Source organism: Arachis hypogaea, chromosome 1, assembly GCF_003086295.3.
Source record: "Arachis hypogaea cultivar Tifrunner chromosome 1, arahy.Tifrunner.gnm2.J5K5, whole genome shotgun sequence".
NCBI classification, from domain to species: domain Eukaryota; kingdom Viridiplantae; phylum Streptophyta; class Magnoliopsida; order Fabales; family Fabaceae; genus Arachis; species Arachis hypogaea.
The window spans coordinates 58997563-59069651 of NC_092036.1; the positions used below are offsets into that span (position 1 = coordinate 58997563).

At 35.8% G+C, this 72089-nt stretch overlaps 2 protein-coding genes and 1 long non-coding RNA gene across 3 annotated transcripts; 2 read left to right on the top strand and 1 right to left on the bottom strand.

Annotated features, from left to right (window-relative positions):
• Positions 1-14234: 14234 nt before the first annotated feature.
• On the bottom strand, positions 14235-18100 carry LOC112695683 (F-box/FBD/LRR-repeat protein At5g53840-like). Its single transcript, XM_025748152.2, has 4 exons — positions 17968-18100; positions 15908-16821; positions 15342-15482; positions 14235-14537 (listed from the first exon to the last, which is right to left on the bottom strand). Exons 1-4 carry the CDS (start codon positions 18098-18100, stop codon positions 14235-14237), a joined length of 1491 nt encoding a protein of 496 aa, XP_025603937.2.
• A 3370-nt stretch (positions 18101-21470) lies between these two features.
• On the top strand, positions 21471-23269 carry LOC112695764 (uncharacterized). The gene is made up of 3 exons (XR_003150517.3): positions 21471-21792; positions 22735-22913; positions 23055-23269. It is a non-coding gene; the product is annotated as an uncharacterized lncRNA (long non-coding RNA).
• Positions 23270-23997: 728 nt separating this feature from the next.
• On the top strand, positions 23998-24589 carry LOC112729292 (beta-glucuronosyltransferase GlcAT14A-like). Its single transcript, XM_072231762.1, has one exon. It carries the CDS (start codon positions 24083-24085, stop codon positions 24587-24589), a length of 507 nt encoding a protein of 168 aa, XP_072087863.1. The 5' UTR covers positions 23998-24082.
• The last annotated feature ends 47500 nt before the right edge of the window (positions 24590-72089 follow it).

Genomic DNA, 72089 nt, shown 5'->3' on the forward strand with positions numbered 1-72089 from the left:
AATATACCCTAAGGAGAGCTGGCGCTGAACACCAGAAACAAGCATGGAACGGGCGTTCAACGCCAGAAACATGCTACAGTTGGGCATTGAACGCCCAGAACATGCATCCCCTCGGCATTTAAACGCCAAAATTGCATGCAAAGGCATTGTACATGCCTAATTGGTGCAGGGATGTAAATCCTTGACACCTCAGGATCTGTGGACCCCACAGGATCATCTCAGGATCTGTGGACCCCACTGGATCCCCACCTACCATATTCTCCCCTCTTCTCAACATTCATCCTCTCTTTCCAATAAACACTCTTCCCCAAACCCTTCACCAATCACCTCAATCTCTCTTCCCAATTTCCCCCTTTACCACTCACATCCATCCACTCTTCCCCATAAACCCCAGCTACCTTCAAAATTCAAAATTTCTTTCTCACCCAAACCCACCCTAAATGGCCGAACCTACTCCCTTTCCCCTTACTATATAAACCCTTCTATTCTCCTTAAATTTCACACAACACAACTTTCTCTCCTATACCTTGGCCGAATACAACTTTCTCCACTCTCCTCCATATTTTCTCTTCTTCTTCTTCTTTTCTTTCTTCTCTTGCTCGAGGGAGAGCAATATTCTAAGTTTGGTGTGGTAAAAGCATAAGCTTTTTGTTTTTCCATTACCATTGATGGCACCTAAGGCCGGAGAAACCTCTAGAAAAGGGAAAGGGAAGACAAAAGCTTCCACCTCTAAGTCATGGGAGATGGAGAGATTCATCTCTAAAGCCCATCAAGACCACTTCTATGATGTTGTGGCTAAGAAGAAGGTGATCCCTGAGGTCCCTTTCAAGCTCAAGAAAAATGAGTTTCCGGAGATCCGACATGAGATTCAAAGAAGAAGTTGGGAAGTTCTGACCAACCCCATTCAACAAGTCGGAATCTTGATGGTTCAAGAGTTCTATACCAATGCATGGATCACTAGGAACCATGATCAAAGTATGAATCCGAATCCAAAGAACTATCTTACAATGGTTCGGGGGAAATACTTAGATTTTAGTCCAGAAAATGTGAGGTTGGCATTCAACTTGCCCATGATGCAAGGAGATGCACACCCCTACACAAGAAGGGTCAACTTTGATCAAATGTTAGACCAAGTCCTTAGGGACATATGTGTTGAAGGAGCTCAATGGAAAAGAGACTTCAAAGGCAAGCCGGTTCAATTAAGAAGACTGGACCTCAAGCCTGTGGCTAGAGGATGGTTGGAGTTCATCCAACGCTCCATCATCCCCACTAGTAACCGATCTAAAGTTACTGTGGATCGGGCCATCATGATTCATAGCATCATGAATGGAGAGGAAGTAGAAGTTCATGAATTCATCTCCCTTGAATTCTACAAAATAGCCGAAAAGCCCTCTACCTTGGGAAGGCTAGCTTTTCCTTATCTTATTTGCCATCTATGTTACTCAGCTGGAGTCATCATAGAAGGAGACATCCCCATTGAGGAGGACAAGCCCATCACTAAGAAAAGGATAGAGCAAACAAGAGAGCCCACTCATGGAACCCAAGAGACGCATGAGGAAGCTCATCACCAAGAAATCCTGGAGATGCCTCAAGGGATGCACTTTCCTCCCAACAACTATTGGAAACAACTCAACACTTCTCTAGAAGATTTGAGTTACAATATGGATCAATTAAGGGTGGAACATCAAGAGAACTCCATCATTCTCTATGAAATTAAAGAAGATCAAAAAGCAATGAGGGAGGAGCAACAAAGGCAAGGAAGAGACATAGAAGAACTCAAGGACATCATTGGTTCTTCAAGAAGAAAGCGCCACTATCACTAAGGTGGATTCATTCCTTGTTCTTATTTTTTCTGTTTTTCGTTTTCTATGCTATATGTGTGTTTATGTTTTGTGTCTCTACTTCATGATCATTAGTATTTAGTAACTATGTCTTAAGGCTATGAATAATTCCATAAATCCTTCACCTCTCTTAAATGAAAAATATTTCTAATACAAAAGAACAAGAAGTACATAAATTTTGAAATTATCCTTGAATTTAGTTTAATTATATTGATGTGGTGACAATACTTTTTGTTTTCTGAATGAATGCTTGAACAGTGCATATTTTTTATCTTGTTGTTTATGAATGTTAAAATTGTTGGCTCTTGAAAGAATGATGAACAAAGAGAATGTTATTGACAATCTGAAAAATCATGAAAATTGATTCTTGAAGCAAGAAAAAGCAGTTAAAAAGCAAAATCTTGCGGAAAAAAATTGCAAAAAAAAGCAAGCAGAAAAAGCCAATGGCCCTTAAAACCAAAAGGCAAGGGTAAAAAGGATCCAAGGCTTTGAGCATCAATGGATAGGAGGGCCCAAGGAAATAAAATCCATGCCTAAGCGGCTAAATCAAAGCTGTCCCTAACCATGTGCTTGTGGCATGCAGGTCCAAGTGAAAAGCTTGAGACTGAGTGGTTAAAGTCGTGATCCAAAGTAAAAAGAGTGTGCTTAAGAGCTCTAGACACCTCTAACTGGGGACTTTAGCAAAGCTGAGTTACAATCTGAAAAGGTTCATCCAGTCATGTGTCTGTGGCATTTATGTATCCGGTGGTAATACTGGAAAACAAAATGCTTAGGGCCACAGCCAAGACTCATAAAAGTAGCTGTGTTCAAGAATCAACAAACTTAACTAGGAGAATCAATAACACTATCTGAAATTCAAAGTCCCTAGAGATGCCAATCATTCTAAACTTCAAGGGAAAAAGGGAGATGCCAAAACTGTTCAGAGGCAAAAAGCTACAAGTCCCACTCATCTAATTAGAATTAATATTCATTGATATTTTGGAATTTATAGTATATTCTCTTCTTTTTATCCTAATTTATTTTCAGTTGCTTGGGGACAAGCAACAATTTAAGTTTGGTGTTGTGATGAGCGGATAATTTATATGCTTTTTGGCATTGTTTTTAGATAGCTTTTAGTAGGATCTAGCTACTTTTAGGGATGTTTTCATTAGTTTTTATGCTAAATTCACATTTTTGGAATTTACTATGAGTTTGTGTGTTTTTCTGTGATTTCAGGTAATTTCTGGCTGAAATTGAGGAACCTGAGCAAAACTATGATAAAAGGCTGACAAAGGACTGCTGATGCTATTGGATTCTGACTTCCCTGCACTCGAAATGGATTTTCTGGAGCTACAGAACTTCAAATGGCGCGCTCTTAAAGGTGTTGGAAAGAAAACATCTAGAGCTTTCCAGCAATATATAATAGTCCATACTTTATTCGTGATTAGACAACGTAAACTGGCGCTCAACGCCAGTTTCATCCTGCATTCTGGAGTCAAACGCCAGAAACACGTCACGAACCAGAGTTGAACGCCAAAAACACGTTAAAATTTGGTGTTCAACTCTAAAAGAAGCCTCTGCACGTGTAACGCTCAAGCTCAGCCTAAGCACACACCAAGTGGGCCCTGGAAGTGGATTTCTGCATCAATTACTTGCTTTTGTAAACCCTAGTAGCTAGTCTAGTATAAATAGGACTTTTTACTATTGTATTCTATGTCTTTGATTGTCAGGTCTTTTGACTATTCGGTCTTTTGATCATGTTTGGGGGCTGGCCATCGGCCATGCCTGGACCTTCATCACTTATGTATTTTTAACGGTGGAGTTTCTATACACCATAGATTAAGGGTGTGGAGCTCTGCTGTACCTCAAGTTTTAATGCAATTACTACTATTTTCTATTCAATTCAGTTTGTTCTTATTCTAAGATATTCGTTGCACTTCAACATGATGAATGTGATGATCCGTGACACTCATCATCATTCTCACCTATTAACGCATGATTGACAACCACTTCCGTTCTACCTTAGACCGGGCGCATATCTCTTGGATTCCTTAATCAGAATCTTCGTGGTATAAGCTAGATTGATGGCAGCATTCATGAGAATCCGGAAAGTCTAAACTTTTTCTGTGGTATTCCGAGTAGGATTCAGGGATTTAATGACTGTGATGAGCTTCAAACTCATGATTGTTGGGCGTGATGACAAAAGCAAAAGAATTAAGGGATTCTATTCCAACATGATCGAGAACCGTCAGATGATTAACCGTGCCATGACGGAGCATTTGGACCCTTTTCACTGAGAGGATGGGATGTAGCCATTGACAACGGTGATGTCCTACATACAGCTTGCCATGGAAATGAATAAGAAGGATTGAAGGAAGGCAGTAGGAAAGTAGAGATCTAACAGGGACAAGCATCTCCAGACACTTATCTGAAATTTCCACCATTGAATTACATGAGCAACTCTATCTTTATTTTCTGCTTTATTTATTATTCGAAAACTCCATAACATTTATTATCTGTCTAACTGAGATTTACAAGATGACCATAGCTTGCTTCATACCAACAATCTCCGTGGGTTCGACCCTTACTCACGTAAGGTATTACTTGGACGATCCAGTGCACTTGTTGGTTAGTTGTGCAGAGTTGTGACTAAGTGTGATTCACGTTTGAGAGCGCTACCAAGTTTTTGGCGCCATTGTTGATGATCACAATTTCGTGCACCAATCTTGTTGCTCAGATTAGATAATTTTCTTTTTTTATTTTATTTTCTTGGAGCTATCATCTAGTTGCTCAGTGGTGCACGGAATTATAATCATCAACAATGGCTCCAATAATTTGGTAGCTCTCACACGTGAATTACACTTAGTCACAACTCCACACAACTAACTAGCAAGTGTACTGGGTCGTCCAAGTAATACCTTACGTGAGTAAGGGTCGATCCCACGGAGATTGTTGGTATGAAGCAATCTATCGTCATCTTGTAAATCTCAGTCAGGCTGATTCAAATATGATTGGATTAGATATTCAAAAGATAAATAAAATAAACAGGGAATAAAGATAAAGTTACTCATGTAAGCCAATGGTGGAAATTTCAGATAGGTGCATGGAGGTGTTGTGTTCCTTCCGAATCTCTACTTTCTTATTACATTCATCCAATCCTTCTTACTCCTTTCCATGGCAAGCTGTATGTAAGGCATCACCGTTGTCAATGGCTACATCCCATCCTCTCAGTGAAAAAGGTCCAAATGCTCTGTCACAGCACGGCTAATCATCTGTCGGTTCTCAATCAGGTTGGAGTAGAATCCAGTGATTCTTTTGCGTATGTCACTAACGCCCAGCCTTCAGGGGTTTGAAGCTCGTCGCAGTCATTCAATCCCGGAATCCTACTCGAAATACCACAGACAAGGTTAGACTTTCCGGATTCCCATGAATGCCGCTATCAATTCTAGCTTATACCACGAAGATTCTGATCAAAGAATCCAAGAGATATGCGCCCGGTCTAAGGTAGAACGGAAGTGGTTGTCAGTCAGGCGCGTTCATAGGTGAGAATGATGATGAGTGTCACGGATCATCACATTCATCAAGTTGAATTGCAACGAATATCTTAGAACAGGAATAAATCGAATTGGATAGAAAATAATAGTAATTGCATTGAAACTTGAGGTACAGCAGAGCTCCACACCCTTAATCTATGGTGTGTAGAAACTCCACCGTTGAAAATACATAAGTAAAATATTTTTTTATTTTTGAATTTTTAATGCTGAGAGAGAAAAACACAAATATAACCCAAAATATGAAAATTTTGGATCAAAACCAATGATGCATGCAAGAACACTATGAATGTCAAGATGAACACCAAGAACACTTTGAAGATCATGATGAACATCAAGAACATATTTTTGAAAAATTTTTGATGCAAAGAAAACATGCAAGACACCAAACTTAGAAATCTTTAATGCTTAGACAATATGATTGCAAAGATGCACATGAAAAATAATAAAAGACACAAAACAAGAAAACATCAAGATCAAACAAGAAGACTTACCAAGAACAACTTGAAGATCATGAAGAACACTATGAATGCATGAATTTTTGAAAATTGCAAGAACAAAATGAATATGCAATTGACACCAAACTTAAAACATGACATAAGACTCAAACAAGAAACACAAAAATATTTTTGATTTTTATAATTTTATTATTTTTATTTTATTTTATTTTATTTTATTCGAAAACATATAGGAAAAAGGAAGTAATGAATTCAAAGTCCTCAATCAAAATTCCAGGAATCATACCAGGTTAGTCTAAAGCTTGATGGCCAGCCAAGCTTCAGCATACCATTTTGAAACTCTAGAATTCATTCTTAAAAACTCTGAAGGATTTTTCGAAAATAGAGGGAGAATTTTGAAAAATATTTTTGAAAACTTTTTAAAAAGAAAATAAAATAAAAAAAGAAAATTACCTAATTTGAGCAACAAGATGATAGCGCCAAGAAAATAAAATAAAAAAAAAGAAAATTACCTAATCTAAGCAACAAGATTGGTGCACGAAATTGTGATCATCAACAATGGTGCCAAGAACTTGGTAGCACTCTCAAACGTGAATCACACTTAGTCACAACTCCGCACAACTAACCAGCAAGTGCACTAGGTCGTCCAAGTAAAACCTTACGTGAGTAAGGGTCGATCCCACGGAGATTGTTGGTATGAAGCAAGCTATGGTCATCTTGTAAATCTCAGTTAGGCGGATAGTAAATGTTATGAAGGTTTTTGAATAATAAGTAAAGCAGAAAATAAAGATAGAGTTACTCAAGTAATTCAATGTTGAGAATTTCAGATAAGTGTATGGAGATGCTTGTCCCTGTTGGATCTCTGCTTTCCTACTGCCTTCCTTCAGTCCTTCTTATTCCTTTCCATGGCAAGCAATATGTAGGGCATCACCGTTGTCAATGACTACATCCCATCCTCTCAGTGAAAAAGGTCCAAATGCTCTGTCACGGCACAGCTAATCATCTGTCGGTTCTCGATCATGTTGGAATAGAATCCCTTGATTCTTTTGCGTTTGTCATCACGCCCAACAATCGCGAGTTTGAAGCTCGTCACAGTCATTCAATCCCTGAATCCTACTCGGAATACCATGGACAAGGTTTAGACTTTTTGGATTCTCATGAATGCCGCCATCAGTCTAGCTTATACCACGAATATTCTGATTAAGGAATCCAAGAGATATGCATTCGGTCTTAGGTAGAACGGAAGTGGTTGTCAGTCACGCGTTCATAGGTGAGAATGATGATGAGTGTCACGGATCATCACCTTCGTCATGTTGAAGTGCAATGAATATCTTAGAACAGGAATAGTTGAATTGAATAGAAAATAGTAGTAATTGTATTAAAACTTGAGGTACAGCAGAGCTCCACACCCTTAATCTATGGTGTGTAGAAACTCCACCGTTGAAAATACATAAGTGATAAAGGTTCAGGCATGGCCGAATGGCCAGCCCCCAAACTTAATCAAAAGACCGAATGGTCAAAAGACCACACTTAATACAATAGTAAAAAGTCCTATTTATACTAGATTAGCTACTAGGGTTTACAGAAGTAAGTAATTGATGCAGAAATCCACTTCCGGGGCCCACTTGGTGTGTGCTTGGGCTGAACTTGAAGTTTACGCGAGCCGAGGCTTCTTTTGGAGTTGAACACCAAGTTGTAATGTGTTTTCGACGTTCACCTCTGGTTCGTGACGTGTTTATGGCGTTTGACTCTAGAATGCAGCATGGAACTGGCGTTGAGCGCCAGTTTACGTCGTCTAATCACGAATAAAATATAAAGTATTATATATTTATGGAAAGCCCTGGATGTCTACTTTCCAACACCGTTGAGAGCGCGCCATTTGGAGTTATGTAGCTCTAGAAAATCCATTTCAAGTTCAGGGAGGTCAGATTCCAACAACATCAGCAGTCCTTTGTCAGCCTCCTTATCAGAGTTTTGCTCAGGTCCCTCAATTTCAGCCAGAAATTACCTGAAATCATAGAAAACTACACAAACTCATAGTAAATTCCAAAAATGTGAATTTATCATAAAAACTAATGAAAACATCTCTAAAAGTAGCTAGATTATACTAAAAACTATCTAAAAACAATGCCAAAAAGCGTATAAATTATCCGCTCATCAGTGCTCTTCCATGGAGGGTGGTGATGGGATGGAGAGATCATTATGTGGTTGAAAAGAAAGTGCACTAGAGCTTGAGGATTGATTGTTGAGGGTAGTTAATGATTCAATCCGGGAGACAAGAGCTTATAAAGCAGAGTTCAGACCATTTATAGTAGAGTGAAGTGTGTTCTCCATGGCTTGTTGTCCTTGCGCAATAGAGTGAAGCATCTCGTCATTGGAAGAGAAAGGGGGTAAGTAATTTGAGGGGCTTGTTGTTGGTTGTTTTGAGGTGGTAGTTCTATGTATGATTCATATGGCTCACAAGGTGGTTGGTACGGTGGATATGGGTTAGGGTCATATGAAGGTAAATGGTGAAAAGGGGCTTGTGAGTAGGGTTGAGGGCTATGTTGAGGAGGGAGTTCATAGGCATATGGCAGTGATTGTTAATAATCAAAAGGGTGCTCACCATAGCCATTATCTTGGTATGCCTCTTGGAATGGCTCTTGGTCATAGTATGCAGGTGGAGGTTGTTGCTAAGAGGGTTGATCAAATCCTTGTGGCTCCTCCCATCTTTGATTGTTTCATCCTTGATGCATGTTCTCATTGTAATCTCCTCTTCCTACAACATAATTATAACTAAACTCATTGCCAAAGGGGTAAGAGTTCATAGTAGCTAAAGAAAATAAAAACAAAAACTAGTAAAAATAAGCAACTAATTCCTAAACTAACAAAAACTAGCAAACAGCAAAAAAGCAAATATTTACAATAACCAATAATAAGGCACAAGTTTGCAATTCCCCGGCAACGGCGCCATTTTGATGAATGAATTTTTGCTAGTAAAGAATTCACAATAAATCCTCATTGCTAGTATAGTTTCTAAACCAACAATAATCCTTTCATACAAAAAATTGGTTGTCACAAGTAACAAACTCCTTAAAAGTAATAAACAAAGTATTCAAACCTCGAGTCGTCTCTCAATAAATTGCAGGGAAGTGTGTTACTATTGGTTATGGGTTTTTCTGAGAAATTTTAGAGTTAGAGAATGGGAAAATAAATGATTATAAATTAAAGCAATGAAAATAAATGAGAGGTTTTATGTAATTAAATTAAAAAGCCTTGGCTAGGAGAAGATTAATCGAAAGTTCTATCCTTATTGGATTTACTGAGATTAATAGTAATAGGTTGTTGTTTTTACTTAGTTAACCCTCAACGAATGAAGAAAAGTCAAGTAGTTGAGCTAACTCCAATTCACAAGTCATAATCTTCTCCCTTGGGAAGGATTAGCGTTAGTGACTAGAGAGCCAGCCAACAACTTCCAATTACAATTTAACTCTTGAGTCTTCCAACTCAAGGGTCTCCTATTAAATATTAATAAACTCCAAAGCCAAGTTGGAAGCCTAATCCATTGACATGGATGCCATTTTCGCATATATGTAAAGGGAGTAGAAAGAAGACATGATAATTGGAATTGAATTGAGATAATCAAGCAAATAAAGAAATTAAATAGAAAAATACTCTTTGCATTAATAAATTAACAAGAGAAGAAAATAAACTAAAGTAATAGAATAAATAAAAGTGTAAGAAAACTAAATTAAAGGAACATTGAACCTGGATTCAAGAAGAAATAAATCTAAAACTAAGATGAATCCTAAAACCTAGAGAGAGGAGAGAGCCTCTCTCTCTCTCTAGAAACTACATCTAAAACCTAGAATTATGTAAATGAGAAGTGTCTCCATGATTTCCCCACTCTGTAACCTCTAATTAGCATTTTCGGGCATGAAGCTAGGCCAAAAATAGCCCAAAAATTGCCCCCAACGATTTCTGATATGTACAGCACGTGGCTCCGTCACGCATACGCGTCGCCCACACGTACGCGTGCTTCAGGCGTGTGCATCGCCTAACAGCATGGAAACTATAGAAAATTTTATATCATTTTGAAGCCCCAGATGTTAGCTTTCCAACGCAACTGAAACTGACTCATTTGGACCTTTATAGCTCAAGTTATGATCGATTGAATACGAAGAGGTCAGGGTTGACAACTTAGCAATTTCTTCAATGTCTTGTATTCTTTCCACTTTTGCATGCTTTCTTTCTATTCTCTAAGCCATTCCTGTCCTAGAAAACCTGAAATCACTTAACACATATATCATGGCATCGAATGGTAATAAGAGAGGATTAAAATTAGCAAATTTAAGGCCAAAGAAGCATGTTTTCAATCATAATACAAAATTAGGAAGGAAAATATAAAACATGCGAATTATATGAATAAGTGTGAGATTAATGGATAAAATCCACTTGATTTAGTACAAAATAAACCGTAAAATAGCGGTTTATCACATGCATCTAGCATAACCTCCTCCTTTCATGAATTCTTGCGTTATACTTGGGAATACCCACATTATACATGAGAATTCTTGCATATAACGCCTGATCCAAATAGAGACCAAGAATCCCAAATTGAAGGCCTTGCATATAACTCAAGAAGCATGCGTATAACATATGGTATTGGCCCAACTCTCAGGGCTTTAGATCCTTCACTAATCCTTCCTAATCCTACACTAATCTCTCCAATTTCAAGTATTTTGTTGGCCTAAGATTGAAGTTTCAAGCCCATGATTTCAACTAAGCAAGACACCAAGTTTTGAATTTTAATTACAAGGAATATCATTAGCTAATTAAGAGTCATAAACACTTAATTAATTAGATTGAATTTGATTTAGTTTCTTTTTGAATTAGTTTGAATTCAGAATCAGTTTTTTTAGGGTTAGTATAAAAAGGAAAGAGACACACATGTGCTTCTCTGCCTTCAGCCGTTTTCAATTCATTGTCTTTGATTTTCAAGGACATTATGAGTCACTAATCTCCTCGGTTAAGGTTAGGAGCTCTGTTAATTCTCATGGATTAATGTTATAGCTTTTCTACTTTTGATTAATGCATTGATGTTTTCTTAAAAAAGAGTTTTCGTTCTTCATCACAAGGATTTGAATGTGTTGGAAAACAATTCTAATATGACTTGAATTCTCTTAACATCTTAGAAAAGTTGATTATTACGATTAAGTTTGAAAACTTCTTCTCATGATTCTTTAAGTTCTAAAACTAGGCTTGATAAGTGACATCGAATCAACTTGGTTTAGCTCTTAAGAATTATGTGATCTTAAATCAGTGAACGTACCTCACCTCTTATTATAATCAATTGATTAAGGAATTGACGGTTTATTAAGAAAAGAGAAATTGGATTACTAAGGGATTGGAATTTGGTTATTTATGATTTGCCATAGATACACCTTGCATGATCAAAGTAAAGAGTGAAAAGCATTCTTCCTGAAGTTTTAACATCTCTGAAACCTTAACTCTTTTAATCATATCACCTCTTTAATCGTTTACAACTTGCTTCTATTTAAATTCACTGTTTTATGATAATTGTCTCTGAAACTCTAGTTTTTTATTGTCTAATTAGAATAATCAATTAATCATTGTTTCTTAGTCCTTTAATCTTCGGGGAAACAATAACTCACTTACCGTAATATTACTTGATACGATTCAATGCACTTGCCGAGTTATGATTTTGCAAATTTTGCATCACCGGACAGACTTAAGTCTGTACAGTTAATTATAACGCCGGTACGTATTTTTCCACAAATAATTATATTTTGGCACTCCGATTAATTTTTCAAGTTAGATTTTCAAGGTAATTTTTCAAACTATAAATTTTAAATTTCTAACCCTCTTAGTTCACCTTTAATTAATTAATTATCTATTATTTATTTTTTTCTGGGTCTTACAATAGAGATGTATGTTAATTTGCTAAAAATAAGTTACAAAAGGAGCAAGAAAATAACAGTAGCAGTGAAAAAACTACTACAATATACATGCATGATAAATCTGGAGAGAAAAAGTCTTCTAAAGTAGAACAAGAGCAAGTTGAACAAGGACCAGCTAAAGCTCATATAACAATATGTGAAATAAAAAGACCATCATGGAATACCGACTATATCATGACTTTCTATGATGCATATTATTTTGTGACTGAAGATAAAGAATCATCAACTTTTCAAGAGGCTATAAACAGTTTAGATTTTTTTTATGGATGACACCATGCAAGGAGAAATGAAAGTACTATGCAAAAACAAGATGTGAGAGCTAGTCCCACTCCCAAATAGAAGAAAAGTCATTGGTAACAAATGGGTCTATAAAATAAAGAGTGACAGTCACGATCAAATAGAATGTTACCGTGCAAGGCAGGTAGTAAAGAGATTTGCTCAGAAAGAAGGTATTAATTTCAATGAAATATTTTTTTGTAGTCAGAATTTTTAAAATTAGACTAGTTCTTGATATATGTGTTGTGTATAATTTACATCTAGAGAAACTAGATGTGGAGATTGTCTTTTTTCATGATGAACTTGAAGAAATATATATGCTTTTACTAGAAGGCTTTAAAGAACCAAAAAAAGAAAACTTAGTTTGCAAGTTAATCAAATCTTTGTACAGTTTAAAGCAGGTACTGAGATGTTGTCACAAGAGATTTGATTCTTTCATTATTAGCATTGATTACCACAGACTTCATTCAAACTATTGTACCTATTACAAATGGTCTAATAATGATGATTTTATCTTTCTGCTATTATACGTGGATGACATGGTGGTAATAAGTCCAACAAAGATTATGTTGAGGAACTAAACGCGCGGTTAGCTAGGGAGTTTGATGTGAAAGATTTGAGATTAGCAAACAAGATTTTAGTGATGCAGATTTGTTGAGACAAAAAAATAGGAAGATTTGGATATCCCAAAAAAATTATTTGAGAAAGGTTTTGCAATGCTTCAACATGCAACTATGCAAGAATGTAAGTCAATATCTACCCCATTTCCTATCAATTTTAAATGATATTCTGAGATGTATCTTAGCAATAAAGTAAAGAAGATAAAAATGTCTCAAGTACCGTATACATCTGCAGTGGAAATCTTTGTGTATGTCATGATTTGCACTAGACTGGATCTTACTAAATTAGTTGGGATGGTTAGCAAAGAAAGCTCTAATGTTACTTTATGCTTTGGAAGATCTGAATATATCGTCAAATGATATGTTGACTCAGATTTTGTAGGTAATCTTGACAAAAAAAATCTACTATAAGCTATGTGTCACACTTATAGGAGGTACAAGCTGGTTATCAAAAGTGCAAGTTATTGTAGCATTATCAACTATAGAAGTTGAATATGTGGCAGCTACACAATCTTATAAGAAAGCAATTTGGTTACAAAGGTTAATAGAGGAACTTGGACACAATTAGTGTATAATTCCAATATTATGTGATAGTTAGAGTGTCTTGCACATTACAAAGAATTCAGCCTTTCACTCGAGAATGAAACACATAGGCATTCAATATCATTTTGTTTGTGAAATAGTATAGGAAAGAAAATTGCATATATGCAAAAAATTCACACCAATAACAATCTTACAGATATCATGACATAGCTAATCAATATAGATAAATTTGATTGGTGCAAATCTTTTTTTGGCTTATTGAAAATATGAGCAACATAAATACACCAAAAGAATAATTTGAGTATGAGATTGTGAAAAAAAGAAGCAAAATTTTTTTTTAGCTTGAAGTCAATAAAAATGACTAGAGGTTACAAGCGGAGCAAGCTGGAGTTTGAAGAAAACTAAAGAATATTATAAAACTTTAACTAGAGTCTAAGTATAATGCTACAACTTGATCAACTTGAAGATGATACACATACATAGCATATGGAAGTCTAGAATATCCAATGATAGTTTTTTTACCAAAGTCAAAATTGGATAAGATATCTTAATTGCAATCTTTGACTTAGTCAAAAAATGAGTTGTTACATAATCATGTGTTGAAAACAAGCTTTAAATGATGTTAAGATTAAGTTGATTAACTTGATATCATGATAATTTAAAAAAGTAGTGATTTATTTGTTTTTTGTATCACTACTAGAAAACTACATATAGGTTCTTAAGACATTTGGTAATGCGTGTTGTGTTGCATGCATAGAATTAGTGAGTAAAAATAAAAAAATTAGTAAAATTTGTTTATATGTAACTTTTTGGCATAAGTTTTCATAATATCTAAAAGAATATCATAGATTTTTTTATATATTTTGAGAGAATATAATTTTACCATTTTATCATATTATTTCTACTATTGTTTAAATTCTTATTAATTTTATTCATTTCTCGTGTTACAAATTTTAATTGTATTATTTTGTCTCTATTAACTCTGACATCTAACACTAACATTATCTTAAAGACAAACAACTTCCACTGAGGATGGTATTTTTTTGTGTAGTTCCAAAGCACGTTTTTGGATTGATTCACGATCCCAACTTGTGGAATGCTCTCCTATTGGTTTCAATTTTGGTTTTGTTGGAAACCTTGTATCAATAATGATCTTCTGGAGCCGAACTGCATTCTCAAGCATGTACATGATTAGTTCAACTTCACATGTTGCCCCACAAAATCCAACCAATTCCAACTCCTTAAGACTGTATTCACATTCCTTTGAGAATGTGCTTGCCCTTCTAAAAATAGGATTGATATTTAACATCTGCAACATGTAAAAAAAAAAGCCACATTTAGACTCAATTATTCTTGGTGATGCTTTTGTTTGCTTAATGATTTTTTAGTATTTAGTATGCACTTTTCATTAGATAATGCATAGAGTTTTTCAATTAGTACGTACTTAGACCAAAATGTTCATCCTTTAAAAATTAAAAGAGTAATATTCCAAATCAGTTCTTAAAAAATTTAGTCAGATATTTTAGTTTTTAACAAATCTTAATTATCAAATTAATTCTTAAACTTTTATTTAATTAGACAAATCAGTACTCATATTATTTCATTCTTTTTTTTATAGAAAAATTTTAAAAATTTTAGGAATTGTTATATCTTTTATTAAATAGTGATGGATATTGATTTGTCTTAAATCAAAATTTGATTATTAGAATTTGTTAAAAATTAAATTGTTCGATGACAAATCTTTTAAAATGCGATTAGGATATTACTCAAAATGAAAAGTCCTATAGTCTTGAGAATTGAAAAAGTAAAAGAAAAACTATGTATCAAAATGAGTTCATCAAATGTACATTTTTATCTTAAAAATATATAGTTTGATTCACATTTATCTTCTTAAATATTGTGCATTTTCTAAAATGAATTCGTCTGCTGATGTCAATTTGTGGGCATAAATCATAAGGAAATGCTTATAGTACTTGTTTTTCTAATTTGCATATAAAATTATGATCAATCATCATCTAACATAACCAAAGTTCCTATTCTTGAATCAACGTAAAAATAAATAGGAAGGGCCTATTCTTGAGCATTTTTGAGCGAGAGATGCGAACATATTCACCTTAAGTGTGAACCTCCACAATGAAGGAGATGCCTTTAATAGCAAAGCACAAGTACTAAGTGTGATGCCATCTTCCATACATGTAACCAACTCCAAGTGCTTGAGGTTTTTTAACTCAGGAAGTTGACATAACCAATAAACCTGGAAATTATTTAGACACTACAAAATATTTCATTGTAGTCGGGGTTGTTTGTAAATTTTGATTTTGGAAAAAAAAGGGGATAAATTATGTTTCTTATTTCTAACATTAGTGATTTTTTTAAAATATTTTTTAATGTTTAATTTTATTTAATTTTATCTTTAATATTTTGGATTTTTTTTAATTTTGTCCTAGCATCTTTGATTTTTCTCAATACTATTTTTAGATATTTTTAATTTTGTCTCTAACATTTTAGATGAAATTAATGTTTATGAGTAATTTTGAAACAAATTGAAAGCATTAGAAACGAAATTGAATGAAATTAAATATTAAAAATATTTTAAAAAAAATCACAGGTTAAAGACAAAAAATATATTTTATCAAAAATAAAGAAAAAAAACGAAGGAATAAAAGAAATAGAACTTACCACTTGAGGTACATTTTGTGTAATATCCAATTTAAGCACTTTTATTTGAGAGATAAAGCTCTCTCTAGTGAACTCCACATAAGATCCTCCGAATTCTGCTTCCACGAGTCTTGGAACACTTCTGAATTCTGTGTCCAAATGGGGTCCACAGTATTTGAGTGACACCAAATTCTCAGCACAAATTTCCAGGTTCCTCAGCTCCCAACACCTCACCAACTCTAAACATTTCAGCTTCAATGATGAACCTGAAGAAGAAGAAATCTTCATAGAATTTGGAACTCCTGAACTATTTAAACTCAAAGTTTCAAGTGAAGGGCAGCAACAAAGTAAATATTCTAGCATCTCACTGGTCAAGGTAACGAATTTCAACCTCAAAACACGTAAGGAGTCAAAATTTTCCACTTTGAACAAATGCAATGGAAGAACATATTCAAATGAGTGCCCAAAATATAGCTCTAGCTTATGAACCTTCTTCTGAATTGCATATTGAAGCCACTTTTCAACATCATAGTCAGTGGCAACATGGAACCAAAATCTCAATCCTTCAAGTGTTGGACTTTTAAGTGAACTGAACAACTCATTGATCCAATTTGTGTATGTTTTCCTTTCTGCATCAAACATGATCTCCATTGCCATTTGTAATTGTCTCCCTAAAGCCTTATTAATATCCTTTTTAATGTTTTTCATCACTGGTGAACCATCAAACTCTAAGGCTCCGGAGAAGAATTTCCATAGGTGCCTCCATTTTCTTGAGAGGATGGTGGTCCTAGCTGCTTCATTTATTGGCAATTTTGATAAAATTGTTACAGGGATTCCATCTGGCAATTGGTTTATGATGGGATCCTCTTCTTCATTGTGAAATTTTGCTCTCTTCTGTTTATAATCTTCTGATGATTGCTGCATCTTGCATGATCCTATGAAATAATAATAATAGTGGAAAAAGGAAATTAAAAGCGAAGGAAAATTGAGGGGCAAATGGAACAAAATAATTTATTAAGTTATGAAATCAAATATGTGCAGATCCTATGTTAAAACAATGATGTTTGCAAATGTAGTAGTAATAATAATAAGGCTTTTCAAACTTTTGTTGTTGAAATTTGGAAATTAGATTAATATATCTGATCACTGAAAGGACTTTTCGAATTACTAATATATACGATATCTACTTTCTGAGATTTGTGAATGAGACAGAAATTAATATCGATATTATGATGGTTAAGATATATTTGATGATGTTACTTTGATGCCACTTTTGCAAAATGATCTTAGAAACAAGAACCTGGTTTGGAGAACTTGTTTGTGAATTGTGATGCACATAGATTCAACCTGTACTAAAAGATCCGAAGTATGTTCCGTTGGTGATGGACGTCAACTCAAATTACTGAAATAATTTTTTGTTGGTACTTATGAATAAGAAAATAAGAAAATAATTTTCTAACATCCGGAATCGAAGTCAGTATGAAAGTTTTGGTTACCATATTTAGATTTTAATGTGATCTTGTTATAAAATCCAAACTTGATAAGCCAACAAGATATCTACCTATAAGTACAAAGATGGGCACGGATTTGGTGAGCAGTTCCTGTTTGTCACCAAAAGGCCCAAAAGTTATTTTGCTCACTGGTAAGTTTTAGTCTATTTTTTTTATCAGGTAGATTGGACAATTCTTAATTTTAGATACTTCAAATAGATTAGACAACCTCCAATATTAGGTACAACACACACTCACACATTCTTTACATACTTACCAATTTTTTCTCTTCGATTACAATTGGTAGGAGTTGAGCGCCAGACCTCTGAGATGGGGAGACGAAATGCCTTGTAAACTAAGGCTTATTGGTATTTTAGTCTATTAAAATAAAATATTATTTTAATAAGGCCTTTTCTTTTATAGTTTTTAATAGGAGTTTTCATAAATTTTTTTATCGATTTTTATTTTATTCACTTTTTCATTGATAATTAGTTAATTATAGACTTCAATTCCATTATCAATTCTCAAAGCTTCTTTTCCGTTGCCATGTCCTCCCTCTAACTCCTCCTACGACCGCTTTCTATGTTAGACTTTTAGAAACTAACACCGAATCTTCCTCACTACTACCACCAGCGCCGTCACTTCCCTCCTCTTCTTCCGTCGTCACAAGCGCACCGTTCCTTCCATTATTTCCATCGTCAGCGACAACTCCAAACCTCTCCATTGCCTCTTCTACTCACTCCTTTATTGCGCCACCAACTCTTCCTCTCTACTCGGCCATGGAGACTTTTGGCACTGTCTTTTTTCGCATTCTCCCTCCTCCAGCAAAAGCCTTGTCGCCTGCGGTGGCGCGTGTGTACTTAAAGGTGAAGATTGTGGAATTGATCTCCACCATGAGAACTCCGGTGTGGCGGCAATGATCGTGACGCCATCAAAGACACTCTAGTGAACCTGATTGGATTCTCCGAAACCCGAACCTAAGACAAATTTTTTCTTTTCTTTCTAATTTGTTTGCGAAATTGAAATCAATGAATCGCATAATTGGGATTCTTATTGCAAAGTGATGAATGGGTTGTGTTCTATTGTCCGGATAATTACAACACACTTTATTTGAATATATACAACACAAATCACATATTCAAATATACAAAACAAATAAGAGAACTTTAAAAATTTTGAAGTGTATAAAGTAGATTAAAATATTCTGATCGAGAAATGATGAGATTAAATATTCTTTTATGATAGTAATAAAATAAAAATTTTAAAGTATATAAATTAAATTAAAATTAAATTTTTTTTAATTTTAAAATACATTACCATTTTCACAAAGCACAATTAATATTTTTTCATAAATGAATTGTTCTTAGTTTTGCAATCAAATTCACTATAAACTTTACTTTTGATGAGAAAACATTAATTTATTTCACTTTTCTTTTTTTTCTTAGTTTCTGTTTTAATAAACTAAATAAAATATAAATATTTTTTAAATTCAAAATAGATAAAGTAATTTTATAAATTTTATTTATAGTTAAACATAATGTTTAACTAAGTATACTTTTTGGGCGTTTTGGTATATATATATATATATATATAATTAATTAAATTACTCTAAAAATTACTAATTTAAGATTGAGAGTTTATGAAGTCTTAATTTGTGTAATATGAGTCTTCTTTTATCTATTATCTTTTTGAATTTCTCTTTGTATATTCTCTATACTCTCTATCTGTGAATCAACACTTGATTGTGCAGGTGACGGAAGACCCTTGGTCTTAAACGTTTTGTTTTCATTCTTCTTATACTTGACGTTCATCCTTTCATTTAAATCTTAGAACCGATTATTACTTTTACTATATATTTTTTTCATTTTCGATTTTTTCTCCAAATAAGCGACACCTATCAAATTAATAAAATTAATTTAAAAAAATATTAATTTTTTATAACATCTTATTATAATTAATATTTTAAATAATTAATAATTTTTCATAACATATTACTATAATTAATTATTAAAAAATAACTAAAATTTTAAATCATATTACTATAACTTATAAAATTATACTAAAAAAATTATTAATTTCACATAATATCTTATTATAGTAATATATATATATATATATATATATATATATATATATATATATAATTAATCAAGTTACTCTAAAAATTACTAATTTAGGATTTATGATATAGAGATTAAGATTTAGGGTTTAGTATTTAGACTTTAGACTATATGAAATCCTTGTTTCCTATACTTGATATACATCCATTCTTTTATTTAAACTTTAGAATCGGTTATTGTTTCAACAGTAACACCTATCAAATTAATAAAATTAATCCAAAAAATACTAATTTTAATAGCATCTTACTATAATTAATAAAATAATTTAACATAATTATTAATTTCTCATACCATATTAATATAATTAATAAAATTACTTTAAAAATTTACTAATTTCTCATATCATATTACTATAACCTATAAAATTAATCTAAAAAATTATTAATTTCACATAACATCTTACTATAATTAATAAAATTAATGTAATAAAAGCATTAATTTTCAATATATATATATATATATATATATATATATATATATATATATACATATATATATATATATTAGTATAATTAATTAAGTTACTCTAAAAAATATTAATTTAGAGTTTAAAATTTAGAGTTTAGGCTTTATGAGACCTTTGTTTTTTTCTATCTTTTCATTTGAACCGTAGAAACTATTATTGCTTTTACTGCATATATATTTTTTTTATTTTTTATTTTTTTCCCAAATCAATGGTAACATCTATTAAATTAATAAAATTAATCTAAAAAATATTAGTTTTTATAGCATCTTACGCTAATTATACTCTATATAATTAATAACTTTTCATGACATATTATTATAATTAATAAAATTAATTTAACATAATTATTAATTTCTCATTTTATATTAATATAATTAATAAAATTATTTTAAAAATTTACTAATTTCTCAAATCATATTACTATAATTAATAATATTACTAAAAAAATAACTAATTTCCTAAATCATATTATTATAACCTATAAAATTACTTTAAAAAATTATTAATTTCACATGACATGTTACTAAAATTAATAAAATTATTCTCTATATAAATTAACTATAATTAATAAATTAATGTAATAAAATTACTGATTTCCAATATATATTACTATAATAATCAATTAAGTTACTCTCAATATTACTAATTTTTCAAAACATCTTATTATAATTAATGAAAAATGATTAAATCAAATTATTTAGCACATCATAATTGGTTTACAATATAGAATTAGTTTATAATGTAAAATTTATTTATTGTTCATTTTTATTTTCATAAAATGTTCCATTTTTTCTCAAAACTCTAAAGAACAGTGACTAGTAGATAAATCTAATCAACCACGTTTTTTCACTTTTTGTTTAACAAAAAATCCAAAAATGTCAATATCCAAAAAATGGAACACAACCCATTCTTCAGAGTTCCATTTGATTCATTGATTTCAATTTTCGCAAACGAATTAGAAAGAAGATATTGTTGTAAAACTCACGCTCTCGTTGCTGTGAGGTTGTTGTAGGGTCCAGAGCTTTACTAAGATATAATTCTCGCCGGAGGAGGGAGGATGCTAGAGAAGACGGTACCAAAGTTGCCATGACCGAGTGGAGAGGAGGAGTTGGTGGCACGACAAAAGAGTGAGTAGGAGAGGCGGTGGGGAGGTTCGTAGTTGTCACTGGCGATGGAGATAGTGGAAGGAGCGGTGCACTTGCGACGGCAGAGGAAGAAGAGGAAAAGAATGACGAAGAGGAGGGAGGCATCTGCTCAATCATACATGTGACAACATCTCCCTCCTAATCTCATCCCTACCACATAGGGGTGGCAGAAGAACCCGAACCCGCGGGTACCCGACCCGCCCCTACCCGGTCGGGGCGGGTTTAAACCCGACCCGAAGCGGGGCGGGTTCATATCGGGGCGGGTAGTTGAACGGGGCGGGGCGGGGTCGGGTTCATGATAAACCCGCCCCTACCCGCCCCGGAGTGCACATATATAAATACATAATTTTTGGGATTAGGGTTCAGTTCTCACCCACCGCCACTTTCCTTTAGTTCCCAAATCCCAACCCTCAACTCACACAGTCATACCTCTTCAGACTTCATCTCTTCTCCAAGGACGCCGCCCTCTTCAGCTCTTCTCCAAGGCCGACCACCTCTGCTCAGCTGCACCATACCTCCAGTCAGTCTCCGTCAAAGCTCGTCCGTCGCTGTAGCCGGTCGGCGTCGCTCCCACTTTTCTCCTCAGCGTCACTGTTCTCACCGTCACTGTCCTCGCCGGCTCGCCTCTCCAGTCTGCGATCTCTGGTCTCTGCTCGCCTCTCCGTCATCGTCTTTCTGCTAACTGGTAAGCACTCCTCTCCGACTCTCTTCTTCAGTTTTTTTTAAGTTAATTTTTATGATTTATTTTTTATGTTAAAATAGTTAAACTAGACCCAATATTATTTATGATTGTTGTTGATAGTTGATAATCTGATTTTGTGGTGTTAATGGTTGATTTTGTGATGTTAATTGTTGATGCTTTGAATTTTGATTTTGTGTTGTTGATGTTTTAAATTTGTAAATCTGATTTTTTATTTTGTGTTGTTGATGTTTTAAATCTATAAATCTGTAAATCTGATGTTTTAAATCTATAAAACTGTAAATGATTTTTTATTCATTTCATCTGCAACAATTTTCTTTTTGAATGCAACATGCAGTTATGGATTATGCTGCTTTTCAGTTATAAATGAATAGGGAAAAACATATGGTGCTAAAGCTTTTTTTCATTTTCATAAAAAATATTACTTTGAAACTACACTCCTAACAGATTCCTTCAATGCTTTCCTGATCAAACTCCCATTTTTTTAATTTAATTCTGTGTATTATTTTTATGATTATGTCTTGTTCATTATTTGTCTCATTCAATTGTTTTGATTTTCATTCCTTGCTTCGGCTTTATTTTTTTCTGTCACTAGTTTGATTTGTCCGTATTATTCCTATTATATCTCGTGATCTGATTAGCTTGTATTCAGCATATTGTGTGAAAAATTGGATTATCATTATTAAAAAAATATTGGAAGTTCTCTGTTCTTATTATGAATTTGATGTAAATGGATTTTCATTGTTAAAACACATTGGAAGGACCTATTTTTTTATTGTTTAAGAGAGCATGTAGTTTTCTTATTTGAAACACTGAACATTTAGTTTTTGAGTTGGAGCTGAAATGTGTCAGTATAATAATTGAAACTAATAAATTCTTTGTTGGATGTTAATTATAACTGAGATTTTTATTTTGAATGAATGGCAGAGATAGGTGAGGAGGTGAAAGCAATTGTTCCTAAGTCTGTGCTTAAGAAGCAGAAGAGGGAGGAGGAATGGGCCTTGAAGAAAAAGGAGGAGTTTAATGCTGCAAAGAAGAAGAGAGTTGAGAGCCGCAAGCTCATTTACAGCAGGGCAAAGCAATATGCAAAGGAATACCAGGAGCAGGTTGCATTTCACCTTAATCTATTTTCCTTTTTCTCTGATTTAATGTTTGTTTCTGTTTCCTTTATTACTTAATATTTATTTATGTTAATTTTTTACATAATACTAATTAATTTATTAATTTCTACCTCTTTTGATTTTTAGGTTTGAATCTTGACCTTCAAACCTTTAATGATGATGAAGATATGAAAAGTGATCAAGAATAATGATTGAAGACTCTTTTGATGCAATTTCTTTATTATACTATTAAATTTATAGTGATGAAACTTTTTTTTTTTAATTTCAAGTTATTTGACACTGTTGCTTCTGTTTGTATCTTAATTTATATATAAATGTGTAAAAATTAAAATATTATTTAATTTTTACAGGGGCGTGTAGGGACGGGGCGGGTACCCGTGGGGGCGGGTTAGGGTAGGGCAGGCTACTACCCGCGGGTAGGGGTGGGGCGGGTAGTAGTGGAGTGCAAGGAGGGCGGGGCGGGGTCGGGTAGGGCAAAAACCCGCCCCTACCCGCCCCACTGCCACCCCTACTACCACACCTAATCCTCCTTGTCGAGGCATAAGTTCCATGGTTGCTGTCGAGGCGTTGCTGCATACCTGAAGTACCGTTGTCTGCCAACATGATCGCGGGCGTTGGGGATGCCGTCATTGGAGGTGAAGGACTGTGCTAGTAAGGAGAGGTCATGCATGTTGGCGGCAAGGATATTGGCCAAGAAGCCATCCTGCCCCAGCAGCATTACATGCCGTGCTAGTTTCACTGTTGTTCCTCTGCCACTCTAGCCTGACACCCCCACTCCAGTGTTCATCGATCTCCGCCCACATATCTGTTGTCTGCGCAAAATAAAACAAAAAATATCTTACCCAAAAATTTCATCAATTTTAAATTAATTTAAAGGAAAAATAACCATTTGTACCCATGAACTTTACGAACGCTGACAAAAGTACCCATTAAAGAAGAAAACTAACGTTGTATCCATCAAAGATGGATTCCGCACGACAAAAGTACCCAAATCCTAAATTTATGTTGACTTTTTAATAAAATTCCAAAATTACCCCCATCTTTTATCTTCAACCCTCCTCTCTTCAACCGATCGGATTCCAAAAATCCCTCCTTTCACCGGAACCACCCACACGCCATATGCCCCAACGGCACCGCAAGCCACACCCACTATCATGGGAGCTGAGAGAAAATGGCTTTTCACGCTGTTCAGTGCGGTGTTCCTCACTTTCATGGTTCTGATAATGTCTTCCTTCTCTTCCTTTAGCTCCCCAAAGGCTTTTCCTTCCCTTGTTCAGCAAGGTTCTCCTTACCCTCCATCTTTTGCGTACTTTATCTTTGGCGGGCACCAAGATAAGGATCGGATCTTGCGGTTGATGCTGGCGGTTTATCACCCAAGGAATCGGTACCTCCTTCATCTTGGAAGGGACGCCGGAGATGACGAGAGGTTGGCCCTTGTCTCCGCTGTGATGGCGGTGCCGGCTATTCAGGCTTTTGGAAACGTTGATGTGGTTGGAAATGCTGATTGGATCACGTACTTGGGTTCATCCAATGTTGCCCTCACGCTGCGTGCTGCTGCCATCATGTTGAAATTGGATTCTGGTTGGAATTGGTTCATCACTTTGAGTGCACGTGATTATCCTCTCATCACTCAGGATGGTACGCCAAATTTTCTGTTATGAGATTTGGGAAAGAAGAGAGGAGGGGTTGAAGATAAAGGATGGGGTAATTTTAGAATTTTATTAAAAAGTCAACATAAATTTAGGATTTGGGTACTTTTGTCGTACGGAATCCATCTTTGATGGATACAATGTTGGTTTCCTTTTTTAATGGGTACTTTTGTCAACGTTCGTAAAGTTCATGGGTACAAATGGTTGTTTTTTCCTCAATTTAAACATCTGAGTTTCTAATTTTTGATATAATACCACAAAATATTTTAAATCTAACAACAAGAACCATCATAAAACTAATATTTGTAGCCAATCACATGAAACTAAATTCAAAAAGATCTTTATCATTGGATTAAAAGCATACATAATCCAATGGCTCCTCATTAAAAATACTCACCAGTCAGCCAAATAACTTTTTAGCGTTTTAGTACTACAAACATCAACCGCTCACCGAATCCATACCTTACAAGGATTCATTGGCTTATTGGCATCCCAAAAATAAGTTATACTTAAAAGCTATTAAAACCTAATTTGGCAAAAATAGAAGAACGTTAGTTTTACAACTTTTTTTTCTCTTTTACATTCACTATAATCCTAAGTAGGTTTCCTGTCCAAAGCAACACCAAACCTTAGCCTTGTTGAAATTCACTTTTTGAATTCATAACATTTGCCCTTAAAGAACAAATTTGGGATATAAACGATTCAAGTAACTTGCATAATTAAACTAGCAACTTGCATCGTAAAAACATGAATTAGATGACATTTTAGACCTAACCCATTCGTTGTTTTTTTTTTTTATTAACAACGGGCCTTAAATCCTAAAGAAAAATAAACTAAAAGACAATAGTTCTTGAAAATAAAATGTTGATAGAATCCGCATGAAGATAAAGAGAGATACAAAAAGGTAAATTAAAGAACACTATGACCATAATTAACCATTTTATCTACAGAAAAATTTGCTTCTCAGAACTGATGTTATATTCTCTCGTTGATTAGTCTGCTGCACATTTCCCTAATTATTAAAATAAGAGCTCGAAAAGAATGCAAATCTATATCATATTGAAGAACAAGCCTTACTGCAGCAACTGAGTGCACCTCTACTACCACATAATTATACCCTAGGTTTACATTAAAGTTCATACCCAGCTGAAAACTTTCCATTTATGCCTCTAATAATTCTTTCGCAACCTATTTTTTCATTATGTAGAACTGAACCGTCTGTATTTAGTTTAACAGAAAGAGGTTTTGGGGGTGCCATTTACTCTGCCTCTTAACATAATTGCCAACTATTTTCCTAACTCGACTCACTTCAACCTTAGCATGCAGAAAATCCTTTACTGGATAGACAGCAAGGGAAGCAACCTTCTCCTCCTCAATGATATCATCAACATTAAAAACAAATTTATTCTGTCGATACCATAAGGAATTCATCGTAGTAACAAAAAGAATTCATCGTAGTAACAAAAAGAAGGAACCAAGATTGCCTTTGGTAGGGAGATTTGGTAGATAAATTTTCTAACAACCAAGTCAAGAGAGGAGAGTTAAAGAAGTTACCCGAAACCAAACTATTATTAATGCTCATCCACGTGCCTCTCGCCAACCTGCAATCATAGAGCATATGGAACAAAAATTCAGGGAATACACCACAAGTGGCATAATTGTCTTCTTCCGCCATGTCTTCTGGTGCATTCTGCATTGGTCAAAAGGGTCTGGTGTGTTACGCGTCAGCAGAAAGACCATAGTTGTTGCGGAGTTTCCGGCTTCCATATTTTCGAGAATAAGAAAATATTTGAGTCATTCGCGTGTCCCAAAAAGATTACACAAGCCGACGTTATTGAGAAGACACTATTCAATACCGGAAGCAAAGCCAAGCTATCGGCTCCTAACTCAGGCTCAAGAGGTTTAATAAAAGCAAAAAGAGAATACCAATCCTCTCCCTGCATAGGAGGAAATAATGCAAATGCAATGTTATATTATTATTAATGGATTTGTATAGTCCACCTATCCAGGTGATGAGTCAGTTATATCTTTATCGAAACAAATAAAAATAAAAGGCAAAGCTAATTGGCCCAAAAAAATGGACTAGGTCTCTAGTACCTAACCCATAATTATTTAAAAAAAAAACTTATTGGAAATGGGTTTGATGCCGCATCCATTGACAAAGTTACAAAACAAAATAAATATCTTTCACTCGATCTTCAAATCTAACATTTTATTATTTTATTTTTTAATTGATGATGTTTTTTATTTTTTAAAAAACTACTACCATTTTTATTTAATTTAAATTTTATAATTATTATACTTGATACTGCAAAAATGATAATCACCTCCAATGTACTGATTTTTTTCACAAAATTACAGTAATTTTCGTAACAAACTTTAATTTTATTTGTTTCTTAGTTTACAACAAACTTCAATTTTGTTTCTTAATTTTACAACAATGAAATTAAATATAATGACAATTACGATTGTTATACTATCCGTTGTGATATACCTATTACATAACATGAAATTGACTATATATAAGGATATGATGAATTAAGAATTTAAGATTATTGTTGGGAAACAGTGAGGGAAGTCTGTATAGAAGAGCAGATGAGATAAGAATAATTGTCGCTCTCAAGAAGAAGCTCTTCGACAAGTTTCTGCTATTTCAATTTTTTTCCCTTAGTTTCCAAAAGAATGTGTCCAAAGCACTATTTCGGTGAGTCTCTTTTAATAATTTTATTATTTATTTGTTATGAAAAGTTATAGGTTTAATTATTCGATCGGTTCTTATAGTTTTACTAAATTTTCAGTTAGATTTTTATACTTTTTTTTTTTTTGGATTGAGTCCCTATACTATATCAGATTTGTAATTAAATTCCTGTTGTGACAAAAACGTTGAAATTAATGAAATATTTTGTTAAAAAAACGAATATACCTAACACTTGAATAAATATTCTATATAGTTTAACAAAATATTCTATTAATTCTAACTTTTTTATTACGGTAGAGACTTAGATACAAAGTCTGATATGGTATAAGAACCCAATTAAAAAAGAAAAAAAGTATAGAAACTTAATTAAAAAATTGATAAAACTACTATAAGGACTGACAGAGTAATTAAACCAAAATTATATTATGTTTGAATATTATTTTTTCTTTTTCTCTTGTGGTTATTTTGTCAGTATTTTTTAATTATTTTACATATGTTTATAACACATTTAAAATAATGAGATAAAAATATTTTTGATATACATTTAAAATTTATTTAAATTTGTGCTTATATTTTTCTTAATATAAATAATTTTTAACACATTTAAAATTGTTTAAATCCGTGCTTATATTTTTTTAACATAAATAATTTTTTAAAACATTCAAAAAAATAAGATAACATATAAAATATTTTTGGTACATATTCAAAATTCGTTCAAATTGTGCTTATATTTTTCTTAACATAAATGATTTTGAACACATCTAAAATTATAAGATTGTTTACTAAATAATTTTTTAACACATCTAAAACTCATCTAAAAATAATTATATTTATTACTCTAGTTAAATAATTATTGATTGGTGATTGATGAATAAAAAGTATACTTTGAAAGTCATAATAATTAATTTTGACGTGACATGCATATGCGGTATGTATTCTTAAAGCTCTATAACACATTGTTTGGTATAGAAGAATTTAGAAGGAAAGAGAATGAAAGAGAAAAAAATAGATGAAAAAAATTAATTTTTTATTTTTGGATCAACAAAGAAATTGAATAGAAAATATAAAAATATATGTGAAGCCCATGCTAAAGTTTTCTCTTCAAACTTGCAAAGAAAATTGAGATTAAAGTGTAACCATGGTAAAAGTACAGATTTGTTCTTTTACTTATAGAAATCAAAATCCCTAATTCAATCTCTCTGGAAAAAGAAAACAAGTCTCTTCTCTTCTTCTGTTTTGCCATCATCTTCAACAGTGCCATTGTAGCTTTCCGTTGTCGTCCACATCGCTACAGCAGCTTCGTCATTGTCGTGGCAGGTCCATCACATCTTTATCCGTGCATCTTCAAGACGAAAGTGAGTCCTTTTTCCATCGTATTTGTAGTTTCTCCCAAAACAAAATAGAAAAATCATTACAACACATAGTTTGTATGCGTCTTTTGTTTTTCAAGTGAGATATTGCTTTGATTTTACATTCCATGGATGATGCTTATCTTTGTAGTGGAAAAATAACCCATTCTTCCTTCTCTGGTCCTTCTTCCTAATTCAATAATTCAACCATATTCGACTTTATATTTCACTGCCATTTCTGTAGGATTACAAGTGTTCATAACACGCAGCGGAAGTAATAAAGTAATCCTATTGACCTATTTTGTGCTTAAAACTTTATTGAAATAAGATGTGTTAGATGCCAATACTTGAGTACCCTAGTGAATAAAGTTTTCTCCTTCGATAGTACGAAGGTACTATGTATATCCACACTGAGACTGATCCTTGTTGTCAACTTTTTGACCAATGAATTTAATTGAGAAGTTTCTTGCAACTCCTTGCACCAGCAATTCTTCACTAAGAATTTGGAATATTTGTGTATGTGGAGGTAAAAGGAAAAAACTTGTGTTTTATTTCTTTTATCATATACACATATATAGTATGAGATTGGTGACTGATTTGTGAATCAAATTACAACTTAATTTGAAATAAAATTAGTTAGGATCTTATCCATATTTAAAACTTATCATAGAATAAATAATTAATTATTTAATATTCTCAATTATCATATTATTATATTCATGGTGCTAGCAAAGAATATAATAATATTTCATTTGATTTAATATAATTATTTATTTGATCTAATCAAAATAATAATTAAATGATTATTTACCAAGGATTAGAACACTCGTTAGTGTGTGACCCCATAGGTTCAATACTAAGCGGGTAGTAAATTAGTCATACTAAATTTACTAATCAAGGTTGGCGTCTAGCAACGCTCCTTGACGACCCTATAGTATGAAGTAGTAATATTTTTACTAAGATCCCAAGATGAACAAAAATACAACTCCTTCCATCTTTTCAGCTCTTGGCTAACTTTTAGAGTACGGTTTGATTGTCAAACTCTAACTTGTTACCATTATTATAATGAATTGTGAATGACTTAAGAAACTCATTTCTTAATTCATTCAAACTCCTGGGCCAAGGCATTGTTTATTTCATTCATTATAATCGTAGAGCTCAAACTCATTACCATAGTTGATGGATTCTATTTTGACTAATCATTAATTCTACAAGTATTTAAATCATACCCAATATCCATTCAACTAACACCGTAGGGTGTTAGGTGTCCGGAATCAAAGTATAACAAATATATTGTTAATTACTATGATAATCGCAGGTCAAAGGAAAATTCTAATATTATGTTCATCATAAGAATATCCTATTGACAAATATACGGTAACTATAACCATTAGGAATTCTTAGAGTGAGTCAGTTCAAGATTATATCTCTATATATACCATTTATATATATAATTTAACAAATGAGATCTATTAATCTTCATCCAATGAAGATTAATAGATCTCATATATATATATATATATATATATATATATATATATATATATATATATATATATATATATATATATATATATATCCGAATCACTAATGTCCCATTTTTAGTGATTCTACGATTAAGAACAATTTAAATTAAAAGTACTCAAAAAACGTATATCTCATTATTATGATCCCTATCATAATTATTTGTTTCTAATTTTTAATTAAGGACACTATCATAAATTATAAAAATTTATTCTTATAAAAAGGAATAATAATAATAATAATTCATGATAGTATTTTGTTGGACATACACACTTATCTCCAACAATTTCATCATGTTTGTTCCAAAAAGGAGGAATTTTTAACTCATTTGGTCTTGAAATGATTTACCCTTATTTTTGAATTATAATATTTTTTTCGAAGCTGAATAAATATATATGACATTATGCCCCCTTTTTCTTCATGGGGTGGTCCAAATATGAACGAAAAAAATTCAGAAGTGACCATGAAATCTACGTACATTATGATTAATGAGACTATGAAAAGTGTGTGTGTGAGAAACAAGTAGAAAATGCCAAAAGCTTTACTTCTTAAGTCTTGACCTATGTTAACTAACCACCAGAAAATCAGGCACTTGTATTAATGAAAGTCTACTCAACGATTAAGAAAGAAGATATAGATTGTGATTTGTGAAAGCAACATATTAGAATTAAGATTATAAAAAAAGATTAAGCTCATAATGTATATAATGCAATCCTAAACCAATCTACTAATTAAACTTGGAGTCTTGAGCAGATCAAATCATTCGACCAATTTGAACGAGCATTTTAAACATAATTTTTTTGTAAGCTAGCAGGAAGCAAGTTTTTGAAGACACAAGCCAACTTTTTCTGTCGCATTTTACCTTATTTTCATGTGAATGGCATCAACGATAGCTATCCAATATGTCATTCATAAAAGGAGAGATTCTACAACCTATGCATCATTTGCTTAGTCTACTAGGTACTTTCTCTATAGATGATTCTTTTCATAGAATTAAAAAAAATTGGATAAATCCCCCGTAGCACATATTTTAGAAAATTAACATGAATCATAATTAAATTAGTTTCAAAGATTGGTGGTGGATAAACGATGACAATTACAATTATTTTAGATAGTAGATATTAAATTGGAGATATCATAAAAATTAACTCTTTATAATTTGTCTGTCTGTTATATATGTCATAAAATATGTACATATGCTTATTAGTTATCACAATATTTTTACATGTTTGATTTTTTAATTTTCTTTTTTAATTTTTTTTCTCTTTTGTATTGATATGATTTTTTAATTATATGCTTCAATTGCAACCAACTGTAGTGGTCAACTGAATCAATATCATGGGTATAGTTTATTCATAAGTCCAACGCTTCCTAAATGGCTCTATCTGGTTATATTTTATCTATAGGTGATGTGTCATGCATGTGCCTAATTGTTACAATCATCAATGGGACAACTTATTCCTTTTTTTCTTTTTTCTTTTATTTTTAGTATGAAAGTGAATGAATGGACATAAGGCATGGGACATAGATGCAGTTATCACTATAGAATAATTTCCTTTTGAGGTCTCTTCCAATTTTTACTCACAACCTATGTTTTTATGTATGCGATGATTTGAATTTTAGTTGATCCCTCTTTTTATAATGAAATTAAAATTATAGAAAAGTTCTTCAAAACTATCATAATCATTATAACACTGAATTAAATGGCTTATCTTACTTGTCTTTGGCTAAATCTGTTATTGATTTTTCACAGTTTAGTTGTTACTAATGTTTAAATAGCTAAGCAAAACATCGTGTTTGTTTTGTTTTATTGGTGCACTTAGAAAGCATTTGTTTAATGCATCTTCAACTCATTTATTTTGCAAACTATACTAAATGCTTTGATTAAATTACTTTATGACCGTCTAAATTATAAAGTGCTTTTAGTAGCTAAGCCCATTAAATTTTGGTGATAAACTAATGCATTTATTAATATATCATGTATTTTACAGTTTATTTTATTATTTATGGCAGTCAGCTTTGGAATCGAGTTTGGCATTTAGGAGTTCGAGATAAGTGTCTCATAACACAATATTATTCATATGTTTATAAGGTGCACCATAGTTTTATATAAAATTTTAGTTTCAATTTTTTTTATATTTTGACAAATGAATTGTTATAATGTAACAACATATGTAAGTTTCTAGTTACTTTCTTTATTGATATGTACACTTTAAACATTATATTTTCATAGATGGATAACGAAAATATCGAAGATATGAATCTTGAAGATAGAACAAACGTCATACACGATTCAGAATTTCAAGTAAATCAAATCACTTCTACTGGCCTATATCATCCTGAACCAATACAAATACTAACTCATGTCATGGAAGAGTTAAGAAATAGACAAAATATCTATGTCACATCTCTTTCATGTGTTACAATGCATCAGTTGTATCTTTTGGAATTATTATCACAATATAGGCCTAGAAAAATTAATGACACCAACTTGGAAAGAGAACTTAGGCGTACTCAATTAATGACACAGTTACTGAAGTCTGAAAAATACTGAGATGTCATACGTATGGGCCCTGAAGCATTTAGGCAATTGTGTCAGAAGTTAAGAGAAACTGGTAGAGTAAAGGATTCTACTCGTTCTACAATTGAAGAACAAGTCACTAAATTCCTACATATTATAGGGTATGATGTGAAAACTAGAACCATGTATTTCTTCTTCCACCGTTCAGGAGAGACAATCAGTCGTCACTTTCACAATGTCCTACATGTTATTCTATTGTGAGAGGGAGACTTCTTCAAGCAACCATCTGGTGAGGATGTTTCTTATGAAATACTTAATAATAGTCGATTCTATCCATTTTTAAAGGAACTAAATCTTTTAATTTATTTAATGACATTTATGTAATTGTCAATGAAATAACTATAAAATTGTTATGTTAATAAGTCAATATGCTTTCCAAAAAAGGATTGTATTGGAGCCATAGACGAAACTCGTAGTCGTGTGAAGGTACCAAGGGTGAAAGCCCTTCGTTTTTGCGGAAGAAAAGATCACCTGACACAAAATATTTTAGCGGCATGTGGGTTTGATATGAAATTTACTTATGTGTTGTTCGGTTGGAAAGGAACTGCCTCTACTCAAGAACTTTGAAAGATGATTTAAGTAAGGAATATCCACTTCAAATTTCCGAAGGTCTGTGATAGTGTAATTTATGAAATCGTCAACATAAACTTAAATTTATAGTCACAATATGTTATACTTTAATTTGTGTATACAACTATTGTAGGAAAATTTTATTTAAGCGACGTTGGATTCATGTTGAAGCCTGGGATACTTACATCATATAGAGGTGTTCGGTATCACTTAAAAGAGTATTCAATATGTGAGCCACAAAATCCTAAAGAACTATTCTACAACTGGCATTCTTCATTAAAAAATGTGATTGAAAGATGGTTTGGAGTTCAAAAGAAAAGGTTTCCAATTATAACTGGCGCCACTGAACCTTGTTATTCATTTAAAACTATGAGAGGCATTTTTTTGGCATGTTGTATATTGCATAATTTTTTTATGGGTGTCGATATTGATCAATCTATCATTGATGCGATTGACCGAAAAATGTTACAAGAATGCAATATAGATATATCACAATCAAATCAACGTGATGAGGAATATAGACATGTAGCATTGTTACGAGATGACATTGCAGCTGAAATATGGAATGTGCATCAAACATTATGAGTGATTATACATTTGATATATATGAATATGTATATATATGTGTAGTTTACTGTCAGAATTGTTTAATTGGATTTTTTAAGGGAATGTTACAGGTTAAATAATGCCAAAAAAAGAAAATAAAATAATAGAAGCAACTCAACCTTCTAAGGACAACTTAAGATGGTCTGATGATATAAATGAAGTTCTGCTGAATGTGTTAGCAGAAGAAGCATTGAAAGGTAATAGACACAATGGCTCGTGGACAACTGAAGCATATGCCAATTTTGTGAAGACTTTGAGCATAGCAATAGGCCCGCACATAACGAAGAACTACATCAAGAATAGAATAAAGACATTGAAAGATCATTTCGCTGAGGCATATGACTTATTTCATCATTTAAGTGGATTTGTGTAGAATCTTGTTACTAGAAAGTTTGAAGCTGAAGAAGAAGTGTGGCAAGACTTTATTAAGGTATCTTATACTTTTTTATTACTTATACTAATGATGAAGTTAGTCACAAAATAATTTCAATATTTCTTTATGCAGGAGAAACCACATGTAGAAAAATGAAAAAAAATGCAAATTAAGCATTATGATACTTTGAAGGAGTTGTTCGGAGCTGATAGAGCTACTAGTAAAGGGGTTGGTACTTAACAAAAAAGGATTCAACAACTCGATAGAGATCCCATTGACTTGAATGACTCAATTGAAAACATTGGATTTTTTTACATAGATGTTAATATGGGACATGATACCCTTACATTTTCTACTAAATTAGATTCACAAAGTTCTCTTCATAGTCAACCAAATCAATTAGGAGGGACTTCAACTTCAAGAGGTACAAAGCATAAGTCTTCTATGAATGATTTTTTGGAGGCACAATATGAGAGAGTTGTGTTGGAATTACTGCCATGGCCAATGTTGTAAAAGAGGTAGTTATTTGTCTAGCAAGCTACATGATGTGGCTTAGAGGTAGGTTGAATAAGTTGAGAGACAAGCTTCTGTGGCTGAGAGGTAAGTTTCGGTTGCCAAAAAATAAGTCTCATTAATTGAAAGACAAGTTATAATTGCTAAAAAAGGGTTAGCTATTATGAAACAAAATAGGCCTCACCTTTACAGCGAATCAGATGTCTGGGATATGTTGACTGAATTGGGTTTGGTAGGTTTATGTTGGATGAAATGTTATTAAGTTTTATGTAAAAATGAGCAAAAAAAGTGCCAATTTTTTGGTATCCCGCCTGAAATACGGCTGGATGCTCTTTTTCATTTCATGACTGTTGCTAGTATTCGCTTAGGATATATGGTACTTCCAAAAAATATTCACCATTACAGGTATAATTTTTATACACACTTAATTTCTGGTTAATTTGAGGTTATTCTTTTTAACAATTGATTATGGGTTTGTTATTGTCGTAAAGTATGAGTATATCTTCATGTATTTGAATAAGATATCATTTTCAGTTTTATTTATATTAACACATGGTGGAAATCACTTTTTGTTGATACTTTAAGATTAATTGGTTGTTTGAATAGAAAGATATGACAAAATAGTTTATTATGATCAACTCTGATCTTTGTGTTAATTTATATTTGTTGTATATACTTGTGCAGGAATTATAATACTTGGAAATGTTTGGGAAAAATGAGTACACTGTTTAGTACAAATAGAAATCGATCATATGTTAATATCTTTAACTAAGGAAAACTTTCTTTTGAAGTAGATATGTACAGATGGCTCAAATTATGTAGAATTGATTTTTTTGGAAGTAGGCATACGCTGATAACTCTGACCATGAAGAATTACCCTTTTTGAAACTATTGTGTGGTGATAAAATAATACTCTCCTGAAGTCTTGGTCATTATTACTCTTTTGGTGTTTTGTTATATATTTATAAAAATTGTATACGTTTTTTGTCACATGTATTAAGAAAGAAATACTAGCCACTTCTGATGTTAATATTTTATTTTGTAAAGATGATTTAGTAAAACTTTTCCTTAAATACCATTAAGAAGATTAATGATGTAACTTATGAGTAATTTTTATTATTCTTTTATGAAATTATTTATTTGTATATTTTTAAAAAATAATGATATATCTTTTTATTTATGATTTTTAAAGGACAATAAAAAAGGATAAATTCAAAAAATATTATCATTAACAAAGATAATATGTTAAAATTCTGAAATACAATTGGGGTCACTTTTTTTATTAGAAAAATAATTTGAATACATTAGTATATTCTAATTTATATATAATATAGGTAAGGGTATTAATGTAATTTTACTTGGGTATTATTTTCTCTCTTCTTACTTTTTCTTTCATCCAAACAAAAGAAAAATTTTCTCCTATTTTTTCCTCTCATTTTTCATCTTGCATCCAAAAAAAGTGTAAAGTTTCTAGTAAATGATGAGCGGATATTTTATACGCTTTTTGGGGGTAATTTCATGTAGATTTTAGCATGTTTTAATTAGTTTTTAGTAGAATATTATTAGTTTTCAGGCAAAAATTATATTTCTGGACTTTACTATGAGTTTGTGTGTTTTTCTGTGATTTCAGGTATTTTCTGGCTGAAATTGAGGGAGCTGAGCAAAAATCTGAATTAGGCTAAAAAAGGACTGCTGATGCTGTTGGATCCTGACCTCCCTGCACTCGGAATGGAATTTTTGGAGCTACAGGAGTTCAATTGACGCGCTCTCAATTGGGTTGGAAACTAGACATCCAGGGCTTTCCAGCAATATATAATAGTCCATACTTTGCGCGAAGATAGACGACGTAAACTGGCATTCAACACCAGTTCCATGTTGTAGTCTGGCGTCCAGCGCCAGAAACAAGTTACAAGTTGGAGTTCAACGCCAGAAACAGGTTACAACCTGGCGTTGAACGCCCAAAACAGCCCAGGCACGTGAGAAGCTTAAGTCTCAGCCCCAGCACACACCAAGTGTGCCCCAGAAATAGATTTCTGCACTATCTATCATAGTTTACTCATTTTCTGTAAACCTAGGTTATTAGTTTACTATTTAAACAAGTTTTAGAGACTTAATTTGTATCTCATGACATTTTCAGATCTGAATTTTATACACTTTGACAGCATGAGTCTCTAAACTCCATTGTTGGGGGTGAGGAGCTCTGCAGCGTCTCAATGAATTAATGTAATTGTTTCTATTTCTCCATTCAAACGTGTGTGTGTTCCTATCTAAGATGTTCATTCGCGCTTAATTGTGAAGGAGGTGATGATCAGTGACACTCATCACCTTCCTCAATCCATGAACGTGTGCCTGACAAACACCTCCATTCTACATCAGATTGAATGAGCATCTCTTAGCTTCCTTAATCAGAATCTTCGTGGTATAAGCTAGAACTGATGGCGGCCACTCTTGAGGATCCGGAAAGTCTAAACCTTGTCTGTGGTATTCCGAGTAGGATTGAAGGATTGAATGGCTGTGACGCGCTTCAAACTCGCAATTGCTGGGCGTGATGACAAACGCAAAAGGATCAATGGATCCTATTCCAACATGATCAAGAACCAACAGCTGATTAGCCGTGCTGTGACAGAGCATCTGGACCGTTTTCACTGAGAGGATGGGAAGTAGCCACTGACAATGGTGACACCCTACATACAGCTTGCCATGAATGGAACTTTACAAACAATTGAGTTGAATATTACATTGCAGAAATTCAGAGGACAAAGCATCTCCAAAACTCCAACATATCCTCCATTAATAAAGTAACAATTACTTATTCCAAACACTTTCACTTCTTACAATTAAATCCAAATAATCTTATTGGCATCCTGACTAAGATTAATAAAATAAACATAGCTTGCTTCAAACCAATAATCTCCGTGGGATCGACCCTTACTCACGTAAGGTATTACTTGGACGACCCAGTGCACTTGCTGGTTAGTTGTACGGATTGGAAATCCGTGCACCAAGTTTTTGGCGCCGTTGCCGGGGATTATTCGAGTTTGAACAACTAAAGGTTTATTTTTTTGCTTAGATTAGGAATAATTTATTTTTGTTGTTATAGAGTCATTAAATTCTGAGTCCTTTATTCCCTTTTCAAAAATTTTTCAAAAATATATTATTTTTCTTTATCAATTTCTAATTTTCATGAGTTTAGTGTCTTGTTCTAAGTTTGGTGTCAATTGCATGTTTTTCCTTGTCTTTTAATTTTTCGAATTGCATGTTCTTGTTCTTCCTTGATCTTCAAATTGTTCTTGTCAATTTTTCTTGTTTGATCTTTGGTTTGTCTTGTTCTGTGTCTTTTCTTATTTTTCTTGTACTTTTTCAAAACATTAGTTTTCAAAAAAAATTTATTCTTATCTATAAAAATAATACATCTTTAAAATACGTTACATTTTTAGCTCAGTTGGTTAGAGCGTTGGCTTATGTTCTTGGCAATTGGGTATCTTCTTTTTAAAATCTTTTCTTCAAAAATAATTTTTCTTGATTTAATCTTGTGCCAAACTTTAAGTTTGGTGTTCTCTTGTTGATCTTTCTTTAATTTTTGAAAATTTATCTTGGTTTTCTAAAAATTTTAAGTTTGGTGTTCTTTCTTTTGTTCTTGGTGTTCTTGTGAATCTTCAAGGTGTTCTTGAGTCTTTCTTGTGTTTTGATCTTAAAATTTTTAAGTTTGGTGTTCCTTGGTGTTTTCCCTCCAAAATTTTCGAAAATAAGGAGCATTAGATCTAAAAATTTTAAGTCTTGTGTCTTTTGTGTGTTTTTCTCTTTCATCATAAAATTCAAAATTCAAAAATATATATATATAATATATATATATATATATAAATATCTTTTTCAAAAATATCCTAACCACTTTCTCTCTCCTCAAATTTTCGAAAATCTTCATAAAAGTTTTCAAATTTTTAATTTTTAATTTTCTTTCTTTATTTATTTTATTTTTATTTCAATTTTTTATTTTATTTTATTTTATTATTTCGAAAATCAATTTCCTTTATATAATAAATTAAATAAAATAGACAATATCAACATCTATACCATCTCCCTTGCTCCATCATGGAACTAAGTGGAAGTGAACGGTCCAGGAGGACTCTAGGGTCATATGCTAACCCCACTACTGCTTCATATGGGAGCTGTATCTGTATACCCTCCATTGGAGTTAGTAGTTTTGAGTTGAATCCTCAGCTCATTATCATGGTGCAGCAAAGCTGCCAGTATTCCGGTCTTCCACATGAAGAACCTACAGAGTTTCTGGCACAATTTTTACAAATTGTTGACACAGTGCATGATAAGAAAGTAGATCAGGATGTCTACAGATTACTACTGTTTCCATTTGCTGTAAAAGATCAAGCTAAGAGGTGGTTAAATAACCAACCTAAGAACAACATAAAGACATGGAAACAGCTGTCAGAAAAATTCCTGAATCACTATTTTCCTCCAAAACGGATGACACAGCTAAGGCTAAGCATCCAAGGCTTCAAACAAGGAGATAATGAATCCCTTTATGATGCCTGGGAGAGATACAGAGAGATGCTAAGAAAATGCCCCTCTGAGATGTTTTCAGAGTGGGTGCAATTAGACATCTTCTACTATGGGCTTACAGAAAAAGCTCAGATTTCTCTAGATCATTCAGCTGGTGGATCTATACATATGAGAAAAACAATTGAAGAAGCTCAAGAGCTTATTGATACAGTTGCCAGAAATCAGCATCTGTACCTAAGCAGTGAATTCTCCATGAAAGAAGAAGCTAAAACAGTAACTGCTGAACTCAGTCCTGTAGATCAGGCTAATGAATTCAATCAGCAATTAGACTTTCTAACTCAGCAGTTAGCCGAATTCAAGGAAATACTACAGGAAACAAGAATGGCTAACAGGAATATGGAAGTACAGTTAAAGCAAACAGAAAACCAACTGTAAAATAAATAACAGAAGAATGCCAAGCAGTTCAATTAAGAAGTGGAAAAACATTAAATACCTCACTTCAAAGCAGCAGGAAGCCAAGAAATGAACAAATGGCTACTCAAAATCCCTCTGAGGAGAATCAGAGCCCAGAGAGGAATAAGGCTGGCGCTGAACGCTCAGACCATGCTCATTCCTGGCATTCAACGCCAGAAACAGGCATGAATCCGGTGTTGAACGCCCAAGGGGAGCATAGTTCTGGCGTTCAGATGCCAGTAACAGATAAAGAGTTGGCGTCTAACGCCACTCCAGCTTCCACCCCTGGCATTCAAACGCCAGTGGGGGATCAGTCACATACAAGTGCTGATAACAACCCTTCTAAAAAGGCTTCCCAACCCACTTCTACAGGTAATAAACCTGCAGCAACTAAGGTTGAGGAATACAAGGCCAAAATGCCTTATCCTCAAAAACTCCGCCAAGCAGAACAGGATAAGCAATTTGCCCGCTTTGCAGACTATCTCAGGACTCTTGAAATAAAGATTCCGTTTGCAGAAGCACTTGAGCAAATACCATCTTATGCCAAGTTCATGAAAGAGATCTTAAGTCATAAGAAGGATTGGAGGGAAACTGAAAAAGTTTACCTCACTGAGGAATGCAGTGCAGTTATCCTAAAAAGCTTACCTGAGAAGCTTAAGGATCTCGGAAGCTTTATGATACCATGCACATTAGAGGGTACTTGTACCAAGCAGGCTCTATGTGATCTTGGGGCAAGTATCAACTTAATAACTGCATCTATTATCACAAAGCTTGGTTTGACTGAAGAAGTCAAACCAACCCGGATATGTCTTCAACTTGCTGATGGCTCCATTAAATACCCATCAGGCGTGATTGAAGACATGATTGTCAAGGTTGGGCCATTTTCCTTTCCTACTGACTTTGTGGTGCTGGAAATAGAGGAACACAAGAGTGCAACTCTCATTCTAGGAAGACCTTTCCTATCAACTGGCCGAACCCTCATTGACGTCCAAAAAGGGGAAGTAACCCTGAGAGTCAATGGGGAGGAGTTCAAGTTGAATGTTGTCAAAGCCATGCAACATCCAGACACCCCAAATGACTGCATGAGTGTTGATATCATTGACTCTCTGGTAAGAGAGGTCAATATGGCTGAGAGTCTCGAATCAGAGCTAGAGGACATCTTTAAAGATGTTCAGCCTGATTTGGAGGAATCAGAGAGAATAATAGAACCTCTGAAAATCCCTCAGGAAGAGGAGAAACCTCCCAAACCCGAGCTCAAACCATTACCACCATCCCTAAAATATGCATTTCTGGGAGAAGATGATACCTTTCCTGTAATCATAAGCTCTACCTTAGAGCCACAGGAAGAGGAAGCACTAATTCAAGTGCTAAGGACACACAAGATAGCTCTTGGGTGGTCCATCAGTGATCTTAAGGGCATTAGCCCAGCCAGATGCATGCACAAGATCCTATTGGAGGGTGATGCCAAGCCAGTGGTCCAACCACAAAGGCGGCTGAATCCAGCCATGAAGGAAGTGGTGCAGAAGGAGGTCACTAAATTACTAGAGGCTGGGATTATTTATCCTATTTCTGACAGCCCCTGGGTAAGCCCTGTCCAAGTCGTCCCTAAGAAGGGAGGCATCACAGTGGTTCATAATGAAAAAAATGAACTGGTTCCTACAAGAACAGTTACAGGGTGGCGTATGTGTATTGATTATAGAAGGCTCAATACAGCCACCAGAAAGGATCATTTTCCTTTACCATTCATAGACCAGATGCTAGAAAGACTAGCAAGTCATGAATACTACTGCTTCCTGGATGGATATTCAGGTTATAATCAAATTGCAGTAGATCCCCATGATCAAGAGAAAACAGCATTCACATGTCCATCTGGAGTATTTGCATACAGAAGGATGCCATTTGGCCTGTGCAATGTACCTGCGACCTTTCAGAGGTGCATGCTCTCAATTTTCTCTGATATGGTGGAAAAATTTCTGGAAGTCTTCATGGATGACTTTTCAGTATTTGGAGACTCATTCAGCTCCTGTCTTGACCATCTAGCACTTGTTCTAAAGAGATGCCAAGAGACTAACCTGGTTTTAAACTGGGAGAAATGTCACTTTATGGTAACTGAAGGAATTGTCCTTGGGCACAAAATTTCGAACAAGGGAATAGAGGTGGATCAAGCTAAGGTAGAGGTAATTGAAAAATTACCACCACCTGCCAATGTTAAGGCAATCAGAAGCTTTCTGAGGCATGCAGGATTCTATAGGAGGTTTATAAAGGATTTTTCAAAAATCGCCAAACCTCTGAGCAACCTGCTAGCTGATGACACGCCATTTATCTTTGATAAAGAGTGTCTGCAGGCATTTGAGACTCTGAAAGCTAAATTGGTCATAACACCAATCATCTCTGCACCAAACTGGACATTGCCATTTGAACTAATGTGTGATGCCAGTGACCATGCCATTGGTGCAGTGTTGGGACAGAGGCATGACAAGCCTCTGCACGTCATTTACTATGCCAGTCATGTTTTAAATGACGCACAGAAGAATTACACAACTACAGAAAAAGAGCTGCTTGCAGTGGTTTACGCCATTGAAAAATTCAAATCCTATTTAGTAGGATCAAAAGTGATTGTATACACTGATCATGCTGCTCTTAAATATCTACTCACAAAGCAGGATTCAAAACCCAAACTTATAAGATGGGTGTTGCTTCTGCAAGAGTTTGATATAGAAATAAGAGACAGAAAAGGGACAGAGAATCAGGTAGCAGACCACCTGTCCCGAATAGAACCAAGAGAAGGGGCGTCCATCCCTCTTACTGAGATCTCTAAAAACTTTCCGGATGAGCAACTCTTTGCCATCCAAGAAGTGCCATGGTTTGCAGACATTACAAACTACAAGGCAGTGAGATTTATACCCAAAGAATACAGTAGGCAGCAATCAAAGAAGCTGATCACGGATGCAAAGTATTATCTTTGGGATGCGCCGTATCTCTTTAAGAGATGTGCAGACAGAGTAATCCGTAGATGTGTGCCTAAAGAAGAAGCGCAGATGATTCTATGGCATTGCCATGGATCCCAGTATGGAGGACATTTTGGAAGTGAGCGAACAGCCACAAGAGTCCTCCAATGTGGCTTCTATTGGCCTACTCTCTATAAAGATTCCCGAGTGTTTGTACTTAATTGTGACAGTTGCCAAAGATCTGGTAATCTGCCTCACAGTTATGCCATGCCTCAACAAGGGATCTTGGAGATTGAGTTGTTTGATGTATGGGGTATTGACTTCATGGGACCTTTCCCACCATCATACTCAAACACTTATATTCTGGTGGCAGTGGATTATGTATCCAAATGGGTGGAAGCTATTGCAACACCTACTAATGACACTAAAACGGTGTTAAAATTCCTCTAGAAACACATCTTCAGCAGATTTGGTACCCCTAGAGTATTAATCAGTGATGGGGGCACTCATTTCTGCAATAAACAGCTTTACTCTGCTTTGGTTCGTTATGGAGTTAGCCACAGGGTAGCCACTCCATATCATCCACAGACAAATGGGCAAGCTGAAGTCTCTAACAGAGAACTTAAAAGAATGCTGGAACGAACTGTAATTAACCGTAGAAAGGATTGGACAAGAAGCTTAGATGATGCTCTGTGGGCATACAGAACAACATTCAAGACCCCTATAGGGACCTCTCTATACCAGCTTGTGTATGGAAAGGCATGTCACTTGCCAGTGGAACTGGAACATAAGACCTACTGGGCAACCAGATTCCTGAACCTTGATGCCAAGTTAGCTGGAGAAAAACGATTGCTTCAGTTAAATGAGCTAGAGGAATTTAGACTCAATGCTTTCGAGAATGCAAAAATTTACAAAGAGAAAGCAAAAAGATGGCATGATAAGAAATTGTCATCCAGAGTCTTTGAGCCGGGGCAGAAAGTTCTGCTATTTAATTCTAGGCTTAAATTATTCCCTGGGAAATTAAAATCCTGGTGGAGAGGTCCATATGTAATTACAAGTGTATCACCATATGGATACGTAGAGCTTCAGGATAATGACTCTAACAAAAAGTTCATTGTTAATGGACAGAGAGTTAAACATTATCTTGAAAGCAATTTTGAGCAAGAATGCTCAAAACTGAGACTTAATTAAAGCTCAGTAATAGTCCAGCTAACGACATTAAAGAAGCTCTTGCTGGGAGGCAACCCAGCCATTCACAAAATTTAATTTTATTTGTTTTTGTTAATTAATTGATTTTTACAGGTATATGTCAAAGTATCTTCAAGGTAAAAAAGCAATTGATTGAATTCACAGAGTTACAGGGGAATTTGGAAGCTCACTGGCGTGAAAAAGCCAGTAAGAAATGTTTTGGGCTTTGAACGCCTAAAAGAAACATCCACTGGGCGTTCAACACCAGTAAGGATAGCCATCTGGGCGTTGAACGCCAGAAAGGAGCATCTTCTGAGCGTTGAACGCCAGAAAGAAGCTCCTTCTGGGCGTTTAACGCCAGAATTACAGCATCCTGGGCGTTTAGAAAAACGCCCAGTGACAAAGGACTGCCTGGCGTTCAACGCTAGAAAGAAGCAACAGCTGGGCGTTGAACGCCCAGGAAAAGCAGCAATTGGGCGTTAAACGCCCAAAACATGCAGCATTTGGGCGTTTAACGCCAGGATGGTAGGGAGGAGGTAAAATTCGTTTTTCTTTACAAATTTTCCAAATTTTTATGTTTCAAATCATGACTTCTTGCATAAACATGTTTCAAAATGTCCTCCTTCAAATCAAAATAGTTTTCTAAGAACCCTAATTTCTAAAATCCCTTTTTCAAAAATAATATAGCTTCATACATAAACATAAACCTTTTTCCAATCCAATCCAACTCTTTTTCCAATTTTTTTAAAAAAAAACTTAATTATCTTTTAAAATCTTTTTCAAATTAAAAATTCAGATTTATTTTTAAATATCATCTTTTTAAATTATATCCTTTTCTTATCATATTTATCTTTTATAAATCATATCTTTTATCTTATATCTTTTTCTTATTTTCGAAAACCCACCCACTCCCTTTATATCCACTTTCAGCGCCATTCTCATCATCCACCATTCCACACCTGCTCTCCTTCTATCCCTCTTCTCTCTTTTCTTTTTCTTGAGGACAAGCAAACCTCTAAGTTTGGTGTGCTTATCCGTGATCACAAAAACATACTCACTTTGATCATGGCCCCTAAAGGAAAACAACCCAACCCAAGAGGTAAGAAAGAGAATATTTCAAAGCCACTTTGGAGTCAAGGGAAGTTCTTAACTAAAGAACATTCAGACCATCACTACAAAATAATGAGTCTAAGATCAGTGATCCCGGAAGTCAAGTTCGATCTGAAAGAAGATGAATATTCGGAGATCCAAGAACAAATTCGAAACAGGAACTAGGAAATCCTAGCTAATCCTGAAACGAAAGTGGGAAGGAATATGGTTCAGGAGTTCTATGCAAATCTATGGCAGACAGACAGGCAAAGAATAATTGGAGTTGCCCTCTATGATCATCGGACCTTAGTCAGAGGAAAGATTGTTCACACCCATCCTGACAAAATCAGGGAGATTTTTAAGCTTCCTTAACTGAAGGATGACCCAGACTCCTTTAATAGGAAAATGATGAGGGTAAACAAAGCCTGGACAAGATTCTAGAGGATATATGCATCCCTGAAGCCAGGTGGACCACCAGCACCACTGGCATCCCAAATCAACTCAAAAGAGAAGATCTCAAACCAGCTGCCAGAGGCTGGCTGGATTTCATTGGGCGTTCTATATTGCTCACCAGCAACTATTCTGAAGTTACTGTTAAAAGAGCAGTGATGATTCACTGCATCATGTTGGGAAAAGAAGTAGAAGTCCATTAACTGATCTCGTGTGAACTATACAAAATAGCAAACAAGAATTCCAAGGATGCCAGATTGGCCTATCCAAGCTTAATTTCTATGCTCTGCAGAGATGCCGGAGTGAAGATGGGAATAACAGAGTATATCTCAGTTGAGAGGCCAATCACTAAAATATCAATGGAAAGACAACAGCTGCAGGATGATCCAATCAAGAGGAGAGCACAAGAAGTCCTCCCAGAACTTCCTCAATTCGAATATTGGGAACATCTTGAGGCATCTATTTCCAAATTGCAAGAAGCTATGAACCAAATAAAGGAAGAACAGAACAATCAAAGTAGCATCCTTTGCAAACTGCTTAAGAAACAAGAAGAGCAAGGGTGTGATTTAAGGGAGCTGAAGCGCCAGAAATTAATCCTTGAAGGACCAAGCACCCCACAGATCAGAGGAACATCCACTTCCCAAAACACAGGTTGTTGAGTTCTAATTTTAGCTTTAACTCTGTGATAGTGTTATTATAGAAATTTACCTTAGAAGTTATACAGTAGTAGTAGTAGTAATTAGCATATCTATTCTGGTTTTATTTCCAATTAAGTTATAAATTATTTTTCTCATCATCATCAGACATGAATAAAATAGTAGATTTTTAGAATAAAGAAGTAATTTATATTTTTCAAGTTCTTAATAATAAAAATTATAATTAATTATATGTGGTGGCAATACTTTTTGTTCTCTGAATGAATGCTTGAACAGTGCATATTTTATCCTGAATTTTACGAATGTTGGCTCCTGAAAGAATGAGGAACACAAAAAATATTATTGATGATCTGAAAAGTCATGAATTTGATTCTTGAAGCAAGAAAAAGCAGTGAAAAAAAACTTGTACAAGAAATCATTGGATCAAGAAAAAGAAAAAGGCAATAGCCCTTAAAACCAAAAGGCAAGGGTGGAAAGGATCCAAGGCTTTGAGCATTAGTGGATAGGAGGGCCCAAGGAAGTAATTCCAGGCCTAAGCGGCTAAACCAAGCTGTCCCTAACCATGTGCTAGTGGCATGCAGGTCCAAGTGAAAAACTTGAGACTGAGTGGTTAAAGTCGTGATCCAAAGCAAAAAGAGTGTGCTTAAGAGCTCTGGACACCTCTAACTGGGGACTCTAGCAAAGCTGAGTCACAATCTGAAAAGGTTCACCCAGTTATGTGTCTGTGGCATTTGTGTATCCGGTGGTAATACTGGAAAACAAAGTGCTTAGGGCCACGGCCAAGACTCATAAAAGTAGCTGTGTTCAAGAATCAACATACTTAACTAGGAAAATCAATAATACTATCTGACTTCTGAGTTCCTATGGATGCCAATCATTCTGAATTTCAAAGGATAAAGTGAGATGCCAAAACTGTTTGGAAGCAAAAAGCTACTAGCCCCGCTCATCTAAATTAGAATCTGAGCTTCACCTAAAACTCGGAGATTTTATTACTCCTTAAATTCTTTTTATCCTATTTTGATCATCTAGTTGCTTGGGGACAAGCAACAATTTAAGTTTGGTGTTGTGATGAGCGGATATTTTATACGCTTTTTGGGGGTAATTTCATGTAGATTTTAGCATGTTTTAATTAGTTTTTAGTAGAATATTATTAGTTTTTAGGCAAAAATCATATTTCTGGACTTTACTATGAGTTTGTGTGTTTTTCTGTGATTTCAGGTATTTTCTGGCTGAAATTGAGGGAGCTGAGCAAAAATCTGAGTTAGGCTGAAAAAGGACTGCTGATGCTGTTGGATCCTGACCTCCATTTACTCGGAATGAAATTTTTGGAGCTACAAGAGTCCAATTGACGCGCTCTCAATTGGGTTGGAAAGTAGACATCCAGGGCTTTCCAACAATATATAATAGTTCATACTTTGCGCGAAGATAGACGACGTAAACTGGCGTTCAACGCCAGTTCCATGTTGTAGTTTGGCGTCCAGCGCCAGAAACAAGTTACAAGTTGGAGTTCAACGCCAGAAATAGGTTACAACCTGGCGTTGAACGCCCAAAACAGCCCAGGCACGTGAGAAGCTTAAGTCTCAACCCCAGCACACACCAAGTGGGCCCCAGAAATGGATTTCTGTACTATCTATCATAGTTTACTCATTTTCTGTAAACCTAGGTTATTAGTTTACTATTTAAACAACTTTTAGAGACTTAATTTGTATCTCATGACATTTTCAAATCTGAATTTTATACACTTTGACGGCATGAGTCTCTAAACTCCATTGTTGGGGGTGAGGAGCTTTGCAGCGTCTCAATGAATTAATGCAATTGTTTCTATTTCTCCATTCAAACGTGTGTGTGTTCCTATCTAAGATGTTCATTCGCGTTTAATTGCGAAGGAGGTGATGATCCATGACACTCATCACCTTCCTCAATCCATGAACGTGTGCCTGACAAACACCTCCGTTCTACATCAGATTGAATGAACATCTCTTAGCTTCCTTAATCAGAATCTTTGTGGTATAAGCTAGAACTGATGGCGGCCACTCTTGAGGATCCGAAAAGTCTAAACCTTGTCTGTGGTATTCCGAGTAGGATTCAAGGATTGAATGGCTGTGATGCGCTTCAAACTCGCGATTGCTGGGCGTGATGACAAACACAAAAGGATCAATGGATCCTATTCCAGCATGATCGAGAACCAACAGCTGATTAGTCGTGCTGTGACAGAGCATCTGGACCGTTTTCACTGAGAGGATGGGAAGTAGCCACTGACAATGGTGACACCCTACATACAGCTTGCCATGGATGGAACTTTACAAACAATTGAGTTGAATATTACATTGCAGAAATTCAGAGGACAAAGCATCTCCAAAACTCCAACATATCCTCCATTAATAAAGTAACAATTACTTATTCCAAACACTTTTGCTTCTTACAATTAAATCCAAATAATCTTATTGGCATCCTGACTAAGATTAATAAAATAAACATAGCTTGCTTCAAACCAATAATCTCCGTGGGATCGACCCTTACTCACGTAAGGTATTACTTGGACGACCCAGTGCACTTGATGGTTAGTTGTACGGATTGCAAATCCGTGCACCAGGAAACATATATAAAACTGGAAGAATTTCACCTGCGCCAGTGTATTTTATCAGTACACTGGTGTATATTGAATCTGCACCGTCAAAATATTAATTTAAAATGTGGATAGATGAGATTTTCAATGTAACATCTCCTTATAATGGAGAGCATCGTGAGGTGTGTACCGAATTTTGCATTAACCAAAGTATAATTGTATGAAGATTACACCCTGCTGCTCTTTAGCGTAGGCTTTTCTTATTGGCGGCTTGGTGGCTGGTTCCTTGGATGGCTTACCTTCTGTTTTGATTTGGCTGGTTCCCTTGTTGCAGGGTTAATGGACCATTTTGGTGCATCATTTTTCTTGCATTAATTTGAGGATAATGAATTTTTTTGGTGCATCATTTTTGTATGATTTTTTGCTAGCATTGTTTTATGGAGCTAAAAACTATGGAACCTTAATTGTTAAATTTGGCATCCTTATTTATTTATTTTTTGGTTCAAAGTTTGGATTGAAAAACCCGACCCGTAGACAATAAATGGAACTAAGCCTTACACATTTACTAACATAAATAACTAGGAGTATTCGCGGTGCAGTTTGAAACGGTTTTGAATAAAAAACTCATCTGATCTGAACACTAATTTTGCGTGCGGTGCGGTTTGGATTAGATGATTTTTAAAAAAAAAACCCTATTCAATTTTAAGCGATTTGGATTGGATTGGATTTGCAATTTTTTAAATTAACAGCATTATATATATAACAAGTCTCAACATCAAATTTTAAATAACCAACAATGATATAATAAGTTTTAACAATATCTTAAAAAATCAATGATAACATAACAATAGAAATAAAATTATAAATTAGCTAAAATAAATAAACAAATCACATTTTAAACATAAAATATTTATTATATAATATACATGAATAATATAAAAATATATAACAAATTGAACATGTTATAAGTATGATTCTAACTAATAATAAAATGATAATATTATAACACATTGTGCGGTTTGGGTTGGATTGATCGGTTATGAAAAATGGATCCAAAATCCGATCTGATCCAGCAATTTGAAAAAAATAGAATTTAATCAAATCTAAATTAGTGCAGTTTTAATCAGTTTTTGGTTTGGATTGGATTGGATGAGCGGTTTAATTTAGATCGGTTTGAATTTGAACACCCCTATAAAGAAACGTGCCACACTCTCCCTTCTTCGTAAAGTATAATTTTGGTCCTCTATATTTGAGACAAATCTTAATTTAGTCTCTAATATTTCAAATACTCTATTTTTAAGTATTAAACATATTCAATGTAGTCTTACCATTAAATTTGACACTAATAGTTAACAAAATGAGTGATTGATGCATGAAAACTTGTCTCTCAACAAATTTCCCTTCGGCAAGTATAACGAATTGTCGTCAAGTAAAACTCACAATAGAGTGAGGTCGAATACCACAGGGATTGATTGGTCAAGCAACTTTAGTTAGAAGAATATGCTAGTTGAGCTAAACAGAATTGAGATTGAGATGCAGGAATTTAAATGACTAGAAAGTAAATAACAGAAATTAAAGTGCAGAATCTTAAATGGGGAGTTGGGATAATGAGCAGGAAATTAAATGGTAGAAAGTAAATAGAATGGGTAAGATTAGAAATGGGGAGATCATTGGGTTTAGGAGATGTTGCATTCTCTGGATCAAGTTCATTCTCATCTCTTCCTCATATCAATGCATTCATTAATCTCCTTGGCAATCTTAAGTGATTGGATCCCAATTCCTTGGCAATCCAATCTCTCTAAGCTTGAACAATTGCCCAATTCCTTGATTTAATTGCTCATGGGAAGAGATGAAAGTGTGGTCACTGATTATACCACATGTATTTCCAAATCAAAGTGTTGGGAGGATTAAATGTCACAATATCCATCCAAACCCCAATTTGGTCTAACATGAGAAAGCATTTCTAGCATGATTTCCTCATCCCTTTTCCAAGGTTCAAAGGAGATCTAATTATGGAGAGTTTCTTTTCCAAGACAACTAACCAATTGAATTAAGATCGAAAGCTTTCTAGTAAGATCAAGAGAAAAGAAAGAAGAAGAAGAATGAAAACTATAATTGATCCATCAAATTACAACAGAGCTCCCTAACCCAATGAAAGGGGTTTAGTTGTTCATAGCTCTAGGGATCAAAAATGGCAGAAAAGAAGAATCCATGCTAGAAGTACAGAAAAGTAAATATGCAGAGAGTAGTTCCCAAAAGTGCTAAGCTCTTCTTTAGTTCAAAACTACTCCTATTTATACTACTCCTCATGATCTTCTAGTGAGTTCTTTAAGTCTTGGATGTGGGCTCTGGACCTTGAGTTGAAGCAATTCTCATCTTTAGTGGGCCCAGCTTGCAGAGAAATATGAATTAGGCTTGGGCATTTAGTGAGATTAACGTTGGGCAATATTTTGAGTGCGAGAACGTTAGTGGCATTCACTTTTTCCACTAACGTTCCACCCTTATATACCCACGTTAGTTCCAACGTTAGTAATCTTAATGTGAATACTAACGTTTCTTACTCAATCCTTGGCCAACGTTAATGGGACTCACTTTTCCCATTAACGTTGGCTTGTGCCCTTTTTCGCAAACGTTAATGGGAATCACTTTTCCCATTAACGTTGCTTGCCTCTTGCCCCTACGTTAGATCTCACGTTAGCTTGGCTAATGTAGCTCTTAACGTGGGTCTCTATCACCTTCGAGAGCGTTAGTGACACTCAACTTTGTCACTAACACTCCAATTGCCTTAAGTCCCTACTTAGAACCCACGTTAACTAACGTGGCTCTTAACGTAGTAATGAAGCCATCTCCCAACGTTGGTGACAAAAGTGAGTGTCACTAACGTTGGTTCTTTGAACCCAACTCCACATTAACTTTCACGTTAACAATCTTAACGTGAGAGTTAACGTAGGCAATGCTAATGATCCAACGTTAGTGAAAAAAGTGAGTGTCACTAACATTGGCGTTGTTGATCCTCTTCCACGTTAGAGTTCACGTTAACTAAGTTAACGTGACTCTTAATGTGGGGCATTGCCTAGTTTCCCAACGTTAGTGGTGTTCACTTTTACCACTAACGTTGAGGAGAAACATTATTGGATTTCATGTTTCTCGTTAACGTGGAGTCCTCTTTTTCTTCTACGTTAAGTACCACGTTAACTTAGTTAACGTGGCTCTTAACGTAAGCTATGAATGGCTTCGCAGGCGTTATTGGTGATCACTTTTCTCATTAACGTTGCAAGCTCTTTGCCATCCCACGTTAGTAGTCACGTTAACTAAGTTAACGTGAATGCTAACGTGGTTCTTCCATGCTTCATTTGTCCTGAAATCAAGCAATTAAAGTGCATCAAAGCTCTAGCAAAAGTCATGAGATTATGCATCATCAAGTTATCATGCAATTCTGGCAAAAAATCTCATGAAATCATGCAAAATTCACAATAGTTGCTTAAATGAATGTGTAAGTGTATTTTCACCCAAATGTTGCCTTATTCATTAGGAAAATGCATGAAACTACCCTAAAATAGTAAAGAAAAGGTCAGTGAAACTGGCCTAGATGCCCTGGCATCACAACACCAAACTTAAAGCTTGCTTGTCCCTAAGCAAGTACTGAAGCATAAGAAAAATGAAATGAAAGAACAAGAAGATAAAATGGAAGTAGCATTCCTGGTTCATGGAGTTTCATGCATAGCAACTTAGGTTCTTTCCTTTTAGGTTTCAAGCCTTTATCAAATCCCTAGTCACTCTCTTGATTGCATCCCTTGAGGCTTCTTTCTTATTGATCCTTCTCTTCTTTTTTCAAAGTTTATTTTTCTTTTTTCTAGGTGCTTTGTAAGAGGGCGACTCTTTATGATAAGCTTTCAGCCAACACTCCCAAACCAGTTGGTTTTAAGGTGCTAGGTGTTAAGACACCCCTAAGGACTTACTCCCTCAAGTCTCTTTCCCTCATACATACACACCACAGGCACATGGTTTGTTATTCTTTCTTTCTTGAGACCTTGGTGTCCAGCACCTCTTTGGGTTGCTAAGTGCTCTGTAACAAGGGTTACTCTTGATAGTGGACTTTCAGCTGATAATCCCGGATTAGTTAATCCAAGTTACCAAGTGATAAGGCACCCCTAAGAGCTTATTCATCCAAGTATATCCCTTGTACATAAACACCACAGACACATGCCTCAATTTTGAAACCCTTGGTGCCTAGCATTGTTTCTTATTGTGTTCTTTTTCTTATTTTCACTTGTATTACTCTTTTTCTTTTCTTGTTGGGATCTTATTGTTTAGCTAGCCTCAAAGAATGTGTCTCAAACATAGGACTTAGGATGGATAGTTGCTTTCTTTCCTTTCTTGGTGAACCAACTTAGCTTACTAATCAACCTACCACAAACATTCAGAATGCACTTCACAAAATGACTCCACTCTCGTTCTTTCCATAACATTTTCTTTTTTTTTTGATTAACTTAAAGAGACAAGCATACAAGTAAGAAAGGTGAAAGTGAGCATTCAAGGCATTAGGTTAGCACACTAGGATGTGAATAAGGAAGAACAAGTACAATATGCAGGTTTCATTCAATCAATTTTCACTTAGAGTTCGGTATTTCGAGATGGTTTGATACAACCTCATGATATCTTCCTTGGTGTTATCATCCTAGCAATCACATCCTTGTCTGTTTCCTTGGATAATGAGGTATGCTCATCCCCTGGGATTGATTGGAATCCTGTAACACTATTGAAAGTTGCTTGTTCTCTAAGCACTTGGAAAAGAGTTAGCATGCATGTGTATGTGTGAGCTTCTGAGCTTGGCTTGGTGTGTGAACACCAAACTTAGTTCCTTGCTTACCTTGACAAATTGGGTGTATGCAATAACTTTGTGTGCTTTTTATTCTGAAACACTATGAGTTAAAAAGACAATCTATGTATTAGAGGCTAAGCCTCTGTCAAGTGAGTTCTCTAATTGCTAGAGCAATGCTTCATCATTAAGGGCTGCAATGCACTCTTAGGCTGGGGTTTTGGTGGGACACCAAACTTAGAGCCCTATATTCACCCTTGTATTATTTTTTTGTGTGTAACACCAAACTTAGCTCTTCACACTATAGAGAACCCACTTTGACATTTTTATCAAAAGACCTATGAAAAGAAAATTACCTCAGGTTGGGTTGCTACCCCACAAAGCGCTTTTTTAGCATCGCTAGCTCGATGATTCCTTCCTCAGTTGAGGTTGTACTTCTGTTTGGGGGTCTCCCCCATACTACCCAAGTAGTGTTTGAGTCTTTGCCCATTCACCGTGAACCTTCTCCTTGAGTTTTCTTCCATTATTTCTATGTGTCCATAAGGTGAGACTTTTGTGACTAGAAAGGGTCCCGACCATCTTGATTTGAGTTTTCCAAGAAAGAGTTTTAGTCTAGAGTTGTAGAGAAGCACATGTTGCCCTTCTTCGAAACTTCTGGGTACCAGATCATGTCTCCTTTTTGCTTTTTCTTTGTAAATCTTGGTATTTTCATAGGCTTGAGACCTAAATTCTTCCAATTCCTGAAGCTATAGGACCCTTTTTTCACCAGCAGCCGTGCTATCTAAGTTCAGTGTTTTAAGGGCCCAGGAGGCCTTGTGCTCCAACTCTAATGGCAAGTGACAAGCCTTACCGTACACCAGTTGATATGGGGATATTCCAATTGGTGTTTTGAAGGCTGTCCTGTATGCCCAAAGAGCATCATCTAGTTTCTTTGCCCAATCTTTTCTTGATATCCCCACAGTCTTCTCTAGAATCCTTTTCAACTATCGATTGGATATCTCTGTTTGCCCACTTGTCTGTGGATGATAAGGTGTGGCAACCTTATGCTTCACCCCATATCGTAGGAGTAAGGCTTCCAATGGTCTATTGCAGAAATGGCTTCCTCCGTCGCTAATGAGAGCTCGTGGGACTCCAAACCTGGTGAAGATATTCTTTTGAAGGAAGTTTATAACTACCTTGTTGTCATTAGCTGGGGTTGCCATTACCTCCACCCACTTAGATACATAGTCCACTGCCACCAAGATAAACCTGTTTGAATATGAGGGTGGGAATGATCCCATAAAATTGATTCCCTACACATCAAACAGTTCAAGTTCTAGAATATATTGCTGTGGCATTTCATTTCTTTTGGGGGCAGGTTCCCAGCCCTTTGGCATTCGTTGCAGCTTTTCACCAATTCCTTGGCATCCTTGAAAATAGTGGGCCAAAAGAACCCACATTGCAGCACCTTTGCGGCAGTTCTTTCTCCTCCAAAGTGACCTCCATAACTAGCACTATGGCAACCCCACAGGACCTTTCGTCCCTCTTCTTCTGAGATGCACCTCCTAAGGATTCCATCTGAGCATTTCTTAAAGAGATAGGGTTCATCCCATATGAAATACTTGGCATTATTGATGAGTTTCCTCCTTTGATATTTGTTGATTCCAGGAGGTAAGTCACCGACTGCTTTAAAATTGGCAATATTCGCAAACCAAGGTGCTTTATGAATCATCATTAGCTGCTCATCTGGAAAAAATTTATTTACACTTGTATCATGGGCATCACTCTTCTCACAAGGAATTCTGGATAAATGATTTGCCACTTTATTTTCCACACCCTTTTTGTCTCTAATCTCAATGTTGAACTCCTGCAACAATAAAATCCATCTGATTAGTCTTGGTTTTGAGTCTTGTTTAGCAAATAGATATTTGAGTGCTATGTGGTCAGTGAAAACAATAACTTTAGAGCCAATAAGATATGATCTAAATTTGTCAAATGCAAACACTATTGCCAGCAATTCCTTTTTAGTAGTAGTATAATTCCTTTGAGTATCATTAAGGACCTTGCTGACATAGTATATGACATGCACCAAATTTTCTTTTCTCTGCCCCAACACTGCCCCAACTACGAAATCAGATGCATCACACATCAATTCGAATGGTAAATTCCAATCAGGTGGGGTGATAATGGGAGCTGAGGATAGCCTCTTTTTCAAGTTTTCAAATGCTAGCATGTATTTCTCATCAAAAATAAATGGTGCATCAAACATTAGGAAATTGCTTAAGGGCTTGGCTATCTTTGAAAAATCTTTAATAAATCTTCTGTAGAAGCCAGCATGTCCTAAAAAGCTCCTAATTTCCTTGACATCACTTGGTGGAGGTAACTTTTCAATTAGCTCCACCTTAGCTCTGTCTGCCTCAATGCCTTGATTAGAAACCTTATGGCCAAGAACTATTCCCTCTGTCACCATGAAATGATATTTTTCCCAGTTCAAGACTAAATTGGTTTCTTGACATCTTTTCAATACCAAGGCAAGATGGTTTAGGCAACTAGGGAAGGAATCTCCAAATACGGAGAAGTCATCCATGAAAACTTCAATGAACTTCTCTATCATGTCTGAAAAGATGGAGAGCATGCAGCGTTGAAAAGTTGCAGACGCATTACATAGCCCAAATGGCATGCGCTTGTAAGCAAACACTCGATATGGGCAGGTGAAGGATGTTTTCTCTTGGTCTCTTGGATCAACCACTATTTGGTTATATCCTGAATAACCATCTAGAAAACAATAATATGCATGTCCCGCAAGTCTTTCCAGCATTTGATCCATGAAGGGAAGTGGAAAATGATCCTTTCTTGTGGCTTCATTGAGTTTCATGTAGTCAATACACATTCTCCAGCCTGTGATGGTTCTTGTAGGGATTAGCTCATTCCTTTCGTTGGGTACCGGTGCACGAATTTGCAATCCGTACAACTAACCAGCAAGTGCACTGGGTCGTCCAAGTAATACCTTACGTGAGTAAAGGTCAATTCCACAGAGATTATTGGTTTGAAGCAAGCTATGTTTATTTTATTAATCTTAGTCAAGATGCCAATAAGGTTATTTGGATATAATTGTAAGAAGTAAAAGTATTTGGAGTAAGGAATCGTTACTTTATTAATGGAGAATATGTTGGAGTTTTGGAGATGCTTTGTCCTCTGAATTTCTGCAATGTAATATTCAACTCAATTGTTTGTAAAGTTCCATTCATGGCAAGCTGTATGTAGGGTGTCACCATTGCCAGTGGCTACTTCCCATCCTCTCAATGAAAATGGTCCAGATGCTCTGTCACAGCACGGCTAATCAGCTGTTGGTTCTCGATCATGTTGGAATAGGATCCATTGATCCTTTTGCGTTTGTCATCACGTCCAGCAATCGCGAGTTTAAAGCTCGTCACAGCCATTCAAACCTTGAGTCCTACTCGGAATACCACAGACAAGGTTTAGACTTTCCGGATTCTCAAGAGTGGCCGCCATCAGTTCTAGCTTATACCACGAAGATTCTGATTAAGGAAGCTAAGAGATACTCATTCAATCTGATGTAGAACGGAGGTGTTTGTCAGGCACACGTTCATGGATTGAGGACGGTGATGAGTGTCACGGATCATCACCTCCTTCACAATTAAGCGCGAATGAACATCTTAGATAGGAACACACACATGTTTGAATGAAATAGAAACAATTGCATTAATTCATTGAGACGCTGCAGAGCTCCTCACTCCCAATAATGGAGTTTAGAGACTCATGCCGTCAAAGTGTATAAAATTCAGATCTGAAAATGTCATCCGGTGCAAAGTAAATCTCTAAAAGTTGTTTAAATAGTAAACTAGTAACCTAGGTTTACAGAAAATGAGTAAACTATGATAGATAGTGCAGAAATTCACTTCTGGGGCCCACTTGGTGTGTGCTGGGGCTGAGACTTAAGCTTCTCACGTGCCTGGGGCTGTTTTGGGCATTCAACGCCAGGTTGTAACCTGTTTCTGGCGTTGAACTCCAGCTTGTAACCTGTTTCTGGCGCTGGACGCCAGACAGCAGCATGATACTGGCGTTGGACGCCAGTTTACATCGTCTATCTTCGCGTAAAGTATGGACTATTATATATTGCTGGAAAGCCCTGGATGTCTACTTTCCAACGCCGTTGAGAGCGCGCCAATTGGACTCCTGTAGCTCCAGAAAATCCATTTCGAGTGCAGGGAGGTCAGAATTCAACAGCATCAGCAGTCCTTTTTCAACCTAACTCAGATCTTTGCTCAGCTCCCTCAATTTCAGCCAGAAAATACCTGAAATCACAGAAAAACACACAAACTCATAGTAAAGTCCAGAAATATGATTTTTGCCTAAAAACTAATAATATTTAACTAAAAACTAATTAAAACATGCTAAAATCTACATGAAATTACCCCAAAAAAGCGTATAAAATATCCGCTCATCACAACACCAAACTTAAATTGTTGCTTGTCCTCAAGCAACTAGATGAATAAAAGAGGATAAAAAGAAATCAAGAAGCAATAATATCTCAGAGTTTTAAGTGAAGCTCAGATTCTAATTAGATGAGCGGGGCTAGTAGCTTTTTGCTTCCAAACAGTTTTGGCATCTCACTTTATCCTTTGAAATTCAGAATGATTGGCATCCATAGGAACTCAGAAGTCAGATAGTATTATTGATTTTCCTAGTTAAGTATGTTGATTCTTGAACACAGCTACTTTTATGAGTCTTGGTCGTGGCCCTAAGCACTTTGTTTTCCAGTATTACCACCGGATACACAAATGCCACAGACACATAACTGGGTGAACCTTTTCAGATTGTGACTCAGCTTTGCTAGAGTCCCCAGTTAGAGGTGTCCAGAGCTCTTAAGCACACTCTTTTTGCTTTGGATCACAACTTTAACCACTCAGTCTCAAGTTTTTCACTTGGACCTGCATGCCACTAGCACATGGTTAGGGACAGCTTGGTTTAGCCGCTTAGGCCTGGAACTATTTCCTTAGGCCCTCCTATCCCCTGATGCTCAAAGCCTTGGATCCTTTTCTTAATCCAATGATTCCTTGTAAATTTTTTTGTTGTTTTTTTTTCTTGCTGCTTTTTCTTGCTTCAAGAATCAAATTCATGATTTTTCAGATCATTAATAACATTTCTCTTGTTCATCATTCTTTCAGGAGCCAACAATTTTAACATTCATAAAATTCAATATCCAAAATATGCACTTTTCAAGCATTCATTCAGAAGACAAAAAGTATTGCCACCACATATAAATAATTAGAATTTTCCTTATTAAGAACTCGAAAAAAATTCAATTGCCTCTTTATTCTAAAAATCTACTATTTTATTCATGTTTGATGATGATGAGAAAAATAAATTATAACTTAATTGGAAATAAAACCAAAATAGACATGCTAATTACTACTACTCCTATATAACTTCTAAGGTAAATTTCTATAATAATACTATCACAGAGTTAAAACATAGAATTAGAACTTAACAACCTGTATTTTGGGAAGTGGATGTTCCTCTAGTCTGTGGGGTGCTTGGTCCTTCAAGAGATAAGTTTTGATGCTTCAGTTCCTTTAAGTTACGTCCTTGCTCTTCCTGTTCCCTTAGGTGCCATGATCTTGATGAGTTTTAGCTCAGTGATCATGGAAAATCACACCAAACTTAGAGGTTTGCTTGTCCTCAAGCAAAAGAAAGGATAGGAGAGGAATAGAGGGAGAGGCAATTTCGAAATCCAAAAGATATGATGAGTTGAAAAAGATTTGAAAAAGATTTGGTTTGGAAAAAGATTTGTGTTTATGAATTAAGATACATTTGATATTTTTGAAAAAGGGATTTTAGAAATTAGGGTTTTTAGAAATTAGGATTAAAATTTTTGGAATTGAAGGATGATATTTTGAAACATGTTTATGCAAGAAATCATGAATTGAAACATAAAAATTAGAAAATTTGTGAAGAAAAACGAATTTTACCTCCTCCCCACCATCCTGGCGTTAAACGCCCAACTGCTGCATGTTTTGGGCGTTTAACGCCCAGTTGATGCTTCTCCTGGGCGTTCAATGCCCAGCTGTTGCTTCTTTCTGGCGTTGAACGCCAGGAAGTCATTTGTCACTGGGCGTTTTTCTAAACGCCCAGGATGCTGTCAGTCTGGCGTTAAACGCTCAGAAGGTGCTTCTATCTGGCGTTCAACGCCCAGAAGATGCTCCTTTCTGGCGTTTAATGCCCAGATGGCTACCCTTACTGGCGTTGAACGCCCAGTGGGTGCTTCTTTTGGGCGTTCAACTCCCAAAACATTTCTTACTGGCTTTTTCACGCCAGTGAGCTTCCAAATTCCCCTGTAACTCTGTGAATTCAATCAATTGCTTTTTTTACCTTTTGGAGATACTCTGACATATATCTGTAAAAATCAATTAATTAGTAGAAACAAATAAAATTAAATTTTGTGAATGGCTGGGTTGCCTCCCAGCAAGCGCTCCTTTAATGTCGTTAGCTGGACTATTACTGAGCTTTTAATCAAGTCTCAGTTTTGAGCATTCTTGCTCAAAATTGCTTTCAAGATAATGTTTAACTCTCTGTCCATTAACAATGAACTTTTTGTTAGATTCATTATCCTGAAGCTCTACGTATCCATATGGTGATACACTTGTAATCACATATGGACCTCTCCACCGGGATTTTAATTTCTCGGGGAATAATTTGAGCCTAGAATTAAATAGCAGAACTTTATGCCCCGGCTCAAAGACTCTGGATGACAATTTCTTATCATGCCATCTTTTCGCTTTCTCTTTGTAAATTTTTGCATTCTCGAAAGCATTGAGTCTAAATTCCTCTAGCTCATTTAACTGGAGCAATCGTTTTTTTCCAGCTAACTTGGCATCAAGGTTTAGGAATCTGGTTGCCCAGTAGGCCTTGTGTTCCAGTTCCACTGGCAAGTGACATGCCTTTCCATACACAAGCTGGTATGGAGAGGTCCCTATAGGGTTCTTGAATGCTGTTCTGTATGCCCACAGAGCATCATCCAAGCTTCTTGCCCAATCCCTTCTACGGTTAATTACAGTCCGTTCCAGGATTCTTTTGAGTTATCTATTTGAGACTTCAGCTTGCCCATTAGTCTGTGGGTGATATGGAGTAGCTACCCTGTGGCTAACTCCATAACGAACCAAAGCAGAGTAAAGCTATTTATTGCAGAAATGAGTGCCCCCATCACTGATTAATACTCTAGGGGTACCAAATCTGCTGAAGATGTGTTTCTGGAGGAATTTTAACACTGTTTTAGTGTCATTAGTGGGTGTTGCAATAGCCTCCACCCATTTGGATACATAATCCACTGCCACCAGAATATAAGTGTTTGAGTATGATGGTGGGAAAGGTCCCATGAAGTCAATACCCCATACATCAAACAACTCAATCTCCAAGATCCCTTGTTGAAGCATGGCATAGCTGTGAGGCAGATTGCCAGATCTTTGGCAATTGTCACAATTAAGTACAAACACTCGGGAATCTTTATAGAGAGTAGGCCAGTAGAAGCCACATTGGAGGACTCTTGTGGCTGTTCGCTCACTTCCAAAATGTCCTCCATACTGTGATCCATGGCAGTGCCATAGGATCTTCTGCGCTTCTTCCTTAGGCACACATCTACGGATTACACCGTCTGCACATCTCTTGAAGAGATATGGTTCATCCTAAAGATAGTACTTTGCATCTGTGATCAATTTCTTTGATTGCTGCCTACTGTACTCTTTGGGTATGAACCTCACTGCCTTGTAGTTTGCAATATCTGCAACCATGGCACTTCCTGGATGGCAAAGAGTTGCTCATCCGGAAAGGTTTCAAAGATCTCAGTAAGAGGGAGGGACGCCCTTTCTACTGGTTCTATTCGGGACAGGTGATCTGCTACCAGATTCTCTGTCCCTTTTCTATCTCTTATTTCTATATCAAACTCTTGCAGAAGCAACACCCATCTTATAAGTCTGGGTTTTAAATCCTGCTTTGTGAGTAGATATTTAAGAGCAGCATGATCAGTGTACACAATCACTTTTGATCCTACTAAATAGGATCTGAATTTGTCAATGGCGTAAACCACTGCAAGTAGCTCTTTTTCTGTGGTTGTGTAATTCTTCTGTGCGTCATTTAGAACACGGCTGACATAGTAAATGACATGCAGAAGCTTGTCATGCCTTTGTCCCAACACTGCGCCAATGGCATGGTCACTGGCATCACACATTAGTTCAAATGGCAATGTCCAGTTTGGTGCAGAGATGATTGGTGCTGTGATCAATTTAGCTTTCAGAGTCTCGAATGCCTGCAGACACTCCTTATCAAAGACAAATGGCGTGTCAGCAACTAGCAGGTTGCTCAGAGGTTTGGTGATTTTTGAAAAATCCTTTATAAACATCCTATAGAATCCTGCATGCCTCAGAAAGCTTCTGATTGCCTTAACATTGGCAGGTGATGGTAATTTTTCAATTACCTCTACCTTAGCTTGATCCACCTCTATTCCCTTGTTTGAGATTTTGTGCCCAAGGACAATTCCTTCAGTCACCATAAAGTGACATTTTTCCCAGTTTAAAACCAGGTTAGTCTCTTGGCATCTCTTTAGAACAAGTGCTAGATGGTCAAGACAGGAGCTGAATGAGTCTCCAAATACTGAAAAGTCATCCATGAAGACTTCTAGAAATTTTTCCACCATATCAGAGAAAATTGAGAGCATGCACCTCTGAAAGGTTGCAGGTGCATTGCACAGGCCAAATGGCATCCTTCTGTATGCAAATACTCCAGATGGACATGTGAATGCCGTTTTCTCTTGATCTTTTGGATCTACTGCAATTTGATTATAACCTGAATATCCATCCAGGAAGCAGTAGTATTCATGACCTGCCAGTCTTTCTAGCATCTGGTCTATGAATGGTAAAGGAAAATGATCCTTTCTGGTAGCTGTATTGAGCCTTCTATAATCAATACACATACGCCACCCAGTAACTGTTCTTGTAGGAACCAGTTCATTTTTTTCATTATGGACCACTGTCATGCCACCTTTCTTAGGGACGACTTGGACAGGGCTTACCCAGGGGCTATCAGAAATAGGATAAATAATCCCAGCCTCTAGTAACTTAGTGACCTCTTTCTGCACCACCTCCTTCATGACTGGATTCAGCCGCCTTTGTGGTTGAACCACTGGCTTGGCGTCACCCTCCAGTAAGATCTTGTGCATGCATCTGGCTGGGCTAATGCCCTTGAGATCACTGATGGACCACCCAAGAGCTGTCTTGTGTGTCCTTAGCACTTGAATTAGTGCTTCCTCTTCCTGTGGCTCTAAGGTAGAGCTTATAATTACAGGAAAGGTATCACCTTCTCCCAGGAATGCATATTTTAGGGATGGTGGTAATGGTTTGAGCTCGGGTTTAGGAGGTTTCTCCTCTTCCTGAGGGATTTTCAGAGGTTCTACTATTCTCTCTGATTCCTCCAGATCAGGCTGAACATCTTTAAAGATGTCCTCTAGCTTTGATTCGAGACTCTCAGCCATATTTACCTCTCTTACCAGAGAGTCAATAACATCAACACTCATGCAGTCATTTGGGGTGTCTGGATGTTGCATGGCTTTGAAAACATTCAACTTGAACTCCTCCTCATTGACTCTCAAGGTTACTTCCCCTTTTTGGACGTCAATGAGGGTTCAGCCAGTTGCTAGGAAAGGTCTTCCTAGAATGAGAGTTGCACTCTTGTGCTCCTCCATTTCCAGCACCACAAAGTCAGTAGGAAAGGCAAATGGCCCAACCTTGACAATCATGTCTTCAATCACGCCTGATGGGTATTTAATGGAGCCATCAGCAAGTTGAAGACATATTCGGGTTGGTTTGACTTCTTCAGTCAAACCGAGCTTTGTGATAATAGATGTAGGTATTAGGTTGATACTTGCCCCAAGATCACATAGAGCTTGCTTGGTACAATTACCCTCTAATGTGCATGGTATCATAAAGCTCCCGGGGTCTTTAAGCTTCTCAGGTAAGCTTTTCAGAATGACTGCACTGCATTCTTCAGTGAGGTAAACTTTTTCAGTTTCTCTCCAATCCTTCTTATGACTTAAGATCTCTTTCATGAACTTAGCACAAGAGGGTATTTGCTCAAGTGCTTCTGCAAACGGAATCTTTATTTCAAGAGTCCTGAGATAGTCTGCAAAGCGGGCAAATTGCTTATCCTGTTCCGCTTGGCAGAGTTTTTGAGGATAAGGCATTTTGGCTTTATATTCCTCAACCTTAGTTGCTGCAGGTTTATTACCTACAGAAGTGGGTTGGAAAGCCTTTTTAGAAGGGTTGTTATCAGCACTTGTATGTGACTGATCCCCCACTGGCATTTGAATGCCAGGGGAGGAAGCTGGAGTGGCGTTAAACGCCAACTCCTTATCTGTTACTGGCGTCTGAACGCCAGAACTGTGCTCCCTTTGGGCGTTCAACGCCGGATTCATGCTTGTTTCTGGCGTTGAACACCAGGAATGAGCATGGTCTGGGCGTTCAGCGCCAGCATTATTTCTCTCTGGGCTCTGATTGTCCTCAGAGGGATTTTGAGTGGTCATTTGTTCATTTCTTGGCTTCCTGCTGCTTTGAAGTGAGGTATTTAATGTTTTCCCACTTCTTAATTGAACTGCTTAGCATTCTTCTGCTATTTGTTTTGACAGTTGTTTTTCTGTTTGCTTTAACTGTACTTCCATATTCCTATTAGCCATTCTTGTTTCCTGTAGTATTTCCTTGAATTCGGCTAGCTGCTGGGTTAGAAAGTCTAATTGCTGATTGAATTCATTAGCCTGATCCACAGGACTGAGTTCAGCAGTTATTGTTTTAGCTTCTTCTTTCATGGAAGATTCACTGCTTAGGTACATATGCTGATTTCTGGCAACTGTATCAATAAGCTCTTGAGCTTCTTCAATTGTTTTTCTCATATGTATAGATCCACCAGCTGAGTGGTCTAGAGAAATCTGAGCTTTTTCTGTAAGCCCATAGTAGAAGATGTCTAATTGCACCCACTCTGAAAACATTTCAGAGGGGCATTTTCTTAACATCTCTCTGTATCTCTCCCAGGCATCATAAAGGGATTCATTATCTCCTTGTTTGAAGCCTTGGATGCTTAGCCTTAGCTGTGTCATCCATTTTGGAGGGAAATAGTGATTCAGGAATTTTTCTGACAGCTATTTCCATGTTTTTATGATGTTCTTAGGTTGGTTATTTAACCACCTCTTAGCTTGATCTTTTACAGCAAATGGAAACAGTAGTAATCTGTAGACATCCTAATCTATTTCCTTATCATGTACTGTGTCAGCAATTTGCAAAAATTGTGCCAGAAACTCTGTAGGTTCTTCCTGTGGAAGACCGGAATACTGGCAGCTTTGCTGCACCATGATAATGAGCTGAAGATTCAACTCAAAGCTACTAACTCCAATGGAGGGTATACAGATACTACTCCCATATGAAGCAGTAGTGGGGTTAGCATATGACCCCAGAGTCCTCCTGGACTGTTCATTTCCACTTAGTTCCATGATGGAATAAAGGAGATGGTATGTATGTTGATATTATTTATTTTATAAAAATAAAATAAAAATGGAATAAATAAAAACGGAATAAAATAAAAAAATTGAAAATATTTTGTGAAGATTTTCGAAAAATTTTGAAATTGAAATCTGAAATTTTTATATAAAAATTTCGAAATTATTGTTTAAAATTAGTTAGAAAAGATTTTTTTTTTGAATTTTGAATTTTATGATGAAAGAGAAAAACACATAAAAGACACAAGACTTAAAATTTTTAGATCTAATGCTCCTTATTTTCGAAAATTTTGGAGGGAAAACACCAAGGAACACCAAACATAAAAATTTTAAGATCAAAACACAAGAAAGACTCAAGAACACCTTGAAGATTCACAAGAACACCAAGAACAAAAGAAAGAACACCAAACTTAAAATTTTTAGAAAACCAAGGTAAATTTTCGAAAATTAAAGAAAGATCAATAAGAAAACACCAAACTTAAAGTTTGGCACAAGATTAAATTAAGAAAAATTATTTAAAAAAAAAGATTTTAAAAAGAAGATGCCCAATTGCCAAGAACATAAGCCAACACTATAACCAACTGAGCTAAAAATGTAATGTATTTTAAAGATGTATTATTTTTATGGATAAAAGTATAATTTTTGAAAGTTGATATTTTGAAAAAGCACAAGAAAAACAAGAAAAGACACAAAACAAGAAAAACTCAAGATCAAACAAGAAAAATAAACAAGAACAACTTGAAGATCAATGAAGAACAAAGAACACAAGTTCGAAAATTTAGAGAAAAATATAAAATATGCAATTAACACCAAACTTAGAACAAGACACTAAACTCACGAAAAAAATTAAAAATTGATAAAGAAAAATAATATTTTTGAAAAATTAAGGGATAATAAAAAATGCAATTCTAGTGAAAAAAAGGATAAATTCTTCCTAATCTCAGCAACAAAATAAACCTTTAGTTGTTCAAACTCGAATAATCCCCGGCAACGGCGCCAAAAACTTGGTGCACGAATTTGCAATCCGTACAACTAACCAGCAAGTGCACTGGGTCGTCCAAGTAATACCTTACGTGAGTAAGGGTCAATCCCACGGAGATTATTGGTTTGAAGCAAGCTATGTTTATTTTATTAATCTTAGTCAGGATGCCAATAAGGTTATTTGGATTTAATTGTAAGAAGTAAAAGTATTTGGAGTAAGGAATCGTTACTTTATTAATAGAGAATATGTTAGAGTTTTGGAGATGCTTTGTCCTCTGAATTTCTGCAATGTAATATTCAACTCAATTGTTTGTAAAGTTCCATCCATGGCAAGCTGTATGTAGGGTGTCACCATTGTCAGTGGCTACTTCCCATCCTCTCAGTGAAAATGGTCCAGATGCTCTGTCACAGCACGGCTAATCAGCTGTTGGTTCTCGATCATGTTGGAATAGGATCCATTGATCCTTTTGCGTTTGTCATCACGCCCAGCAATCGCGAGTTTGAATCTCGTCACAGCCATTCATTCCTTGAATCCTACTCGGAATACCACAGACAAGGTTTAGACTTTCCGGATTCTCAAGAATGGCCGCCATCAGTTCTAACTTATACCACGAAGATTCTGATTAAGGAAGCTAAGAGATACTCATTCAATCTGATGTAGAACGGAGGTGTTTGTCAGGCACACGTTCATGGATTGAGGAAGGTGATGAGTGTCACGGATCATCACCTCTTTCACAATTAAGCGCGAATGAACATCTTAGATAGGAACACACACACGTTTGAATGAAATAGAAACAATTGCATTAATTCATTGAGACGCTGCAGAGCTCCTCACCCCCAACAATGGAGTTTAGAGACTCATGCCGTCAAAATGTATGAAATTCAGATCTGAAAATGTCATCCGGTGTAAAGTAAATCTCTAAAAGATCTTTAAATAGTAAACTAGTAACCTAGGTTTACAGAAAATGAGTAAACTATGATAGATAGTGCAGAAATCCACTTCTGGGGCCCACTTGGTGTGTGCTGGGGCTGAGACTTAAGCTTCTCATGTGCCTGGGGCTGTTTTGGGCGTTCAACGCCAGGTTGTAACCTGTTTCTGGCGTTGAACTCCAGCTTGTAACCTGTTTCTGGCGCTGGACGCCAGACAGCAGCATGATACTGGCGTTGGACGCCAGTTTACATCGTCTATCTTCGCGCAAAGTATGGACTATTATATATTGCTGGAAAGCCCTGGATGTCTACTTTCCAACGCCGTTGAGAGCGCGCCAATTGGACTCGTGTAGCTCCAGAAAATTCATTTCGAGTGCAGGGAGGTCAGAATCCAACAGCATCAGCAGTCCTTTTTTCAGCCTAACTCAGATCTTTGCTCAGCTCCCTCAATTTTAGCCAGAAAATACCTAAAATCACATAAAAACACACAAACTCATAGTAAAGTCCAGAAATATGATTTTTGCCTAAAAACTAATAATATTTAACAAAAAACTAATTAAAACATGCTAAAATCTACATGAAATTACCCCCAAAAAGCGTATAAAATATCCGCTCATCAGGTACCACAGTAATTCCTCCTTTCTTGGGAACTACTTGAACTGGACTGACCCACTGGCTATCTGAAATTGGATAGATTACTCCTCCCTGCCACAACTTCATAACTTCTTGATGTACCATTTCTTTCATTGCTGGATTTAACCTTCTTTGAGGCTGAATGGAAGGTTTGGCACCTTCTTCCAGGAGTATCTTATGCATGCATATGGCTGAACTGATTCCTTTCAAGTCAGCAAGTGTCCATCCTATGGCATCCTTATGTTTTTGTAAGACTTGAAGCAACTCTTCTTCCTGTTCTTGGCTGAGGGCTAAATTTATGATCACTGGATAACTTTTGTTCTCTCCCAAGTAAGCATACTTGAGAGTGGTTGGCAGTGTTTTAACCTCCAGTTTGGGTACTTCTTTTGTTCCCTCCTTTTCTTCTAGTATCCCTTGAACATGTGTTTCAGCAGCTGCAGCTTCTTTGCTTGCTGCTAATTCCTTTTCTGTTGATGCTTCAAATTCTTCTTCGAGCGTTTCTTGTATCAAAGCCTCTACGGAATCCAACCTCATGCATTCTCCCAATGAGTTGTATGGGTAGCTCATGGCCTTAAACACATTGAATGTCAATTTCTCATCATGTAGTCTAAGGACAAGTTCACCCTTTTGGACATCAATAAGGGCTCCGACAGTGGCCAAGAATGGCCTTCCCAGAATGATAGAAGTATTAGCTGCTTCCTCCATGTCTAATACCACAAAATCTGCTGGAAAGAAGAAATCCCCTACATTCACTAACAAATCTTCTACTATCCCATGGGGAAACTTGAATGATTTGTCTGCCAGTTGTAATGCCATTCTTGTTGGTTTAGCTTCCTCAATCTTCATTTCTTTCATCATTGCTAGAGACATTAGATTTATGCTGGCTCCTAGATCACATAAAACCTTTTCTACAGTGGTTTCCCTAATGATACAAGGGATTTGGAAGCTTCCAGGGTCCTTCAATTTCTGGGGCAATTTGTGTTGGATGATGGCACTGCATTCCTCTGTGAGTACTACAGTCTCATTATTCTTCCAGCTTCTCTTTTTGGTCATCAACTCCTTCAAGAACTTGGCATAGAGTGGCATTTGCTCTATTGCCTCAGCAAAGGGTATGTTTATTTGTAATTTCTTGAAGATTTCTAGGAATCTTGAGAATTGGTTGTCCTCCCCCTTCTTCTTTAATTGTAATCATTGGGGGTATGGAGCTTTTGGGGGACATGACCTGGGCGCTTCTCCTTCTTGGTGTGGCTTAGGGGTTGAGGGTTGAGCCTCCTCATGTCCCTTGTTTTCTTCACCCGGTTTCTCCTCTGGTGATTGCTTGTGGGTCTCCTTCAGTTCCTTTCCACCTCTGAGGGTGATGGCTTGACATTCCTCCTTTGGCATTGAGTTAATATTGCTGCAATTGTTGTGTCCAGGAACTTGCTTGAATAAGAATCCAACCTGTGTTTCCAGTTTCTTGATGGCAGCATCTTGATTCTGCATGTTGGATTGCACTTCTTCCCGGAAGGCTTTACTATCTTGAATTTCTTTGCATATGTTTTCAAGTAGAGCTTCAATCTTAGAAAGCCTATCATCTGTTAATGATGGTGGGTTGAGATTAGGTGGTTGAGAAGGTTGGTTAGATGGATGTTAGTAATATCTCTGTGAGGTGTTTTGATGAGTAGCATTGTTGTTAGAGTTGAAGTTGTGGCGTCTCTGATCTTGCCCTTGGTCTTGTTGATTTCCCCATCCAAAGTTGGGGTGATTCCTCCATCCAGAGTTGTAAGTTTTGGAGTATGGATCATGGACTTGTCTAGGTGAGTTTTCCACATAGTTGGCTTGCTCCCAGTCACCTTCTTCTCCTATGTTTACTCCTTCTTGAGTTGGTGATGAGGTGATGGCTGCTGCAACTTGGTTCTCTTCCACCTTCTTGGTAAGATCTGCTAGCTGCTTGGTGATCATCTTGTTTTGGGCTAACAGTGCATCCATGTGGTTCAGCTCTGGTGCACAAAATTGTGATCATCAATGGCGCCATCAACATGGTACGCTCAATTGCAATCTCAACTCTTTATAACAACTTCGCACAACTAACCAGCAAGTGCACTGGGTCGTCCAAGTAATAAACCTTACGCGAGTAAGGGTCGATCCCACGAAAATTGTTGGTATGAAGCAAGCTATGGTCATCTTGTAAATCTCAGTCAGGCAGATTCAAATGGTTATAGATGATTTATGAATAAAGCATAAAATAAAGATAGAGATACTTATGCAATTCATTGGTGAGAATTTCAGATAAGCGTATGGAGATGCTTTGTCCCTTCCGTCTCTCTGCTTTCCTACTGTCTTCATCCAATCCTTCCTACTCCTTTCCATGGCAAGCTGTATGTTGGGCATCACCGTTGTCAATGGCTATAGTCCCGTCCTCTCAGTGAAAATATTCAACGCGCTCTGTCACAGCACGACTATTCAGCTGTCGGTTCTCGATCATGTCGGAATAGAATCCAGTGATTCTTTTGCGTCTGTCACTAACGCCCCACAATCGCGAGTTTGAAGCTCGTCATAGTCATTCAATCCTTGAATCTTACTTAGAATACCACAGACAAGGTTTAGACCTTCCAGATTCTCATGAATGCCGCCATCAATTCTAGCTTATACCACGAAGATTCTGATTAAGGAACCCAAGAGATATCCACTCAATCTAAGGTAGAACGAAGGTGGTTGTCAGGCACACGTTCATAGGTGAGAATGATGATGATTGTCACGGATCATCACATTCATCAAGTTGAGGAAGAAGTGATATCTTAGAATAAGAATAAGCTGAATTGAATAGAAGAACAACAGTAATTGCATTGATACTCGAGGTACAGCAGAGCTCCACACCTTAATCTATGGTGTGTAGAAACTCCACCGTTGAAAATACATAAGAACAAGGTCTAGGCATGGCCGAGAGGCCAGCCCCCAATAATCTAAGAACTAGACGTCCAAAGATGATCTAAGGATCTAAAGTGATCAAAAGATGAAAACACAATAGCAAAAGGTCCTATTTGTAGAGAACTAGTAGCTTAGGGTTTACAAAGATGAGTAAATTCCATAAAAATCCAATTCCGGACCCACTTGGTGTGTGCTTGGGCTGAGCATTGAAGCATTTTCGTGTAGAGTCTCGTCTTGGAGTTAAACGCCAGCTTTTGTGCCAGTTTGGGCGTTTAACTCCCATTCTTGTGCCAGTTCCGGCGTTTAACACCGGGCAGTCTTGACCTGATTTAGAACGCCAGTTTGGGCCATCAAATCTCGAGAAAAGTATAAACTATTATATATTTCTGGAAAGCCCAGGATGTCTACTTTCCAACGCAATTGAGAACGCGCAAATTGGGCTTCTGTAGCTCCAGAAAATCCACTCTGCGTGCAGGGAGGTCAGAATCCAACAGGATCTGCAGTCCTTTTCAGCCTCTGAATCAGATTTTTGCTCAGGTCCCTCAATTTCAGCCAGAAAATACCTGAAATCACAGAAAAACACACAAACTCATAGTAAAGTCTAGAAAAGTGAATTTTAACTTAAAACTAATAAAAATATAATAAAAACTAACTAAAACATACTAAAAACATACTAAAAACACTGCCAAAAAGCGTATAAATTATCCGATCATCACAACACCAAACTTAAATTGTTGCTTGTCCCCAAGCAACTGAAAATCAAATAAGATAAAAAGAAGATAATATGCAATGAATTCCAAAAACATCTATGAAGATCATTATTAATTAGATGAGCGGGGCTTTTAGCTTTTTGCCTCTGAACAGTTTTGGCATCTCACTTTATCCTTTGAAATTCAGAATGATGGGCTTCTATAGGAACTCAGAATCCAGATAGTGTTATTGATTCTCCTAGTTAAGTATGATGATTCTTGAACATAGCTACTTTATGAGTCTTGGCCGTGGCCCAAAGCACTCTGTCTTCCAGTATTACCACCGGATACATACATGCCACAGACACATAACTGGGTGAACCTTTTCAGATTGTGACTCAGCTTTGCTAGAGTCCCCAATTAGAGGTGTCCAAGGTTCTTAAGCACACTCTTTTTGCCTTGGATCACAACTTTATTTTTTTATTTTTCCTTTCCCCTTTTTTCGTTTTTTTTTAATTCAATGCTTTTTCTTGCTTCAAGAATCATTTTTATGATTTTTCAGATCCTCAGTAACATGTTTCCTTTTTCATCATTCTTTCAAGAGCCAACATTCATGAACAACAAATTCAAAAGACATATGTACTGTTCAAGCATACATTCAGAAGTCAAAGTATTGCCACCACACCAAAATAATTAATCTGTTATAAAATCTGAAATTCATGCAATTATTCTCTTTTTCAATTAAGAACATTTTTTATTTAAGAAAGGCGATGGATTCATAGGACATTCATAGCTTTAAGGCATAGACACTAAGTCACTAATGATCATAAGACACAAACATGGATAATCATAAGCATGAAAATTTCGAAAAATAGGAAATTAAAGAACAAGGAGATTAAAGAACGGGTCCACCTTAGTGATGGCGGCTTGTTCTTCCTCTT

Excerpts from the sequence above, each read along its gene's own strand:
- LOC112729292 (XM_072231762.1), top strand. The coding sequence starts at position 24,083 with ATGGGAGCTGAGAGAAAATGGCTTTTCACGCTGTTCAGTGCGGTGTTC.
- LOC112695683 (XM_025748152.2), bottom strand. The coding sequence starts at position 18,100 with ATGGAGAGGTTTGGAGTTGTCGCTGACGATGGAAATAATGGAAGGAAC. Across the intron at positions 16,822-17,967 it reads TTCGGTGTTAGTTTCTAAAA|GATCATGCAAGATGCAGCAA; the intron begins GTCTAACATAGA and ends ATTATTTCATAG. Across the intron at positions 14,538-15,341 it reads TGTGGAGGTTCACACTTAAG|ATGTTAAATATCAATCCTAT; the intron begins GTGAATATGTTC and ends TACATGTTGCAG.